A 72,089-nucleotide genomic window follows, 5' to 3' on the forward strand; every position below is an offset into this window, starting at 1 on the left:
TGAATCATGAGTTGTGATACATAAGTACTCATGATTTCCCTCATTCATAGTCTCAATATGATATCCATTTTGGCGAATATCTTTAAAACTCAACAAGTTTCTTCGAGACTTGGTAGACAATAGTGCGTTATTTATTATGAATTTTGTTCCTCCAAGAAACAAAATTATAGCTCTTCCGGAGCCTTCTATCACATTGCCCGAGCCAATAATAGTATTAACATATTCTTCTTTTGGCACAAGATGGCTAAAATATATATCACTTTTAAGAATAGTGTGCGATCTTGCACTATCCGCAAGGCAAATATCTTCAGGATATGTCCTTGCCATTTTTCTTTAAAGACAAATAATAATAATAATAAAATGAGTAGAAATACATACACAATAAAAATTATTCACATGAATACTTAACAAACATATACACATATCAAACTATTCCATCATTGATCAAATAGCCAATATTTCTTTCAAAATCCTTAAAGAAATTAGATACATCATAATGAGTGGTGGAATTTTCATCATTTGTAACAAAATTGTTTCCTTTTCTTTATCCCACTTCTGGTGAGATCTTTTCTTGTGAGCATAATTTCTTTTCCTTCCATAATTTTTCTTGTTATCAAAATTTTGTCATTTACCTCTTCTGGGGTTATAATTTGCCGCATTTGCTTAAGGAAATGGGGCGGGGCCAGCTGGGCGCGCTTCATGATTTTTTAAGAGCAACTAATTGTTGCGTTCAGCAACAAGAAAGCAAGAAATTAACTCAGAACATTTTTAAATTCTTTTTCTCGATACTGCTGCTGCAGGAGCACAATCAAGATATGGAAGGTCGAGAAAATTTTCTCTAACATATCGGGTTTGAAGAGGTATAACCGTCTTTTGATGATTGTACATTTCTTCAAGGTCTTTCCATAGATCTGCAGGATTTTTTAATGTGGGATATTCATTTTTCAATCATACGTCAACATGACGACGAAGAAAAATCATAACTTTGGCTTTATCCTTCTGGGATGCATTATTTTCAGCCTTAATGGTATCTCCAAGATCCATTAAATCAAGATAGATTTTAACATCTATATCCATGATAAATAATTATTTCGAAATATATCAAGAGCATTAAATTTAAGATGAGAGAGCTTCAACATAATGAAAATTTGTTACCTGGAGTCTTCCTAAAATTTTATTAGAGCTTCGTGATGATAACGTGTTGTAAAACAACTAAATAAATAAATAAGAAAGATATAATATAAAATAAAGAAGTGTTAATAGAAGACTCTAATATTAATATAATTAGCTCAATAGAAGTTATTCATATATTATAAGTAGTAACAAAAGAAAGAGAGAGAGAGAAACTATTCATAAAGAATAAAGAGAGAAAGATATTTTAGTAATATAAAAGAAGAGAGAGGATTTTATTATTGCTTGTGTGTTGTACGTAAGGCTATGAAACCTTATTTATAGCTTTACAAATTCAGCTTTCATTCAAATTGGTCTACATAATAATCTCATCTTTCTCTCTTAAAAACTTCAGCATTAATGGGCATCCATCTTTCATTCTTATCGCAACATAAATCAGTCGAGCTCACCCCAACTCCCCAAGTTAGGCAAGTACCCTTGGCTACTGCCGCTGCCTACCTTCCTCTTCTCTCCTTCCTCCTCCGTCTCTGTCTTCCAACACCGCAAGAGTGGTCGCTGCCGGCATCGTTGCTCTGTTTTCCATCTCTCTTCCTGTTCTGCTAATCGTTCAACTCCTGCGTCGTCATCCGTGTCTCTATCTCCCCGTGTCGCTGCCACCAGCATCTCTGTCACCCGCGTCTCTATTCGCCTCTCTGCTCTCCTCTCCAGCCACGTCTCTGCTCGCCTCTCCGCCCCAACTCTGTCACCCTCTCCGCCGTGGTTGCTGCCCTCTCTCGTCCTTTGTAAGACTTACTGCTTTCTCAATTTCTCACAAATGCAATGCTGTTGAATTTTTATTTTTTTGTGTATTTTATTGATTTACATTAGAATATATTTATGTGTTTGTGTAACTGTTTATGATTTCATATATTATTTTATTATAATCTAGTTATTCCAGTTGAGCCTAGTTGAAGCTTTCAACCTTTGATAAAGTAGCCAAAACGGTTCCATTAGTTCAATTTTCAAAACCTTGCTTTAATTATATTAAAACAGTTTAATTTTGATGCACTGAAGAGGAGACTTGTGGCCTTTTCAGGACGACGCTCTTCCTCTCTTTGAGCAGGCACTTCGCAGCCTTCCATCCCTGTCTTGCAGTTGGTTGCCCTCGCTAGAGAAGAGCAGAGACGGGTTTGATCCTTTTGTGTGCAGGGTTCCATCCAGAAAGAAGAGAAGAAGAATGGAGGCTGCGAAACGGTTACAAGGAAACTCATTATCACTTTTCAGCGAAGGCATTGGCTTTGTTTTGTTGCATTGGTCCGCTCTTCGTGACGCCGTCGAGAACCAGTGGGGTGGCCCTGACTCCCGCCTCAAGGCCAATAACCTCGCCACCGATATCCTCTCCTGGTTCACTCAATCCAGAGGTTGCTCGCTATTACACTGCTTCAATTATTGTTATTTTGTTTTAGATCCTTAATATTTTTATTTTCTGAAGGATTCGCAGAGCCGCTTTATATTGATGACTTGGAGCGCAAACTCTGTAATGGCATGATTTCGCTCAGTGTAGTGGATGAGGATGGCAGCATAGAGGTGCATCTTTCTTTCTTTGTTGGATTAATACATATTATTTGTTGTTGAATTTTGCTCATGTTGCTTGTTTGCAATAATTAAGGGTTAAATGTAGTTGTTATTTTTAGTTTACCATAGTGTTTGAAAGTAAAGTTACCTAATTTGTTAAGCTCAATGGAAGTGGGTTGAATGTTAGTTGAACTTTAACTACAAGGTTGAGGGTTTGCATTTTTTTACCACCTCGATCACAACATCAGTCTTCCCTGTCTTTTTATTCATAGGTGGAAACTGAAAACTTAATATCTGGCCATCATAGGCATAATTAATGGTACACTATTTAGTCTTTAGTTTTTGGAATGAACATATCATTAGTCACCAATTTTCATGTACATGTCATGTTTCTATTTTGTATTTTAAAATCTTGATATACCTTTTGTTTTGTATGTATTTTATTTGAAAAGAAGCAGTTAAGTAGGGCTCTGGTGTCCATATCCATTTGTAGCATAGATTAAACTTAATGTGAACTGTGTCCTAAGGTCATTTTTTCAAACTTAAAAGAAATTAAAGCTGTGTATGCCACTGCTAATGACTCCTTTGTGATGTATCTGTGTATTTGCAGTATTTTCTTGTGATTCTCATTTTTTCATGTTCATGTTATTATTACGAACTGATGTAGGTAGCTGAAAATCTAATGGTTATGCATGAGGAATGAGTATGAACCTTGATTGTGTTAACCAAGCTGCGCATCCTCGTGCAATGCCACAGGTAAATGACAGCATAATATTTGGGAATGAGTATGAACCTTGATTGTGTTATATTGCTATTCTATAAATTTGCATTTACACTTATGTATATGATTGATTTAGGCTTTTCCTTGTCCTATATGACTGGATTTTTTTTGGAGGGAGCAATGTTAAAGTATATTATTTGATGGGGATGTGATGCATGAGTTTGCTTTGCCCATACTATATTTAGGTCATATTATAGGAGGAGAAACATTAATATTTTAATTCTATAACTTCTAATTTCTAAATGAGCTTAAATGTTCAAACATGATTCATAATAGCGCATCATGGTGTCATTTTGGTTCATGTACTCAACACCACATATAGTGAAAAAAGTGTTTTGTTGGCTGACACGTGAACATTTTCTCTTGTTTACATCTTTGCTAAGATGCAACTGGAAGCTCATCCACATTACTTGAATTTTGAAGTAGTAGGTAGTAGTAGTTTTTTTTTTTAATGATTTTTTTTTTTAAATAGATTGTGAATGATAAGGATGATGATGAGGATGAGGAAGATGATGATGTCCAAGGTGGTCAAAATGGTGAAAGCAGTGCTAGGCAAGCTACTTCTTCAAACATGGATGTGGACATTCCAAAATCTGAATCAAACACGAGTTCAGGTAACATGCGGATTGATGATGAGCCTCTCAAAAAGGATGCAGGTGAAGCAGAGGATGGATGGGTTGTAGTTTCAAAGAAAAAATAAACTGAGGCATCGATCTGTTTTTATTGTGCGGAGTAACTTAAGAAAATTTTGAATTGGAGATTGTTCTTGAAATAATTTGGAATCCAAATCTTGGTGATATGAAAGGCTAGTTTGAAGAAAGTCCTTAGGCTCTTATTGCGAACTGCAATTAGGTACCTTAATAGATTTATTTGAGTTTATCGCCACAAACCAAGAAAAAAAAATGGTAACATAACAGTATATATATATAAAAAAAGAATTTACTCAATATTCTGAAAATGGTTCAAACCGAATTAAAAATTGGCCGATTTTAAAATTTCATCTAAACTGCATGTTGGTCTGCAGAACCACAAAAAAAGGAAAAAGAAGGGGAGGGGGCGGGAGTAGAATTAGAAAACAGAAGAATTCTATTGTTTTCTTTTTTCCCCTCTCAAAGGCGCTCATCTTCTTTGCCGCACCACCGCCCGTTACCATGCCATGGTAACTGACACAACTTTGTGCCCCTCTTTTGTTCTTGTTTCATTGCTTGTAACTTTTTTTTTTCTGTTCTTCAGTACAACGATGCATCCTCAGTTCCTCACAACTAGAGCTGGAAGTAAGTCGAGCTAGACCAAGCTCAAACTCGATTTACGAAACTTGAGTTTGACTTACAGTTCGACTCGTTACTAATCGAGCTTATTTCTTAAATTCAAGCTCAGCTCACCGAAAGCTTACGAGCTAGCTCAAATAATAGGATTATGATCTATAATTCTATATTAATAAATTATAACTTGTATATTTTAAAAAATCAATTTTATATATTGTCTATCTATCAATAAATTATAAATTTTTTATTTATATTTTACATCAAAATTATATGTAAAAAATAAATATAAAATTTTAAATAATTAAGATTAATATATATATATATAATTATATATTACTATTTCATATGTATATATATAATATTAAAAGTATAAATTAAATGCATATATATATATATATATATATATATATATATATATATATATATATATATATAACTGACCAAACTCAAACTCGATTCAAACTCGATTCATTTAATTTATGAGCTTAATTCTAGACTCAAACTCAACTCACCAATCTTACGTTTATCGAATTGTTAATGAGTCGAGCTTGAACTGACTTATGAGATGGCTTGACTCACTTCCAACCCTACTCATGACCACAAAAATACCACAAAACAATGCTAATCAGAATTAGAATGGACTTTCAGATGTACTCTCAAGTCACACTTTTTACAACAATATATTTTTTTTGGTAGACAATAAAAATTACAACCACCTAACACAGCATAGTACAAACATTAACCAATAAAGAAATCACATAGTTTGAAAGATTTTTTTTTTATATAATGGAAGGAAAATCCAAAGAAAATTAACTATAAAGTATAAACTATTCCAAGGATAAATATCCTTTGTTTATCATTAGCTAAAAGACTAATCACTGTATTTCAAAAGTGAAAGTCTTAAATAAGATCTAAATTTTTACAGGCAAGACAATCAGCACATATATTATCTTCTCCATATATGTTAACAAAATGTATTTCTCAGTTTTTATTTTTTTAATGATTAATGTTTCTAATAAGGGTATTTGGATAGTTGTTGATATCTTTTAGGCCATTAATAATGCAAATAACAGCTTGAAAGTTACTTTCCCCCGCAGACTTCTAATTCCCATAATCCAGACAATTTTCAATTCTTTTATTATTTTTCATAATTCAATTTTAAATGCTGAGTAGTCACTAATGAAAAATGAGAAACCCACTATTCAACTCCCTCTTCTATCCCTTAATAAACCTCCACATCGAGCTCTCTTTGATCTCCCATTTGCTTATTCATCAATATTTAGGGTTATCCAATTAGAAGGAGAGGGAGTTCCATCTAATTGCAATAACCTTTCCTTAGAAGGATTATTTATCAATAAAAAAAATACAATTAGATAAAGGATTATTTATCACTAATCTAAATACTATTCATATTATGACCCAAATAATAAAAGCCATAACTCAAATAAATTAATCTACTAAACTGGGCCCACTCTAATTGAAAAGAGCAGTCGATACCACTAAGATGTGCTTTAAGAAGATACAAGTCAGCCTACCCGACTTGCTTGGAGTGCGAGTAGTACAATCCATGTCCGACCTGACTTGGAGAATAATTCACTATTTTCCTCCACTATTCCAAGTATTAGTTACAGATCATCAACCACTTAAATGTTGGAATACTTCTTTAACAATGAAAAAAAAAATCATCTACTACTTATGCATAAAAAATTTATCAATGATAAATAAATTATCACTCGCCTCTATAAAAATCTTATCAAATTAGATATTTTTTAATTTCAATTTATTTATATTTATATAAAATTTTTACTAACTTAAATATTAGAATTTTTTACATATACTTCCCACAATTATTTGGAGTTGACATAAAAACACATTCAAAACTCTCATTATCACTTCGAAATTCTTACTCTCAAATTTCATATACTTTGCAAACTATTTCAAGTACGCCTCAAAAAAAAAAAAAAAAAAAAATAATAATAATAATAATACTCACTGTGTGACTGCATTCAGATAGAGAATTTGGATTTGGCAATTGGATTAATATTTAGGCCCATTAAATACAATGGTTAGCGTTTTTGTTTATAAGACCTTTTATATTTCAGTCCAAAAAATATAATTTTTTATAATTTTGGTTATAATAAATTATACTTACGTTTAAGATAATAAAATAATACATTTAATTTAAATGCAGCAACTCATTGATCAGCGGTAGACCCTTAAATGGAACTCAGATCCGCGATAGATTAGTCCTTAACCTGTCGGGTTGGGTGATACTGTTTGGGTAAAAAAAAACAAACATTTAATTTAAACTAAAGATATATTAAAAACTAAAAGACACATACTACATTCGTTTCTCAAATAAAAAAGAACTAATAATTTTTTGTGTATAGTGATTCTCTGTTATTATATAAAATAAAATATATAATATCATGAATTTCATATGTATATAAATTTTGATATTTAGCTATTTTTTTTCTTATTCAACTCTTGTGTTATACTTATATAGAAGAGTAAAATATTATTTTGATTCCTAATGTTTGGGCTAAATCTTAATTTGATCTTTAACATTTTAAATATTTTATTTCAGTTCCAAAAAGTTTCAAATAAATTCAATATTGTCCCGTTATTAAATTTGACACGAACAATTAAGAAGTGAGTAACGTAGACGTTAACAACGTTTTTAGATAAATTATATCTTCTTATTTCAATGTGTTAGATAAGCATAACTAAAATATTTTTTTTAACACTTCATATTCTCATCCTTCTTATACAAAACTCCAAATTCTAGCAATCAATCATCAATCGTTTAGAATTGTAACACCTTTATCACCAAAATGTCACACTTCTGGTTGCGCCACTCTGATAGCGAGAATATTACGACGACATCCATATATTTAATAATAAGATAAGAGCCTTTAACTCGAAACCAAGTAAACTTTTCATTGGCAAAAAATCAGAAATACTTTTTCTTGAAAATATAATACATACATACATACATACGTACATACAAACTAATCACAACACTTCAATAATAATAATAATAATAATAAGAGTTCCTTATACAAATAACTTATAAACATTACAATCAACGACTCCTATCCCTTTTTACAAAAACATAATATTAATGGTGAGAGAAAAAAATAATGACTAAGCTAATATAGCAATATCGCATAACCAAAAATATATTAATCTCTTCATAAGCTTCTTTGTCAGTTTCCTGAAAAGGTAAGACTTTAGGGAGGTGAGAATCTAACCACGCGGTCTCACTAGAGGAGTTTTAAAATTGTCATAAAAAGATATATATAAAAAGAACGTTGTTTTCGACAACAGTGATGATCGTTCATCTTATAAACCTTTTCAAAAACCCACAGTTAATCACCTAAAATCCTAATTCATATTTTTCTTATAAAAATCTTAAAAGTGACCTAAACTGTATGAATGATCATCCTCTTCCAAACATAGGTTCATTAAGTCTATGTTGAACTATTTAGATTTTTCATACTTTGCTAAACCTCAACACAAATTAATCATGGCCTCCGGCCGATCACGTAATCAATCACGATTTTCAGCCCAAGCAACTCAATCAACACTCATTTACCACAATCCAATCAACCAGACACAATCATAACTAATAAAGTTCAAACACAATCAGGAGCAATTATAGCAAGTATGGCAATTAGCAGTTAAACAGAAGTATTCACATAGGCAAACCAAATACAATATGCACACCGAAACAATGTCAATAGATGCATATGATGCATGCCTGTCCTACTGGCCATGAGCTCACGTGTCGGTTAAACTACCAGGACCCGATACATCTGGTAGCTAACCTGGATATCATTTCTCTTCTGCGCATCCCTAGGAAGCATATAATCGGGGGATTAGTATGCTACCACATCTCCTAGAGGCAGACATCAGGGGGCATAAATCGGGGAATGAGTGCCCTACCACCTTTCCTTGGTGAGGTCGTGCCGAATAGATTGGGGGACTAGTGTCCTACCACCTTGCAGACAGAGAGAGAACCACGAGAATAAGCGGGATCAACCAACTGTCCTTACCCGGAATCTCGAGCAACCGGGATTAATCGTCGTCCCTAGTCGGAATTGTGAACAAGCGAGATTAACCACCGTCTTTGTTCGGAGCAAAACTCAAATCAATACGCAAGCGAGATAACACCCAGACCTTGCCAATCCAGACATTTAGGCCACAATGAATCAAACTCAAATTCACAATCAAAATTGAACCATAAGTCTTTAAACTCATTTTCATCACGATTCAAAATCATACTTGGCCTATTCGCTTTCAAAAACAAAACGTATTCAGTTCACATCTCACAAAAAATCACTTTCATATCTCATTTAATCTAAAATTCACACTCGGTTTTGCAAACCATTTAGAAACTCAATTAATTGGATTTTTTCACACTCATTTCAGAGCTTAAAAATCAGTTATCAAACATCATATGGATTTTACAGGAGATTACAAGCTTGCTGGGAAAGCTAAACAATAAAAAATAAATTTTTTTTCAAGAAAACAGGACGTGTGTTGCAAAATTTCTAAGTTTCAGTTTCAAAGCATAGTTTTCAAACCTTTATAAATTTGTTTTAAAAATTTATTTTTCGTCCGTTTTTTGAACATCATAAACTCTTCAAATCCAGTTTTCATTCAAATCAAGTTTCACAAAATTTTGAGATCCAAGGACCAAGTTATGGCCTGTCACATTTAGTCAGAGATCACTTTTTACCCAAACACTTAACACTTTCAAAATAGACTCCTTTCCAAATTCATTCTTTTCAAAACTCCACTTTTCTTACATCACACCATTTAACACACTTTCCTCAAATCGTTTTTCTTTAAAACCAATATCACTTTTTATAACATTTTTGGGAACCTCCAAAGCAACTTCACTTAAAACCATTTCTCTTTTACAAAACTCTTTTGCACTCGTCCATAATCCTCGAACTAACTTCAAAACCATTTTAAGTTTAAACCCCTTTCAAAAGGCTCAAAAATTATTTATTCTTAAATCAATCACTTAATTAGGTTCAAACTTATAAAAATTTCAACAGCAGCTCCCCTAAAATCCAGACTTTACCACCCTTCAAGGGTTCCGTCCATACCATATTATTTCTCAATACTGCTCAACAATTTCAAAACTAAACCATTCCTCAATGTAAACATACAAATCATACTTTCAATACAAAATCCTTTCTCAATATGAATATATATAAACCAGATTTTCTAACATAAAACCATTTCTCAATAATAATAATCGGATTTCCAATACAAAACTATTTCTTAGTATAAACATTCAAATAAGCTTTTCAAATTAATTTTTCACCAACAACTGCATGCCAACTCAAACAATCAATAATTCAATCAAGTAAATAGTCATATTCATCCAAAACAAACCAGTCAATCCATAAGACTCACATAATCACCAAATATATATTTTTTGCATCAATATTAATTTATAAAAATTTCGTAATATAAAATAAGTTTTAAAAAAAATCCATACCTCGAATATTCAGAACCTGAAAGCTACAAATGCGCAAAAATCCCTTTTTCTCCCAGCCCGTAGTAGCAGCCGCCGCAACCAGAGCTCCATACCACTTTCTAGTAACAGCAGCAACTTCAATCACGATATGCAAAAACCAAAATTCGATCATATGTTACCAAAATCTCAGAATCTTAAACAAACTCATAACAGAACACTTTTACAGTAGTGGTGAGGGTTTCAAGGCAAGAACGACTTACTGCGGCTAAAGAGAAATAACACAACGGAGTAACAGTAGCTCCGAATGTGTTTTTCGGTGACCAAAACAGCGGCACAACTAGAACAGAACTAAAAAGGAGCGGCGGGAATCCCTAAGCTGCTCAGGCGAACTCCAACAGCGGTGACTTTGACCACCGTGACCCAGACAGCAATGACAACGGCCTCTGACAACTCCGTGGCAGCGCTGGCTCGACGGCGATGATAGAAGTTTCGGCAGCGGTGACGGAAACAACCTTCTCTTCACAGGACAACTGTACGCATTTCTATCACTCACATGCAGTAGCGGCAATCATAATCTTCTTTTCAGTGGCGTCAATGACGGTCTCGACGATGGCAGCTTGGCAGCCCCAAATAATAAAATTAAGGTATACAGTCATAATTGAAAACCAAATATAGTTCCATATAATTACTCTTGAGAATACTACTTATTTTTACTTACAAAATTATTTTCTAAATAAATATTTTAATTCAAAATTAGAGGTAATTAAATAGATTTTTCCTTTTTTCATAAAATAAGATTCAAAGTCTGAATATACAAAATATAACATATAAAATTCTCATTATTTTTCAATTACTAAAGTTTTAAATTATAAATAAGAATTTACCCGATCTATATATATAAAAATATCTGAAAATATATTCTTAAATAAATATATTATATCATAAATAACTTATTATTTAATTTTCAAAAATTCAGGATCTTATAGGAATCAAAGAAAAGAGGTTTACATTGGTGGTCATTAAGGACCAAATTAGGACTTAATCTAAACGTTGGGGGCTAAAATAGTATTTTATCCTACATAAAATTATAAAACTTTAGTTGGTTTTACACTTTTAATTTATATATTTTTAAAATTTTTATTATCATATATTCCTATTTTTGCATAGTTATTTATAATTTTATATTTATTTTATTATAATTTAATTATTTTGATTAAATTATGATTGAATCAATTAAATTTTTAAACTGGTAAACCAATAATTAAAATGGTTTGATGACTGATTTAATTTTCAAACCTTGGATTTACTGAATAAGAGAATTAGGAATAGAGAAACTGAGAGAAGAAATATCTCAAGACATTTCACAATTCACATATTATTTTTTAGGTTTAATTATTCTGTTGGTCTTTATAGTTTTATCAAATTTGTAATTAAGTTATATTTTATTTTTTCAATTGAGTCCCTGCACTGCTTTTAGTTTTGTACTTATGTCATTTTCATGTCAAAAATGTTAAAATTAACAAAATATGTCTTAAAAAATATGTAGTCAAATATCTAATTAAGTTTTTAACTGTGGATACCTTTAATTTGCAGATAAATATTTAGTTAACTTTAATATTTTTTATAATAAAAAATATCTAATTACAAAATTAAAAGTAGTGTAGAGACTTAATTGAAAGAAAAAAATATAAAGATCTAATTATAAATTTAGTAAAACTATAGGAACTAACAGAATAATAATTAAACCTTTCTTTTGCTATAATTTTTAGTACTCCTATTTATATTGTTTCTAGTAATATATAATAACATTTTTAAACTTATTTTATTAATTGCGCCAAGTTCAATTATACTCATTACATTACATCATCATTATATTATTCTATAATAGGTTATATTCTAGTACCAAGAATGTTCACGTGGCACATTCTGATATCAGTATGTATACCTCTTTCTTATCAACTTATTTTAGAAAAGTATCTTTATAATTATATAAAAATTAGTATTTAATGATTAATTATACTAATTGTCAATTGTTACGGACCTGTCTAATATGGGCCTTCTGTAACTCGGCCCAAGCAGCTCTTGCTATCCCTAACCACTTGTTGATTAAAAAGGTAGACCCTCTCTACCAAGAAGATAAGATAACCTCACAAACGCTATAAAAGGGGAGTCCCATCACTCCCCCAAGTATGATCATTCTACCCTACACACTCGCTCCTGACCTTTCTAACTCTCTGATTTGGGCGTTGGAGTGCCATTGCAGGTACCACTCTCGCTCCAAGGATTCACCTTCGACAGCTCACTGGACCGTGGATACCCAATCCACTCTATTCAATTGATCCACCGAACTATCAGGTAACCTTCATGTACATTAGCGCTGTCTGTGGAGATCCACTAAGATCCCAGCAAGTATGGCAGACATTCCTGAAGAGCGGATCCTAGACCAGCCAAAGTTCGTCTCTCACCATCAACCCGCCCACTTCGAGCATCCGGACCATGACGACCATCCAAACCACAGAGGCCGAGGGCAAAAACCATGCAGCATATAGCCAGCCGAGGCTGCGCTCGCAAGGAGACGATTGCCGATCTAACAGAGGCAGACCCTTCGAAGGCCTCGGAAAAATACAAACTGAATAATCCAAGAACTCTATCATAGATTGTAATCCCTAGAAGGCAGAGTGGCTACTAATGAATGCTACCAACCGGAACACACCGCTCGAACCAATCTTCTGAACCATCTCCTGTAGGGGTAACAGGTCGCGAACTCTGGTTCACAATCGTGAGATGCGCAGGAGCCAAAGTAAATCCCAAGAGTCCAACCGTTACTGAGAGAACCGCGAAGAACGACACCAAAGAGAGTCCAACCGAAGAAGAAACGATCACATGATAATGGGTGTCACCCCGTTCACCAAAGAGTCCTTAGGGTCAAGTTGCCAAAGGGTTTTGACAAGCCAACCGATATAAAATATGATGGCACCAAAGATCTCCAAGAACATCTGACGGCCTTTGAGGCTAGAATGAACTTAGAAGGGGCTGTTGACATTGCCGAATGCTGCGCCTTCCTAGTAACATTGGCAGGTCCCGCCATCAAGTGGTTTAACGGGCTCCCCAATGGATCAATATCCTATTTTGGCGATATCTCCAAAAAGTTCATGGCACAATTCACCACATGAATCGCCAAAGTAAAACACTCGATCAACCTGCTCGGGGTCACCCAAAAATCTGACGAGTCCATGAGAAAATACCTGGATAGATTTGACGACGAATGCCTGGAGATAGATGGACTAACGGATTCAATAGCCAAACTATGCTTAACTAATGGCCTGATGAACGAGAATTTCATGTGGCATGAGAATTAATAAACAACGAAGAAGTAAGTCAAGTTGTGGTGGCCAAGAAACGGCACCAACACAACACCACGATATAATCCCCCAAACAAAGAAGCCCCAAAAGAACACACCAAAGGCATTTCCCCCATCTGACCTCTTCGAATAGGAAAATTCACAAACTACACCCCACTACCAGCCTAAAATTTACCAACTGATAGCAGAGCGAGACGTGCTTCTTAAGGCCAGACAGCTAAAAGAGCGCACATGTGGCAACAAAAGCCTGTACTGGGAATTCCATAGAGGATACGGTTACCGAACCCAGGATGTTTCAACCTTAAGGATGAACTCAAGCAAGCCATCCGAGATGGCAAACTCAGGGCAAACTCCCTGAGTTTGCCAAGGTTATTCGAGAACCTAGGAGGGTGGAGAGAGAAAAATCCCCAGAACAGAAAGGGTGAAATCCTAGAGGTGTAAAAAAAGTATGTTGTGATAGTCCAAACGTTGACCCAACCATAGTGGTAAACGTCATCACGAGAAAGAACACACATGAGAAATCCAAGTCTGCGCTGAAAAAGGACATCCAAGTTATAGCTGTCAAGGGCGAACAAAGAGGTCTCCTACACCGACCTTAACGTTCTCCTCCGGCAATTGCCAGAATGGCATAGCCAAAGAAGACGCACTTTTCATTATTTCAGCTAGAGTTGGAATATGCATAGTAAAATGCATACTGATAAATACTGCATCTGATTCGAACATCCTGTTCAAAGGAGCCTTTGACAAGCTTGGCTTCCAGAATGACAACCTTCAAAACCACCTTAACAGGGTAGCCAAACTCGGAAATAACTTCATCAAACCGGATAGCTCCATGGTACTACCGATCATTATCAGAACGGGTATCTAGAAGAAAACTCTACTCTCCGAGTTCATGGTCTTAAAAGACTCCACGACCTATAATATCATTCTCGGAAGAAAATCCATCAATGATTTCTCTACCTCCATATTCACAAAGTTCCTGACCATCAGAACCATCAATGGCGATAGACAGGTAGCAGTAGAGTGCAACAACACGAACCTACCACTCCGAAAATGGTCTCATGACATGGCAGGAATCTTCTTCACTGACCTAGATGCACGGAAAGACAACCTGCCTAGACCAGAACCGAAGGAAGATTTGGAAAAATTACAGATTGGGCAGTCTATAGAGGAGTTCACTTACATCAACTGAAACCTACCCTTCGGTTTGAAAGGGCCACTCATAGAGTTGCTAAAAGAGAACAGAGACCTGTTCGCCTTTACACCTACCGACATGCCGAAAATAGACCCAGAAATAATATTCCATTGACTAGCTGTAGACCCCAAAGCTAAACCAGTAACTCAAAAAAGAAGAAAAATATCCTTGGACCGAGCAAATGAAGTAAAGAAACAAGTCAAGGGCCTATTGGAGGCCAGATTCATTCGGGAACTACTTAGCTAGCAAATGTCGTGTTGGTCAAAAAAGAAAACGGCAAGTGGAAAATGTGCGTCGATCATATGGACCAGTGTGCAGTGTGCAGTGTGCTTTTGTACAAATCAAATGAATATGCCAATTCTTTTGTTCTAACATATATATGCTTACTTGATATTTTTGTCCTTTCTTTTTTGTAGTGATCCTCTCAGCAACTCTATTGATTGTCATTTTTTCTGTAAGAAATAAAAAATTAGATTAATAGGTAGTAACATCAAGTACACCTCAATTCACGTGAAATTCACCAAAAGGCACACCAAATGCGTCGAAAGTATTTCTTGATTACATCACATAATCTCAGTTAAAAAAGACATGCAAATCAATCAAACATGCACAAAATGACACCAGAAATACTACAACAACATTTTATGGGATAGTTACAACAAATCCATGAACAAATCCTTCAAACTCAGTTTCAAAACATGCAAATCCCTCAAACATGGATAAAAACATATGCAAAACGCTCAACCATACACAAAATGACACTAAAAGCACTACAACAATATTCTGTTGCCTAGTTACGACAAAAAAGGACAACAACACCAATTACACCTCTATTCAGATAAAATACACCAAAAGTATTTTTTGATTACATCACTCGAACTCAGTTCAAAATATGCAAACACTCAAACATGCACAAAAAATATTTAAATCCCTCAAATAAATGCAAATATAGGTTAAACTATAGAGAAACACTACAATAATATTTTTCACCGATCTAACATAGTTATCACCAAATGAACAGTATATGAGAATAGTAATATCTACTTTAACGTAAGAACACAAAATGAATCTACTAAATAAATAGAAATATGACTATTTAGTATTTCGCGATTGAAAATGCGAAAGAGAAAATTGAAAAAAATAGACGATTAGTGAACAATACCTACAATCATCTTTCGTGTTCTGTTTTTGTGTTTCTTGTTAAAGATTTGGAACGTAGTTTTGAGATTTTCTTAAGTTTTTGCAAAGATTTTGAGTGATTTTTGAGAGATTTTGAGTGATGTTTGAAATAAGTTTGTTTCAACTCTGATCGAGATAGTTGAAGCGTTTTTCATATTAACTTTTGCTCTACTAAATAGTTACACGGGCACATGTTTATACGCTCTCTAATCTAGAGTTGTTTTTTGTTGAGTTTGGGCCAACTTAGTTGGACTTAGATGACAAAAAAAACCTGTACGTGTAACATAACTGTAAAAAATAATCTTACTATAAAACGAATCCAACAAGTTTATACACATTAAATGTACTATTTATTATGAATCATTAAATTTTATTAAATAAAAACCAAAAAATGTTATAAAAAAAAGTATTGATAGATTTTATAAATACACAACATATTAGTGCATACGTAAATATATTTTAATATATAATACTTTAAGTAAATAAATATTATAAAGCATATAAAGCATATAAATGTATAACCTTTTTGTTTTTAGATAAATAAATATAAAGCATATAAATGTATACAATAATATATTTTTATTTATTAAAATGAATTATTATGCAGTAAAGTTTTTATAAAATTAAAATATTATTTTTAATTACAAAAATTATTTTATATTACTTGACAAAATAATTAAATTTTATTTGTATTAATTGACAGATGATAGATTATTTTATATTAACATTAAAAACATCTTAAATGTTTATTTTTGTAAAAATATTATTCATAATATAAAATTATACAATATGATTAAAATATATGTTGATTTAAAAGATTACGTATATAATTATATAGAAAGATTAATTTTTTAAAAAATAAAAATTTAATATTTAATGTTTTGAGTTATTTTATTTATATTTCTCTCACTTAATTTGATTATTAGTTGGATTAACAACTGAAGATCATATATAATATAAATCTTATAAATTTCATTCTTAAACACTCATAATTAGGTTAGGACATACTATATTTCTATAATTTAAATGTTCATGTCATTTCATATTTTTTGCTTTTTGTAAAAGTAAATTTTAATTTATATTTAAAAAAATTTAAAATAATGTTGTTTATTTTTCTTATTTTCTAAAAATATAAATAAAAAATAAAAAAATATTTATTTAAAAGTGAGAAAGTAAAAAAGTTTCCAGTTTTAATAAAATTGAATATAATATTACGATATTTTAATATTATAATTTTTGTTTTAATAATAATAAAAAGGTAAGAAAGTTTCCAGTTTTAATAAAATTGAATATAATAGCAATTCTTAAGTTCATGTTTTTCTTAAATAAACAATTCTTATATTTTTTATTTATTATTTTTATTGTTCTATTTATTATCATGATAAATTTCATAAAATTTTGAAATTAACATTATTTTTTATTTAAAAAATAAGCTCAAAAATTATTATTATATATAAAACTAACTTCAATTAATAAACTACAGTCTTATCTATATTTTATATCACTCAACAAATGTCATAGTACCTATCAAATAAAAGAAAACCAATATTCCACGTGTTTCCTGTTGGGTATATGAAGATGGTAAGATGAAAAAATCTTATATTTATGTAGTGGTTTCAAGGCACGATTAGATTGCTTTTTTTAGAGAGATATTTGTTCCCACACTTAGTTGCTATAGGGTTGATGACAATACTCTCCCAGGATACAATGAAACCTAAAAATTTCTTAATTAGCAATAGTAAGAAATTCTCAACTCTCTTGAACAAAGAAAATCTCTTAATAGTAGTGTAAATTGTACGCTTAGTACTTCATATCTGAAATAATGGACAATGACTTATTTATACATATTGCACGTAGCAATTATGATTAGTTACGTATACAAATGGTTGTGTCATTTCTATTGCCAATAGATACAATGTTTTGAACATATACAACTCTTAAAGAGTTGTGTCCCTTTAGCCAATAGACACAATATTTTGAACATACACAATTCTTAAAAAATTATATCCCTTCAACCAAATGGTACAAAATAATTAATAACCATTTATTAATATTAATAATATTAATAATAATATTAATAATATTAATTAATCAAATTTGTAAATACCCTTTATTTCTTTCTCCTTCTTCCAACACATTTGAGCAAGTGTGAAAAAAATTTACTTTCCTCACCTTAACATTGCCTTACTTTTATTTCTTTTTTTTCTTGTATATTTGGCGTGGAAGATACCGGTAGGAGAACACTACGGAGATAATAATTTTGTTGAATAATATGAACAACCACCAATCAAATAAAATATATTATACTTTTAAATTAACTTTCTAAATTTTAATATTAAAATAACCATCCATACACTAATAAAATAAACATCTAATATATCTATTATTTATATTGTTTAATATTTTGATTGTTCAATTATACTTTTCCATACCGAAAACATACTAACATCGAACAAATTTGCTGTCACGACTCACGAGTCTATTTTAGATCTCATTGGTTTCTGTACGTACTTATGACAAATTAAACCAACGCAGAAGTTCGTCAAAAGTAAATACCAAACACACACAGAAAAAGAGAAAGAAACAAAACACAGCTATGGATACCATAAAGCGCAGAACGGTGGAAGTCAACGGCATAAAGATGCACGTGGCGGAGAAAGGAGAAGGCCCGGTGGTTCTTTTCCTGCACGGCTTCCCGGAGCTGTGGTACTCGTGGCGCCACCAGATACTGGGCCTCAGCTCCCTGGGCTACCGCACCATAGCCCCAGACCTGCGGGGCTATGGCGACACGGAAGCACCGGGGTCGGTGACGAGCTACACGTGCTTCCACCTGGTGGGTGATGTGGTAGCTCTGATTGATTCTCTTGGCGTAGAGAAAGTGTTTGTGGTCGGACATGATTGGGGGGCCATCATCGGTTGGTACCTCTGCTTGTTCCGACCAGACAGAGTTAAGGCTTATGTTTGCCTCAGTGTCCCTTTCCGACCGTTTCTTGGAAGAGACCCAAAAATAAAGACGGTTGACGCTTTCCGAGCCGCATGTGGAGATGATTTTTACATATGCAGGTTCCAGGTAATCTACATGAGGAGATGATTTTATTAATTTTAAATCTAAAGTAGAAGAGTAAATTGCATTGTTTATCACTGATATTTTTAATATTCTTTCTAACTATATATATTTGGAAAACATCTAGAAATCAATTTTTTTAACCTACAATTATTTTTTTTTAATTTTTACTTCTCTCTACAATAACAAGTACGACTCAGATCCTTTAATTTTTTTATTTTTATTTTATTCGTCGGTTATTTGTTTAAAGAAAATGTAGAGCACATGTTCACTTAAATATTTGATAATTATTAAGAGAACTTAACCAAAAAAAAAAGTAAAGAAGATAATAGGAATAGTAAGGGGCCTCGTTAGATTATTATAAGAAGGTTTAATTATTTTATTATTTTTTATAATTTTATTAAATTATATATTTTTTTAAATTAATTTATTATTATTTTTAATTTTATAATTAAATTTTTTATATTAAAAATATTAAAATTAACTAAATATTTTTTTAAAAAAATTATGTGAATAAATTTTTAATTACAAATATTTTTAATTTATAAAAAAATATACAATAAATTGTAATATTTTTTATATTATAAAAATCTAATTAAAAAATTAAAAAATAAATATAAAAATTTAATTAAAAATTTAATAAAATTATATAAAATTCAATAAAATAATTAAACCGTATAACAATTAACTAGACGTGAATGGATTGAAGTCTCTACTAAAAAGTAAATCAAACTACCCCACCAACGTAAATTATGGAACATCCAGATTTTTTTATGATTTATATATTTATTTTGCCTCCTCAATTTGTCAGAAGAGCGGTGCCGCTTGTTTTAAAATACTGCTGCATGTGCATTTTTTTTATATTCATATTACCAATAAATATATTTTTATTCAAACATAAATTTATTATGAACAAAAATATAAATGGTTTATAAATGTTATGTAGTTTTACATATGTTTTTGTACTACATATTCTTTTTTATAACATTGAATATACTTTTATAAATCATAAATATTCGTTTCTCCTTATAATAAATGTTTGTTATCTTATATAAATATATCAAAATGGATATAAGATAACCAATAATTTCTCATTTTTTATTATCCTAAATTCCTAATAATTTCTCATTACCTGATAACCTAACATAATTAATGATATAATCATATCTAGATCTGGGAGAAGCTAATAATTTTAATTTCATTGAGCCACTTTTATATGCGTATAAATACTTCTAGTAAAAGACAATAAAGAAAAAAAGAATTATCTTTAACTATTCATTTTAATAGTCATTTACTAAATGTTGATATATTTTTATTGAAAAAATTTTCTATATTTGACAATTATCAAAAACAGTTCTTAAGTATTTTTAAGATCAATCATTATATAAAAATTATAAGTTTAATTGTTGTTACGATGGGTAACCGAAGATTAGTGGATTGGACTTATTAGGTTGGCCCAATCGCTCAAAGGAGGGAACATTTGATCAGGTTAGCGTGTGGAAGCCTCCGTCCGACTTGTTTGCGTGTGAGTGAATATGGAGTGGTACCTGCAAAGACACTCCGATGCCTAAGTCAGCAAGGGTCTAAGCAAGTTTTTAGAGTATGAAAACTTAGAGGTACCTGAGGGGTGTCAGTGTATTTATAGTGGTGAACTCATAACCACCGTTGGAGGGGGTTCCACCTTTGAGGAGGATAACTGTCCCTTTATTTTAGGAAAGTTAAGATATGACTCCTGGAAGTGGGTTGAGAGATTTTAGGGGCAGTTACTTATTTGAATAAGTGTTATCTTCCAGCTAACCTTCGTTCCCGACTTCCTTGTGGTGAAACCTGTGTCGAACCCGACCTCTTGCAAGGAGGTCGGTTATAGGGGAAGACCAATCTTGTAGATTGGGCCTTTTTTTATCTTATTTAGATCTGGACCTTGGTATTGAGTCAGGGTATGAACAGTGCTCCTACTTGAGTCCAAACTCGTTTTGTGAGTTGGGCTCGAGTATACAACTCGGGATCTTAGCCGACTTGGTGAGGAACCGACGTGATTCTTCAGGAACCGACGTGATTTAAGTTTTTCAACCGTCGTGTCTAATCAAACGTCGTGTCTCTTCACAGGTTTTAGCATTTACACACGGGGAGCAGTTACATTGGTAACTGTGCATCTCTTAAATGGTTGCGTCATTTTATTGTTATGCCCCTAACGTGTTTATAAATACTTTCCATCTCTTTCCTTGTTTCGTTTCTAAAAAATTTCTCACTTGCACCCTCTGTTCGAAAGAAGAAACTCCTTTCATTTCGAGGTCAGTTCCTTTCTTTTCTCCTATTTTTACAAAACGCTTTTACTTGCATGTTTTTGTTTGGAGGAGCGTTGACTGTAGGCCTAGTGATTCTGTTTGTTTGAGAAACTTGCCTTAGGCCCTTTAGAGACCCTGTTTTCTATTCTTTTTCTTTTTTCTTTGTAGGATTCGTCACCCTTTTTTGAAAAAAGATGTCTTTCTTATAGTCTCTTTCATTTTGGGTCGATGGCACCGTTCTTGGGGAGAGCCCCCTGATAGATACTGACTATCTTACCGACCTGCGTACTCATCATAGAATCTGTGCTTTTGATGAGGATGAGCCGAAGTATGAACTGATTGTACCGGGTCCAGAAGACCGGATTTGTTTTGGGAAAGCTTCTGATGCAGACCCCCATTTTTTTCTTTATGTATGAAAGCTTTTTTACCCGTTTGGGTGTTTTTCTTCCTTTTTCTGACTTTGAGATAGTTGTTTTATCTCATTGCCGTGTCGCCCCTACTCAACTTCACCCCAACTCTTGGGGTTTCCTGAAAATTTATCAATTTATTAGCCATGCATTAGATTTTTCGACTTTTTTGAAGGTTTTTTTCTTTTTTACATGACCAAACCCTTTAGTGGGCAAAATAATAAATAGCAGTGGGTGTCTTTCCGGGACATCTAAGGCTGGAGGGTTTTTACTCTTTTTGATGAATCCTTCCATGATTTCAAAAATTTCTTTTTTAAAGTTCAAGCCGTAGAGGGTCACCACCCCTTTTTCCTGGACCAGAATTCTTCTCCTCGTTTTTCCCTATACTGGTTAGAGGCCTCTCCCGTAGAAAAATATAATCTGGATGATTTGAATGAGGTAGAAGCGGCTATTGTGGGGTTCTTCCAAGAAGTATAGGGGAGAGCCCCTTATCTTGATACAAAAAGGTTCCTCTAGGGGTCTCCGACCTTTGTACAGACTCAATTAGGTAGCTTTATTGTTGTTTTTATATTGTTTTCCAATCTGATTGATTTTCGAGCTGTTTTCTCTGACTTGTAGGCTGATTCTTCTATTACCTAATGGTTTTTACAGAAATGGCTAAGAATAATTCCAGCTCCTCCTATCAAAGAGTTCAGGATGCTAAGTCGAGGTTCCGTGCCAAGGTGAGTGCCGCCAGGGCTGCTGGCATTCTTCCTCCTCCTCTTCCTCCACCACCACCTCCTCCTCCTCCTCCTCACAACTTAGGGATCCCCTCCCGACATATTGTTATATCTTCCTCTGCTTCTTCTCTTCCGTCTCCTTCGCACCGATCTTCCTCTGAGCTAGAGAAGAAGAAGCGCAAGACTTTAGAGTCTGGCTCTTCTTTTGAGGGTGAGGCTAAGTTTAATGGGCCTCAGTTCCTTCGAAATCATATCTATCCTCATACTCGTATAAGTATGGATGATGCTTCCATTCGAAACCACCTTAATGTTCTGGTTTAGGGGAGTGTCCGGGCGGCTGGAGTATGTACAAAATTTATGGATATTTTTGAAAAGACTCCCCTCAACTCTTTGGGTTCTTCCCTAAAGGTTGACGAGTTAGAGTGGAAAATTTTCTTATATCAAGAAGATGAGAAGAGGCTAAAGGAGGAGGTCACTGAGTTAAAGGAGGAGAGGGATCTCCTCTAGGAGAGGGAGAAGAGGTTGCTAGGCCAGTGTGCCATGTCGGAGGGCCTAAAGGAGAAGGCGGAGCAGAGTTACATGAGGCTATTTGGGGAGAATCTGGACCTAAAGAAGGAGTTGGCGGGATGTCGGGAGGCCTTCCAGGATCTAGAGGACTCTATAGCTGAAGGTGCCGAGGAGGCGTGGAGGATCTTCAAGGAACAGGTCAGGCTTATTGCTCCTGACCTGGATCTTTCTCCATTGGACCCCGACAAGATCGTGGTTGATGCGGCATCGTCTATCCTCCCCGACATGAGATGGACTCCGACCTGAAGACTCGGGGGCAAAGGATAATAGAATCCCCTCCCCGATCAGAAGATGTTTCAAGTTCTTCAGGAGCTCCTTCCCAGGGTCCCGATCAACCTGCTCTGTCCTCCCCTGGCGCTGCTCCAACTTCTCTCCCTGGTCTTGATGGTGCTTCGATTAATCTTCCTAGTTCTGATGGTGCTCTGATTACTCTCCCTGGTTTTATTGGTGATGTCCCTTCTCCCGGTGGTGATGACCTTCCTTCTTCTAACTGATTATGGCTATATGGGGCCCGGCCTGTGGGTCCTCTATTTTTTAAACAATTTTTATATTTGTTTTATGGTGGTGGCTGTTGACATTTCTTGGCCCTTTGCGGCCGTAAATGAAAATTAAAAATACCCTTTTTTGGATAAGGGTTTTAGGTTATCTGTGTTGCGTGCATGTTTTCTGTTTAGGTTTTGAAAAACTTTTTTGATTTTTTGCTTTTTAAAAACCTTTTGTCTTGGCTGGCTGTCCTTTGTCTAAGTTACTTTGAATTTTCTCAAAGACTTGGGATAGCCTCTGCCTTTGGTTTTTTTATGGATTTTCTTATCTCTTTTTGGTATTCCTCGTACTCAATTTTTTTATTGAGTTTCCATAACTTAAGTATATTTTTGCGACGCATTTCATTTCTTCTCGGTTTTTACGATTTATAAGTCGAATATTTTCCGAGTTCTTTCATGATCTACTTTTATAACCTCTTTACACCGACTTGTACCTCGTCGTTTTATCCTGACGACCATCTGGGTCGGTTCATGGGATATTTACGTTTTGTCGAGTTTAAGTCGGCGTGTTTCGTAGAAAAAGTGAGAATAACGTAAAAAGGAATTTTGTAAAGAGATATTGGAAGAAAGATTTTTATTTATTTACAAGGGTACTTTTTTTTGCTACTAAGGGTTTTGACAATTCCTTGCTCCTTAGTCCCACCTTGATGCCTCGTTAAAAACTCCTTTCAGGAAAACCCTTTCTTTAGGGAGAAAACTGTGGAGTCGGGAAAAGAGTACATCAGGGGATGGAGTTCGCTTTTAACTATAGTACCTTTTCATATTACAAGCATGCCACGACCTAGGTAGCTCGGTGCCGTTCAAGTCGGTCACCTTATAGTAGCATTTTCCTGAGACCTCTCTAATTTTGTATGGTCCTTTCCAATTGGCAGCAAGCTTTCCATCCTCGGATTTGTTGACTCCAATGTTGTTTCTGATTAGAACCAAGTCGTCTGGGGTGAAACTTCTCCGAATGACCTTTTTGTTGTATCTATTTGTCATCCTTTGTTTCAACGCTGCTTCTCTTATCTGGGCTCATTCTCGGACTTCAGGGAGTAACTCAAGTTCTTCTTTGTGTCCCTGTATATTTCTGACCTCGTCATAGAAGCTCACCCTTGGACTTTGCTCGCTGATTTCAACTGGTATCATGGCTTCTATGCCATAAGCAAGTCGAAAGGGTATTTTCCCTGTGGCAGACTGAGGTGTAGTCCGATGAGCCCAAAGTACTTGTGGGAGCTCCTCAGCCTAGGCTCCCTTTGCATCTTGCAACCTTTTCTTTAATCCTGCCAGTATGACTTTATTAGCTGCCTCGACTTGCCCATTTGCATGTGAATGTTCTACCGAGGTAAATTGATGCTTGATTTTCATGCTGGCTACTAGGCTTCTAAAGGTTGAGTCGGTGAACTAAGTGCTATTGTCAGTGGTGATGGAGTGAGGTACTCCATACCTTGTGATAATGTTTTTGTAGAGAAACTTTCGACTTCTCTGAGCGGTGATGGTGGCCAATGGTTCTGCTTCTATCCAATTCGTGAAGTAGTCTACCCCCACTATTAGGTATTTTACTTGTCCAGGCGCTTAGGGAAATGGTCCTAGCAAATCCAATCCCCATTTTGCAAAAGGTTATGGAGAAGTTATACTAATGAGCTCCTCGAGTCTTGGGTGCTTCGCAGAATCCGAGATCAAACATATAACTCGGGACCTCAACAACAGAGCAGATGTCCTCTCCAAGTCAGCAAGTACCAAACCAGGGGGAACAATAGAAGCTTGATCCAACAAACTCTGCAAGAACCCTATGTAGTTAAAACAGAGGTCAAGCAAGATGTCCTTGAAATCTCCGGATTAGACCTCGGATGGATGAACCCTTCGTCGAATACCTAAAAGTCGACATCCTGCCCAAAGAGGAAAAAGAGGCTAAAAAGATCCAGAGGGAAGCACAAAACTACACTTTGGTAAAAAAAAATATTCTCTACAAAAGGAGAATATCAACACCATTATTAAAGTGCGTCCCGACCTCAAGGACAACTGAAGTCTTAGAAGAGGTCCACAATGGTATCTGCGAAAACCATCTTCATATTGGGGTCTTTAACTTGATACTCCCCATTTATTTGGGAGGTCACCAGTTGGGAGTCGCTGAATATCACTACTTTTGTAGCACCGACTTCTTCTGTCAGCTTTAGTCCTGCAATTAAGGCTTCATATTCTGTCTGATTGTTGGAAGTTGGGAATTCAAATTTAAGGGAGACTTCTACTTGGGTTCCCTCTTTGTTGACTAGTATTATGCCTGTGCCGCTTTCCATTTTGTTTGAGGATCCATCTAGATATAGTTCCCATGTAGTGGATTTTTCCTCTTAGTCTCTTGCATACTCTGCTACAAAATCGGTAAGGCATTGGGCTTTTATTGCCGTCCGAGTTTCATACTTTAAGTCGAACTCGGATAGCTCTATCGCCCACTGAACCATTCTACCCGCAATATCTGTCTTCTGAAGGATTGCATCATGGGTTGGTTCGTTCGAACTTTTATTATGTGGGCTTGAAAGTAAGGTCGTAGTCTCCATGAGGCTACTACTAAGGAGTATGCAAACTTTTCTATCTTTTGATACCTTAGTTCGGGGCCTTGTAGAACTTTGCTGGTGAAGTATACAGGATGCTGCCTGACCTCGTTTTCCCGTATTAGAGTTGATGCTACAACTTTATCTGCTACGGACAAATACAGGACGAGTTCTTCCCTAACTATAGGTCGGGTCTGAATTAGAGGTTGGCTTAAAAATCTTTTGAACTCCTGGAATGCTTCTTCGCACTCAGGAGTCCATTCGAACTTGCATCCTTTTCTTAGTAGAGAGAAGAGTGGAAGGGATCTTAGTGCTGATCCTGCCAAGAACCTGGAGAGGGCGGCAAGTCGGCCATTCAACTGTTGGACCTCTCTTAGGCAAGTCGGGCTTTTCATTTCTAGGATTGTTTTGCACTTGTTGGGATTTGCTTCAATCCCCCTTTGTGTCAGCATATATCCCAGAAATTTTCCAGCCTCTTTCGCGAAGGTGCACTTTGCAGGATTCAACATCATCCCATGCAACCTTATGGTGTTGAAGACTTGCGAGAGGTCTGTCAAGAGGTCGGTCTCCTCCTTGGTTTTTACTACCATGTCGTCGATGTAGACTTCCATTAGATTCCCTAGATAAGGAGCAAACACCTTATTCATTAGCCTTTGGTATGTGGCTCCAGCATTTTTTAATCCAAAAGGCATGACCACATAGCAGCAGTTTGCTCTAGGCATGATGAAAGATGTTTTTTCTTGATCTGGCTTGTACATCGGGATTTGGTTGTATCCCGAGTAGGCGGATAAACGACAAGTATTGGTACCCTGAGCTGGAGTCTACTAGGGTATCGATACTGGGAAGTGGGTATGGGTCTTTGGGGGCACGCCTTGTTCAGGTCAGTGTAATCGATGCACATTCTCCACTTACCGTTTTGCTTCTTGACCAGCACTACATTTGCCAGCCGTGCCGAATACTTGACATCTTTGATGAAGCCGGCTTCTAAGAGGGCTTGTACTTGCTCTTCCACTACTTGAGCTCGTTTTGGTCCGAGCTTCCGCCTGCGCTGCTGTACAGGTCGCGATCCGGGGTATACTGAAAGCTTGTGGGACATGAGTTCAGGGTCTATCCCTGGCATGTCGGAAGCTTTCCAGGCAAAGAGGTCAAAATTATCTTGTAGGAGCTTTATCAGCCTCTGCTTTAGGTCTCCATCTAGGCTGGCTCTTATGTTGGTGTTTTTTTCCTTCCTCTTCTCCGACCTGCACTTCCTCAGTTTTCCCCCCGGTTGCGGCCGCATCTCTTCTTTAGTTCTGACCCCGCCGAGTTCTATGATGTGAACTTTCTTGCCCTTTCCTCTCATGTTCAGGCTTTCATTGTAGCATTTCCTTGCCAATTTCTGGTCTCCTCAGACGGTTGCTATTCCCTCAGGTGTTGGGAATTTCATGCAAAGATGAGGGGTGGACACCACTCCTCCGAGTCGATTTAAGGTAGTCCTACCGATTAAGGCATTATATGCTGACCCTACGTCGACGACTATAAAGTCGATGCTCAGAGTTTTGGATTTTCCCCCTTTTTCAAAAGTCGTGTGGAGGGGTATAAATCCTAGTGGTTTTATTGGCGTGTCCTCTAATCCGTACAGGGTGTCGGGGTAAGCTCTCAACTCCTTTTCCTCCAACCCCAGCTTATCGAACGTTGGCTTGAAAAGGATGTCAGCTGAACTCCCCTGATTTACCAGGGTTCTGTGAAGATGGGCGTTGGCAAGGACCATGGTTATTACCACTGGGTTGTCATGTCCAGGGATGATCCCTTGTCCTTCTTCTTTAGTGAATGAGATGGTTGGGAGGTCGGGGACCTCGCTCCCGACCTGGTAGACTTCCTTCAAGTGTCTCTTGCGAGATGACTTTGTGAGTTCACCTCCCCCAAATCCCCTGAGATCATATGTATATGTCTTTCTGGGGTCTGTGGTAGTAGATCTCTTCGGTCGCCGTCATCTCGCTTTCATTTTCCATTATTGTCCGACCTTTCCATGAGATATCTATCAAGCCGACCTTCCCTGGCCAAATTTTCTATCACATTTTTAAGGTTGTAACAGTCATTTGTTGAGTGACCATACATCTTATGGTACTCACAGTAGTCGCCGCAACCCTCCCCTCCCCCCCCATTTTTATTTTTGATGGGCCTTAGGGGTGGTATCCTTTGAGTATGGCAAATTTTCTTGTACACATTGACTAGGAAAACTCTTAGAGGAGTATAAGAGTGATATCTCATCGGCCTTTCAGGGCCAACCTCCTCTTTTTTTCTTGGGGTCTCTTTCTTTCTCTTTTAGCGAGTGAGGGTGCCTAGGTCGCCAGTTCGGCTCTCGCAGTCTAGTATTTTCCTCCATGTTGATGTACTTTTCAACTCTTTCCTGTACATAACTCAAGGAGGTCAGGTGCCTTTTTGATATGGACCTAGGAGAAGGAGCCCTCCCTGAGTCCATTTACTAGGCCCATTATTACTGCCTCTGTGGGCAGGTCTTGAATCTCCAAACACGCTTTGTTAAACCTTTCCATGTAGTCTCTTAAAGGTTCCCCGACCTCCTATTTCACACTCAGGAGGCTCGGTGCGTGTTTTACTTTATCCTTCTGGATGGAGAACCGCATCAGGAATTTCCGCGAGAGGTCGTTGAAGCTAGTGACCGACCTGGGTGGGAGACTATCAAACCACTTCATCGCTGCTTTCATTAAGGTAGTTGGGAAAGCTTTGCAGCGAGTAGCATCAGAAGCATCGGCCAGATACATCCGACTTTTGAAGTTACTTAGATGATGCTTTGGATCCGTGGTCTCGTCATAGAGGTCCATGTCAGGACTTTTGAAGTTTCTTGGAACTTTTGCTCTCATTATATCCTCACTAAACGGGTCTTCTCCTCCCAAGGGTGAATTTACTCGGTCGCTAGGAGAGCTTCGACTTTTGAGGGAGGACTCCAACCTTAAGAGTTTTTCTTCTAACTCTTTTCATCGCTCTATCTCATTTCTCAAGTTCCTCTCTGCCTCTCGCTGTCGCTCTAGCTCCTGCTCCAGCTGCTCCAGACACCAGTGACGAATCCAAAAAATTTTGATAGTGGGGCAAAAATATATATATATAATAATTTTTATAATAAAAATATTATGTATATATAAAAATTAGTTATTAAATTATTTATTAATTATTATGTATTCGTATATAAATATATGTATTGTTTAATTTATTTTTAATGTGTATTACACAGATTGTTATTTTCGATGTAAATATAACATGATTAGTTTTTATAATATCCAATTTTACAAATTAAAATACTAAAATAATCATTTATAAATAGGATAAAGTATATTTTTTATCCTTAAAGTTTGAAAAGTTTCAAAAATATCCCTAAGTTTTATTTTGTTTCAATTTTGTCTCAAAAGTTTTTGATTTGCATCAAATATACCTCAAATTTTTAAAAAAATTTAAGATTGATTCAACAACAATTTCATAAAAACAATTCCTCAACACAAGCAAATCAAGCATAATTTTCATGCATTATTATTATATTGGTCTTAAATTTTTTGAAAATTTAGCCTCCGATGGTATATTTGATGCAAATCGAAAGCTTTTAGGACAAAATTGAAACAAAATAAAATTTAGGGGTATTTTTAAAACTTGTGCCAAATTTTGGGATAAAAAATATACTTTACCCTTATAAATATCTGTCTTTTTATATAGGATAATGCTACATATTCATATTTTTTTGTTAACCAGGTCCAATTAAATTTGTCTAAAACAACAAAAATCAGTAATGACTAATTTTATTTTAAGTTTTATTGTTTAACTTGGTTAGACTTAGTTCATAAAAAGACTTGGATGTATAGTATTTCTTTTACATATATATAACTAAATACTTATTTAGAAATTTACTTCTTATACAATTAGAAGTCAATTCTTATTGATATTTATAGTTGAAAAGATTCTTTCAATTAATTTAGTTGTTACAGGAAAAAAATTAAAACTAATATAAAAAAGATAAATAACACTCTTTCAAGTTAATTTCTAAGAAAAAACACAAATTTTATTTAAATTGAGAATTGATCATTCTAATGACATCTAATATAAAATTTTTAAATTGACTATGAAGTACCAAAAGTTGAATAAAAAATTATTGTTGGGTCAAATTTAATAATTTAGTGGATAATTTAGTGGGGACAAATAAATATTATTATCATATACTACTCAAAAAAAAATTTAAATCGTAGTGGGGGCGATTGCCCCACACTCATGTACATACATCCGTCCCTGCCAGACGCTCTTGGTGGCCGTAGAACAATCCCATGAAGTCGGTCGCATGGGGCTGTCCTTCTTTTCCTGATTCGCACCCTTCAGAAGAGTTTGCCTTTGGGTCTTTTAACCTAGAGGTACCTTTTCTGTGCTGGTGGCTCATCTCTTGGTGAGGGGCTACGTTTGCGTCGTTGTTCCCAGTGTCCAGATTCTCTTGTTCAAAATCGGGCGTCGCGTGGCCATCTTCAATTGAATTGTCCGCCATTACTGGTTGATGTCTTGGGTCCCCAACAACGGCGCCAATGTTACGATGGGTAATCGGAGATTAGTGGGATGGACTTATTAGGTTGGCCCAATCGCTCAAAGGAGGGGCCCTTTGACCGGGTTAGCGTCTAGAAGCCTCCGTCAGACTTGTTTGCATGTGAGTGAATAGGGGCTGGTACCTGCAAAGACACTCCGATGCCTAAGTCAGCAAGGGTCTAAGCAAGTTTTTAGAGTATGGGAACTTAGAGGTACCTGAGGGGTGTCAATATATTTATAGTGATGAACCCATAACCATCGTTGGAGTGGTTCCACCTCTTAAGGAGGATAACCGTCCCTTTATCTTAGGAAAGTTAAGATATGACTCCTATAAGTGTGTTGAGAGATTTTAGGGACAGTTACTTATTTGAATAAGTGTTATTTGCCAGCTAACTCTCGTTCCCGACTTCCTTGTGGTGGAACCTTTGTCGAACCCGACCTCTTGCGAGGAGGTCGGTTGCAGGAGAAGACCAATCTTGTGGATTGAGCCTTTTTTTTTTATCTTATTTAGATCTAGACCTTGATATTGAGTCAGAATATGAACAACTGTCAATAATTATCTAAATCTCAATAAAGATATTGTAAAAAAATTGATATAAGGTAACTATTAAAAATATTTGTAATATTTTATTTTATAATTATTAATCATAAAAAATATCGGCAAACTCCTTATTTTATAATTATTATAAAATAAAAAATATTTTATTTTATAATTATTAGCTTGTGACTTATTTTATTCCTCCGTTTTACCAATAAGTTTTCATTAATGTAACATTACTATTTGTTTTCAGTCATACTCTATTAATATTACTCTAATCAATCATAGAGATTAGAGGGAATAAATGGATAAAATAATTTAAAATAATTATCCAAATTAGTTTATGAGATTTTAAAAATTAATCTCTCGAGTTTTAAAATATATAAATTGATCTTTAAAGTTTATTTTATTACTCAATAATAAAAAATACTAACATAGTATTAACTCGTGGTCGTTAAATATTTTTGTATTGCAAGTTATACAAATCAATCCTAATAATGAGATAGACGAATTAATTTCAAAAAGAGAACAATAAACAAATGAATTTCTAAAATGAGTTAGACATATCAATTTCTCAATCACCACAAGCTTCATCTTCTTAAAGATGCTCTTCTTTGCCACAACAGTCATTGTTGCCGCCGCCACCTCCTCCCCATCTCCAACCTCCTTTCTATACTCCTCCATTTCCTTGCTTGTCTTTTTCACTATCGCCTCCGTCCTCTCCTATATTGCCTTCTCCTACCCCCCTCTTCTACTACGACCATCTTATTCCCCTCTCCACCCTATATTTTTCTACAGGATAATTTTACAAATGAGTTATGTTACGTGTACACTAAAATCAATCACTAAAATATATGCTGAAATATAAATACACATTAAAAATAAATTAAACTATACATGTATTTATACACAAATACATTGATGACTAATTTTAATAGTTGATTTTGGTGTACAAATAATATTTTTATTTGCAAATTTATTTTAAATATTTGTGGCTTTAACATTTTTTAATTCAAATAAAAGTTTAAAAGTAGAAATTTATTTGAGGATAAGTGGTAATTATTAGATAAGTTAATTTATATGTATTATATAAATGTAAAAATAAGTTTTAATACATATAATCAATTGCGTATTTTTATATCAGTAAAAATAATTAATTCTTATATTTACTACTTAAAAAAATTATTTAAACACATAAATTTAATTAGACGATAATATATATCAAAATTAAACTCATTATTTGATGTGAAAAATATTCTACAAAAAATAACTTTTTCTTTCCTTCTATTTTGTTGAATATTGACCTTACAGGAACCAGAGAAGATGGAATCTGAGTTTGCTCGAGTTGACACAGCTTATCTGTTCAAGAACATACTTACAACCCGCTTAACTGAAGCCCCAATATTTCCAAAGGGAGAATACGGAAATGGTTTTAATCCAAATCCTCAAGAGACATTGCCCTCTTGGCTCTCAGAACAAGATATTGCTTATTATGTCTCTAAATTTGAGAACACAGGCTTCACTGGAGCTATAAACTACTATAGAAATCTCAACATGTAAGTGTGTTCATCTCCTCTTTATTCTAGTATAATAGTTTAAGATCAGAACTTCTATAAAAGCAAAAGAATTAGTCATTTATTTATGTTAAATAACAAATTCAATTTTGTTGCAGAAACTGGGAACTAACAGCACCATGGACCGGGGTAGGAATCAGCAATGTGCCAGTGAAGTTCATCATAGGTAGTGTGGATTTGGTGTACAATTTCCCAGGGGTGAAAGAGTATATTCACAACGGTGGTTTCAAGAAAGACGTGCCTAATTTAGAGGAAGTGGTTGTGCAAAACGGAGTGGCTCACTTCAATAATCAAGAAGCAGCAGAGGATGTGAACAACCACATTTACCAGTTTATTAACAAGTTCTAGTCTTGAATCATTCATCTGGTTCATACTTGATGTTTAGACTTTAGATACATTTTCTGATGCTTGCTTGAATAAGTTGTGATTGCCAGTTACGTTTGCATTGGCAACCTCTTTGCTTTTAGCTTCATCTGAACTCTTTTCCTTTTATTTCCTTTTTTTTTTTAATTTCTTGTTGTTGTACTCTTGTTTGACGAGCCAACGCCATAATGGACGCTTTTTAATTTTCATATTGCACCGTTAGTGGAGTAGGCCACACATATGGGATGCATGTGAGCTTTACCGGGGTGTAGTGTCAGGCCAACTGAAATCAGACGGTGCGACAGGAGAAGAAAAAACGGACAGTCCGATTTGCAGCTTCCCACCAATTAATATTAGCCAAATTATAACTCAGAGACGTATAGGGGAGATGGAGGAGATGGTACTGAAAACTGGATTTATGAGAAGGTAAGCTTTTATTTAATTTAATAGCTGCACTCAGTGATCGATATTACATTACATCATTATACGAATATTAATGCATGCAGCAAGTGATCATGGAAGCAGAAGCGAAAGAAGCGTTGTGGCGTGAGGAGTTGATAGAAGAGATAGAAGAGAAGGTTGGAGGGTTGAAAGAGCTTGAAGAAGCAGGCAAGAAGGAGGAACTAGTCAAGTGATGAAACAAGCAACTCGGATCCTTCCAGTTTTCTTTTTTTAAAAAAAATGCTAATCGGACAGTACGACCTCGAACCAACTCGGACCGTCCGATTGGTTTTCTATTAAAGAAATCGGACGGTCCGATTTTTTTCTGCCATTGTTCAAAAATTTATATCCCACACCTATGTCTAACACCATTGTATCCCATAACCAAGTACAACTCACATACTGGTGGCATATCGGAAAAAAAAAAAAAAGAGCCCATAATAGAAACATGTTTTCATCAACTTGTCTTCAACTATGGACCTGATGATAGTTGGTATTTTCAAAGTATCATCTAGGTTTATGTTATAGTTAGTCGTTGATATTATAAAAACTTAATAGGAACATAAGTAAAGTTTTATATTTATAAGAACTAAATAGATATTTTAAATGCTTTAATTTCATACTATTAATAAAGGGGTAAGATAATTACTTTTATTCACATTTCCTTGAGCTCATTAAGGGTTAATTTTGAGGATTAACTTCGTTATTTCACTATAAGTTTCTCGTATAAATAAAGAGGCAAGAAGCCTATAATAGAAACTAACTTGAGTTAGTCATATAGCTAACTCACTAGTCCAGTTTAAAAAGCTCAGTAACTAAAAAAAACTGGATCTCAATTTCACATATTAATCTGACTTATCGAATTAAAAAACATCATAAAAAATAAAATTAAAAAACACCTAGAATAGAACAACTACTTTTAGTTGACACTAATTCATTATCAATTAAATTTTTATTATTATTATATGAATAAAGAAAATGCATAATTCGTCGGGTTCAAATGACTGAAATTAATATATTTTAGAGATAATGACCAAATCAGTACCCGAAATATTCAAACGCTAATATTTTGGTACCTCACTATTGTTATTGACAAAATGGTGTTTAAAAGATTTTAAAATTTGACAAGCGTATCCACGAGTTCACTGGAGCACATTTCCGGCAAGCACAGTGCTGACATGGCCACTGCGTTTTGATGACATGGCAAATACCCCCCAACCCTAATTCTTCTCCTTCTCCTTTCCCCTCCCCAACGCACTCTCCCCTTCCCCTTCCTGAATGCATTCTCCCCCCTCCCCAACCCTAATCCTTCCCTCCCCCTCTCTAACCCTAATTCCCCATCTCCAACGCACTTCCCCCTCCTCAGTCCAAAATCCCCTTTTCTGAACCCTAATCCCCTTCCCTTATCTCTTTGAATTCTAACCCCCTTTCCAACACAGTGTCTCACACTCTCAACTCACTCTCCCCCAAAACAGCAGTAGAGCTCAACCTTCTCAGTTTTACAGAGACAGTGTCATCGACACCGCACTGCCGTCATCTCGTCGTCGAGTCTTTTGTGTCCGACAGTGTCTCCTTTGTAGCATTGTGTTGTCTGCACGCCTTCACCGCTGTCGCCTTCACTGCTTGTATCTGCTTGCTGCTAGCCCCCAGTCGTTGCCATGCCTCCTCTGTCTGGGTTCCATTTTGGCTCTATCGTGTCCTGCCCCCTCTGTGTCTGGTGTTCGTCTTCTATTTTTGCTTTGGTGGTGTCTGTATTATGTTTTATTTTATTTTATTTTGATTATTGTATATGAATTTGTTTGTTTTTTCTGAGTTTCTTGCTTTGGTGGTGTCTGTATTAAGTTTTATTTTATTTTATTTTATTTTGTTTTATTTTATTTTAATTATTGTATATGAATTTGTTTGTTTTTTCTGAGTTTTATTGTGATTAATCTTTTTGAATGATAATTTAACCTAAAAATTTGGGACAATTCATAATTTGGGGCAACTCTATTGATGTTGAGGTTGTTGTTGCTGTTAATGGTAGTGTTGAGGGAGGGAGAGGGAAGTGTGCGTTGGGAAAGAAGGAGTGGTGGAGAGAGAGAGAGTGGTGGAGGTTGTTGTTGCTGTTGATGTTGTCGTTGCTATGAATGGTGGTGTTGAGGGAGGAAGGAAAAGTGTACGTTGGGGAGGGGCTTGTGATGCGACGGGGACTGCGATTAGGAAGAAGTATACGTTGGGGATGGGGACTGCGACAAGGAGGGAGAGAGAAGAGGAGGGAGTGTGCATTGGGGAGAAAACTTTGGGGGTGGTTTGCGTTGGGGATGGGACTGCGACAAGGAGAGAGAGGGAAGAGGATGGAGTGTGCATTGGGGAGAAAACTTTGGGGGTGGTTTGCCAAGTCATCAAAATACAGTGGCCACAGTGGCCACATCAGCACTGTGCTTGCCAAAAATGTGCTCCGGTGCACTCGTGGATACGCTTGTCAAATTTTAAAACCTTTTAAGGACCATTTTGTCAATAACAATAGTGAGGTACCAAAATGTCAGCATTTGAATCTTTCGAGTATTGATTTGGTCGTTACCTCTATTTTAATAAAAAGCCGCCACCAAGACAGCTTTGATACTTTTATTAAACCAAGATAATTTTATGCAATTGCAAATTACTCAAAAATATTCCTAGCGAATCACTATTTGAAAGACGACCAAGAAACTCTAATAATAAATAATCTTAGAAAGTTTGATATCCTTTAATCAAATGATTTGTCAACCCATATTTCAAAACTTGATTTTGGCACTGAATAGCAAAGTATAAAATGATAAACTTATTGTCTTCATATGTTCCTAGAATAAAACCCATTTTTCGCTCTATACCCTTCAATGATTAAAGCAAAATTTGAATATAAAAACTCTTCATGACTAAGAAAGCTACTAATAATTCTAGTTTTACTACCTCCGTCACCTAATTAGCCAAAAAAATATGAATGAATGCTTTGTTTTCATGGGTTCCCAAACATGCTCCAAGTTAGTATGTCAACGTTTAGTTACGTCTGAATTCCAAACTCTCAACATCAAAACTTAGTTGATAGTAAGCATACGTTACACTTCAAGAGAGAGGAAGGCGAGAAACAAAAAAATCATCATAAAGTTAAGAATGTAAACAACAACTTGAACACTCTTATCACTGTCTATGATATTGGAAAAATATGAATGTCAAAAATAATAGCACAAGTAGAGAAATAGGGATAGAAAGATCATCATATCAAACCCTAAACCCTCTGCTGTTCCTCCTTCCTCTAGCCTTCTCAAACTTCCTTCCCTTTGATCGCACATAAGGCTTGGTGTGGCTGTGTGGCACACCAGGTGCGGGACCAAAGTGCTTCACGGCTTCTCGAGCATTCTTCGGGCCTCTAAGAAGGACCTGCTTCCAAGAATTTTAGATTAAAAATTGACATTCATAAAAGTGATACGTGTTAGATATGCGACAAAATTCGACAAAATATAATGACGATTGGCATAGAACAGTATCCACACATACCGTGTTCTGTCCAAGAGGGGCCCTAAGAGCCAACTGATCGAATGTAATGCATTCACCACCAGCCTTCTCTATTCTTGCACGAGCAGTCTCAGTAAACCTGAGTGCGGTAACTTTCAAGGGTGGAACATCATATACACGAATATCATCAGTTATAGTCCCAACCACCACTGCAATCTTACCTTCCTGCATGAATTAATTCCATAATTAAATCAATCCACAATAACACCACAAAAGTACGTAAAAAACCAAATAATAATAATAATAATAATACACACCTTCCCCTTGGTATACTTAATCAGCCTTGACAAAGATAGTGGAGGCTTGTTAACCTTGCTCATGAACAAGCGCTTCAATATTACAGCATTGAAGTTGCTGTTAGTTCTCCTCACAAGGAACCGGTAAAGCTGATCATGTAACAACCACCATAAAAAATAAATCAATGCATTTAACAATATCAAGAAAGTACGAAAACCACAGATTCAAATAATAAATAATATTGTACTAAAGACATAAGAACAAAATACACTAATATAGCACATAACATCTGGTTCTGAAACTAGTTATCTCCCAAATGCATGACTACTAAATTGGAAACGAGAAAAAAACAGCGAAATAATGTAAAGGACTGGCTCCCTCAGTAAAATAAACTTAATGTCTTAATCATCTGATATCAGCATTAGCATGGCATTGAAAAAGGGCATCACAGGGAACCTATTTCTCCTTTACAAGAACAAAATTCTCATCGATAGCTTAGTTAACTGGTTCAAGTAACAACAAAGTGGCTTAGGGTCAGCCAAATATAGTTGAAACACAAGAAACAGACATATTTCGATCATGCAGAAAATCTGCACTACCATTACCAAAACAATGCATACTACAATGCGAAGTATTGCAGTTTCACCAAGATTAGAGTTACTGATAAGACAAATATTTAAATAACTAGTGTTAAAATGGATTTAAAATTATTTAATCTCTGAAAAGTATGCATGGAAGCATAACAATATTGCTTGTGAAATAACGTATCTCCAAAAACGATTATTTTACTTTTACATTGCTAATGATACATGACAATGAAATAGAGAGCAGAACTAGTTCCCTCAGTATAATAAACCAAATCTCAATCATATAGCTTCAGATATACATTAGCATAATATAACAAAATGCATCATTGGGAACCTTTTCTCCTCTACAAGGACAACATTTTCATTAACATCCTACCTCAACAAAAAATCAAAGCGCACTTTAGGGATACAAACATAACTAAAACACACAAAAGGACTATAAAAAACATCAGTGCTAAATTGGATTTAAAATCATTCATCACCAATAAAAAAAGACATGAATTTTAGGGCTCAGACAAATGTGGAAAGATATATTCCCAGACCTAACGAATTTTCGAAGGTCTCATAATGAGCTGGGATCACATTTATCATCATCGTCACGAAAATCAAACACAATAGCAAATTGAAAATAAAAAATTAACAAAAGATAAAAGGCATATGCGAAAATGAACAGGTAAGTTACCTTGACCAAGAGCTTAAGGTAGATATCATTGGACTTTGGTGCTGTTCTTTTGGTCTTCTTGCTCTTACCTCCAGCCTTCAGATCGATCCCCTGTATGTGTGTGTTCAATTCAAAACGAAGATTGGATCAGAAAATGTGACAAATAAAACGGGAAAGAATAAATAAATTGCAACAGAAGAGAGAGAGAGAGAGAGAGAGAGAGAGAGAGAGAGAGAGAGAGAGAGAGAGAGAGAGAGAGAGAAAGAACCATGGCTGCTTCGGGAGATGGAGGAGCTGCTGCTGATGCGACTGAAGGATTTAAGATGGGAGTTAGGGTTTTCGAGTTGCTTTTTGTGCTCTCTTGATGGTGGGATGAAATGGGCCAGGCTTCAATTTTGGATTCAATTTATTGGGCTATCCTGAAACTAAAGAAAAATGAAAGCATGACCTATTTGTCGTTTTGGGGAAGGGATGTCAACGGGGTTCTGTCCTCCCCGTTCGCAATAGCAACTAAGAAACGTCAATTCCTTTGGTTAAAGTTAAACATATAATTAAGTGGAGACTGGAGAGTCATAATTTTTGTGAAATCTATTTAATCTATAAAAATATTATTTATACAATAAAATTAATTATTTAAAATTAGCTACTATATATTTTTTATAAATATATATGTAATTTAATTTAATTTTATTATATATTTTATATTTTTAATATATATTTTATATTAATAACTAATTTAATAATTAATTTTAGTATATACCTAGTATAGATTTATCTATCTATCTATTTTATATATAATAGGAATATAATGTATGGTTCTATATTTGACAAGTATAATATCTCTATATTTGACAAACATTAAGATTCAATGCATAACAAGTAACACTTTAAGAAAAAAAAAATTCACTTTTTGAACTTCACCAAAAGAAGGAGCTCTAGAATTGTGTCTACAGTTTTTTTTTGTTTTTGGTTTTATATTCAAACAAAGTTTGTTGAATGAGATTTTTTTTTGCAAAAATTTTTTGAGAAAGTTTTAATCTTTTTCTAAAATTTTAAATCTATCATTTGAATCTCTCATTTATCCTCATTTCTCTTATTTTATTTTAATTAACAACTATAAAAAATACCAATTCTCATTATAAATTTTAGTTATTGTGTATTTTTTTTTGGGTTAAGTACTTTTTTCGTCCCTAAAGTTTTGAGTCAAAATCAAAATCGTTCCCGACCTTTTTTTGTATTAAAATCATCCCCAACGTTCTAAAACATTATAAAATCGTCCTTTGTCCATAAATAACATTTTTTTGACTATTTTGACCTTGAAAAAAATATTCAAAAATCCTCCTTACCCTCACCACTAACTTCTGCATCATCTTCATCATCCCTACGCATCTCTCTCCCTCTCCCTCTTCCTTTTCTCATGGCCATCACCACTGCCACCATAACCATCACACATTCTTTCTCTCTAAATCACTATCACCCACCCACAAACTAAATTCAGTAACAACAACAACAACAAATTTAGCAACAAATTCAACAACATTAACACACTTTCAGCAACAGCAACAACAAAATGAACAACAGCAACTACAACATCCACAAAATAAATCAACAAAAATTTTTAATTTAACAACAATTCAGCAATCATCAACTGCAACTTCAGATCCAAAATCAGCAACAACAGAAATTAAAAAAATCTAAAAATAAAGAAATGATATTTATCAGTTTATGTTCTTCAAAAATAAAAAAAAATAAAAAAAGGAAGAACAAAAAGAAAACGGATTCGATGCTAAAGACGACAAACTCAAAAACGCTTCTATCGATCCCACCACCCTCTTCTCTCCATATTTCCAACCTCTCACAACTGACCCCACTCCTCCTACCCCCATCGATCCCCATGGAAAGAGGTGAGCTCCAGGAAGCAAAACAGAGAATCAGAGAAGCAGAACAGGAAGAAAAATATATCTGAATTTGGAAGGAGGCGCGATACGACAAAGAGGTAAAACAGAGGCATAACACTGCAGGAGGCAGAACGGAGGCGAGGCGCTGTGAGAGGAAGAACGCATGCCGGCGCTGCGAGAGAAAGAGCGCGACGGAGATGAAGAGAAAGTGGTTGTCGTGGAAGATGAGGAAGGTGAGGCCAACGTCAATGGAGGAATGGTTGAGGTTAGTGATGGAGAGGGAGAAGAAAGTGGAGAAGGAGGTGGGGGCGGAGATGATACGGTGGCGAAAAGAGAGAGAAGAAGAATTGGGGTTGTGGTTGGGAGGGAGGTTCCAAAGAGAGGGGTAGGAGGAAGGGTATGAAGAAGGGGATGAGAGGGAAGAAAGGGAAGAAATACGGAGACGGGATGGGGGTTGGGTTGGGGGGTTATTTTTTTAATATTATTTTTATTAATTTTAAGGGTAATTTGGTTAAGAAAATGAAATTAAAGTAGAAAAGGACGATTTTATAACGTTGAGGATGATTTTAATAAGGAAAAAAGGTCGGAGACGATTTTTATTTTCACCCAAGACGTTAAGGACGAAAAAAGTACTTAACCATTTTTTTCTTGCATCTCATGATCTTCATTCTTTTATCCCTCAAGCCACTTAGGGAGTAAATCACTCCATTTCTCGCATAATAAATTAGCAACTAATAAATTATTATTCGGCAACGATCCTTCTATGTAGAAGAGCATTGATTTAGGTAGTTGGAACTCCAAGAAAAGTGACAAAAAGAACCTTTTAGAATAATTCATGATAATTTTCTGGTTATTTATCTATTTATCTATTAATATATAATAAAAGTGTAGTATTAATTTTTACTTGACAGGTGGATCATCCTTTGCTCGATAAGTGTATCTCCCAATCAAATGACAATTGGCAACCTAAGAAAACAAAATAAAATAGGCCAATGCGTAGAGTAATAGACTAATCCAGCGGGTACTCAAAGAAATGGATTTTTGTGATTCAAATAATTGAAATAATAGAATAAAAGGTAGTGAAATTTTTCCTCATTAATTTCTTGATACACTCATTGTTGAATAGAGTAGAGGCTGCAATAAATAAAGAACAGTCCATTTTCATCAGACCTGTATAAAGATGTCTAAAGGATATGATATGCTAATGGATGTGAATGCTAAGAAACTTGAATGAAAATTTAAGGTGTGTGTTGTTAATATATGGGAAAATCCAAATAGGTACAGCAAAAAAGAAGTTAATAATATAGAGATGGTGCTTCAAGATATTAAGGCAAACTCTTTCATTTTATTTGCTTTTTTTTGTTTCTTTATTGATAAATGAAAAATTTATACAAGATGATTTTTTTTTGTTACAGACCGCCGAGTCCAGCCCACTAGCCTTCGGGTCAGGGCACCACCCCTGACCCAGGTGGTGCACGAAATTGTGATCACTACAACTTCGCACAACTAACCAGCAAGTGCACTGGGTCGTCCAAGTAATACCTTACGTGAGTAAGGGTCGATCCCACGGAGATTGTCGGCTTGAAGCAAGCTATGGTTATCTTGTAAATCTTAGTCAGGATATCAATAATTATCAGGGTTGATTGTAAAAAGTAAAAGAACATGAAATAAGTACTTGTTTTGCAGTAATGGAGAACAGGTTGAGGTTTTGGAGATGTTCCATCTTCTGAATCTCTGCTTTCCTACTGTCTTCTTCTTCAAGCACGCAAGGCTCCTTCCATGGCAAGCTGTATGCAAGGGTTTCACCGTTGTCAGTGGCTACCTCCCATCCTCTCAGTGGAAATGTTCAACGCACCCTGTCACGGCACGGCTATCCATCTGTCGGTTCTCAATCAGGCCGGAATAGAATCCAGTGATTCTTTTGCGTCTGTCACAAACGCCCCGCCCTCAGGAGTTTGAAGCTCGTCACAGTCATTCAATCATTGAATCCTACTCAGAATACCACAGACAAGGTTTAGACCTTCCAGATTCTCTTGAATGCCGCCATCAATTCTAGCTTATACCACGAAGATTCCGGTTAAAGAATCCAAGAGATATCTACTCAATCTAAGGTAGAACGGAGGTAGTTGTCAGGCACACGTTCATAGTTGAGAATGATGATGAGTGTCACGGACCATCACATTCATCCGGTTTAAGAACAAGTGATATCTTAGAATGGAAGCAAGCATGATTGAATGAAAAACAGTAGTAATTGCATTAATCCATCAAGACACAGCAGAGACTCATGCCGTAGAAGGTACACAAAGAAACGTGTAAAGTGTCATGAGGTCCAGATACAATGTCAAAAGATCCTATTAATAGTGAACTAGTAACCTAGGGTATACAGAAATGAGTAAATGACGTAAAAATCCACTTCTGGGTCCACTTAGTGTGTGCTTGGGCTGAGCATTGAAGCTTTCATGTGTAGAGACTTTTTCTGGAGTTAAACGCCAGCTTTTATGCCAGCTTGGGCGTTTAACTCCAATTTTTATGCCAGTTCCAGCGTTAACGCTGGGAATTCTGAAGCTGATTTGCAACGCCGGTTTGGGCCATCAAATCTCGGGCAAAGTATGGACTATTATACATTGCTAGAAAGCCCAGGATGTCTACTTTCCAACGCCGTTGAGAGCGCGCCAATTGGGCTTCTGTAGCTCCAGAAAATTCACTTCGAGTGCAGGGAGGTCAGAATCCAACAGCATCTGCAGTCCTTTTCAGCCCCTAAATCAGATTTTTGCTCAGGACCCTCAATTTCAGCCAGAAAATACCTGAAATCATAGAAAAACACACAAACTCATAGTAAAGTCCAGAAAAGTGAATTTTAACTAAAAACTATTAAAAGTATACTAAAAACTAACTAAAATATACTAAAAACATAATAAAAACAATGCCAAAAAGCGTATAAATTATCCGCTCATCACAACACCAAACTTAAATTGTTGCTTGTCCCCAAGCAACTGAAAATCAAAGTAGGATAAAAAGAAGAGAATATACTATAGACTCCAAAATATCAAGGAAACTCAGCTCCAATTAGATGAGCGGGACTAGTAGCTTTTTGCTTCCGAACAGTTTTGGCATCTCACTTTATCCTCTGAAGTTCAGAATGATTGGCATCTATAGGAACTCAGAACTCAGAGAGTGTTATTGATTCTCCTAGTTAAGTATAATGATTCTTGAACATAGCAATGTCATGAGTCTTGGCTGTGGCCCAAAGCACTCTGTTATCCAGTATTACCACCGGATACATACATGCCACAGACACATACTTGGGTGAACCTTTTCAGATTATGACCCAGCTTTGCTAGAGTCTCCAATAAGAGGTGTCCAGGGTTCTTAAGCACACTCTTTTTGCCTTGGATCACAACTTTATTTCTTTCTTTTTCTTCTCTTCTTTTTTTTTTCGTTTTTTTTGAATTACTGCTTTTTCTTGCTTCAAGAATCAATCTGATGATTTTTCAGATCCTCAATAACAGTTCTCTTTTTCCCTCATTCTTTCAAGAGCCAACAATTTTAACATTCTCAAAACAACAAATTCAAAAGACATATGCACTGTTCAAGCATTCATTCGGAAAACAAAAAGTATTGTCACCACATCAAACTAATTCAACTAGTTTCAAAGATAAATTTGAAATCCTGTACTTCTTGTTCTTTTGTGATTAAAGCATTTTTCATTTAAGAGAGGTGATGGATTCATAGGACATTCATAGCTTTAAGTCATGAATTTTAAATTTTATTAATTATGAATTAAGAACAAGACTCAAAAATAGATATAAGATGAGACTAAAAAAAATAGAAAACAAAAATTTAAATAGGCTCCTAATGATAGAGGTTTTCACAGAGTTAGGACTCAACAACCTTGATTTTGAGAAGTGGATGCTCCCTCAAATTGAGGAGAGAATTTTTGGCGTTTCAGTTCTTGAAGTTCACGCCCCTGCTTCTCTTGTTCCTTCAGCAATTTGCAGAGCATGCAGTTCTGATTCTGCTGTTCTTCCTTAAGTTGCTCCATAGTTTCTTGCAACTTGGTGATAGATGCTTCTAGGCTGGCCCAGTAGCCAATTTCAGGAAATTCAGGGAGGAACTCCTGCGCCCTCCTTTTGATAGAGTTGTCTTGCATTTGTCCTTCCATTGACTTCTTGGTGATTGGATGTTCAATGGGTATGAATTCATCTACTCCCATCTTTACCCCAGCCTCTTTGCAGAGCAAGGAGATCAAGCTTGGGTAAGCCAGTTTGGCCTCAGTGGAATTCTTATTTGCAATTGTGTAGATCTCACAAGCAATCAGATGATGAACCTCCACTTCTTTTCCAAGCATAATGCAATGAATCATCACTGCTCTTTTGATTGTGACCTCAGAACGGTTGCTAGTGGGCAAGATGGAACGCCCAATAAAGTCTAGCCAACCTCTTGCAATTGGTTTGAGGTCTCCCCTCTTGAGTTGGTTTGGGACACCTTTTGAATTGGTTATCCACTTAGTTCCAGGGAGGCATATGTCCTCTAGAACTTGATCCAACCCTTTATCTGCTCTCACCATTCTCCTATTAAAGGATTCAGGATCATCTTGCAGTTGAGGCAATTTGAAGATTTCTCTTATTTTGTCCAGATGGAAGTAGATAACTTTCCCTCTGACCATGGTTCTGTAAGTATGGAAAGCAGTTCCAGTCATTCTCTGCTTATCTGTCAACCACAGATTTGAGTAGAATTCCTGAACCATATTTCTTCCAACCTTTATCTCAGGATTGGTTAGAACTTCCCATCCTCTGTTTCGAATTTGCTCTTGGATCCCCGGATATTCATCTTCTTTCAGATCAAATTTAACTTCCGGGATCACTAACCTCAGACCCATTATTTTGTGATAATGGTCTTCATGTTCTTTAGTTAAGAACTTCTCTTGATTCCAAAGATTCTTTGGATTATTCTCTTTCTTTCCTCCTAAATTGGTTTGTTTTCCTTTAGGAGCCATGATCTTAATGAATCTTGGCTTAGTGATCACGGAAAAGCACACCAAACTTAGAGGTTTGCTTGTCCTCAAGTAAAAGAAAGGAAAGAAGAGAGAGAGGAGAAGAGCAAATTCGAATGGTGTGGGGGAATGAGGAGGCCGAACGTGTTTTTATAAGGGGGGAGATTTCGAAAAAATTGGAAGGAGATTTGAGAAGATATGGAGAGAATTTGAGAGAAGGGTGAGTTTTTGAACAAGATTTGGGATTGATTTGAGAGAGATTTGAAGAATGATTTTGATTTTTGAAGATTTGAAGGTGAATAATGAAAGGTTGAAATGTGTTTATGTAGAAAAGTATGGGTCAAAAAAGGAAAGTTTGAAAAAAATTTGATCGGAAAGCAAAATCTTGGTCCCCCACCTTTCTGGCGTTAAACGCTCAGAATGGCAACCATTCTGGCGTTTAACGCCCATTTGCTAGCCAATGTGGGCGTTTAACGCCCAGCCAGGTGCCCTGGCTGGCGTTAAACGCCAGAATCCCCTTTGTCACTGGGCGTTTTGCTAAACGCCCAGGATGCTGCACACCTGGCGTTAAACGCCCAGAATGGTGCCTATTCTGGCGTTTAACGCCCAAAATGGCACCTTTACTGGCGTTAAATGCCTAGAATGGTGCCTGATGAGCGGATAATTTGTATGCTTTTTGGCATTGTTTTTAGTATGTTTTTAGTATGATCTAGTTAGTTTTTAGTATATTTTTATTAGTTTTTAGTTAAAATTCACTTTTCTGGACTTTACTATGAGTTTGTGTGTTTTTCTGTGATTTCAGGTATTTTCTGGCTGAAATTGAGGGACCTGAGCAAAAATCTGATTCAGAGACTAAAAAGGACTGCAGATGCTGTTGGATTCTGACCTCCCTGCACTCGAAGTGGATTTTCTGGAGCTACAGAAGTCCAATTGGCGCGCTCTCAACGGCGTTGGAAAGTAGACATCCTGGGCTTTCCAGCAATATATGATAGTCCATACTTTCCCAAGATTTGATGGCCCAAACCGGCGTTCAAAGTCACCCTCAGAAATCCCAGCGTTAAACGCCGGAACTGGCACCAAAATGGGAGTTAAACGCCCAAACTGGCATAAAAGCTGGCGTTTAACTCCAAGAAGAGTCTCTACACGAAAATGCTTCATTGCTCAGCCCAAGCACACACCAAGTGGGCCCGGAAGTGGATTTTTATGTCTTTTACTCATCTCTATACACCTTAGGCTACTAGTTTTCTATAAGTAGGACCTTTTACTATTGTATTGAGACATCGGGGTAGCTATCTTCATTTTTATGCTATCTGAGATCATTGAGAGGCTGGCCATTCGGCCATGCCTAGACCTTGTTCTTATGTATTTTCAACGGTGGAGTTTCTACACACCATAGATTAAGGTGTGGAGCTCTGCTGTACCTCGAGTATTAATGCAATTACTATTGTTCTTCCATTCAATTCCACTTGTTCTTGTTCTAAGATATCACTTGTTCTTCAACTTGATGAATGTGATGATCCGTGACACTCATCATCATTCTCACCTATGAACGTGTGACTGACAACCACCTCCGTTCTACCTTCGATTGGGTGAATATCTCTTGGATTCCTGATTGCACGATGCATGGTTGATCGCCTGACAACCGAGTGCTCGTCTGACAAACGAGCCAACCATTCCGTGAGATCAGAGTCTTTGTGGTATAGGCAAGAACTGATGGCGGCATTCAAGAGAATCCGGAAGGTCTAACCTTGTCTGTGGTATTCTGAGTAGGATTCAATGATTGAATGACTGTGACGTGCTTCAAACTCCTAGCAGGCGGGGCGTTAGTGACAGACGCAAAAGAATCGATGGATTCTATTCCGGCCTGACCGAGAACCGACAGATGAATTCCGCGTGCTGTGACAGAGCATATGCAATCGTTTTCACTGAGAGGATGGGAGGTAGCCATTGACAACGGTGAAACCCTACACAAGCTTGCCATGGAAAGGAATAAGAAGGATTGGATGAAGACAGTATGAAAGCAGAGAGACGGAAGGGAAGGCATCTTCATGCGCTTATCTGAAGTTCCTACCAATGAATTACATAAGTATCTCTATCTTTACCTTTTTGTTATTTTCGTTCATCACCATTACCATTTGAGTTTGCCTGACTAAGATTTACAAGATGACCATAGCTTGCTTCAATACTAACAATCTCCGTGGGATCGACCCTTACTCGCGTAAGGTTTATTACTTGGACGACCCAGTGCACTTGCTGGTTAGTTGTGCGAAGTTGTGTAATGCCATGGTATTGAACACCAAGTTTTTGGGGTTCATGACCGGGGATTATGAGAGTTGTGAAAAAGTATTGTTCACAATTTCACGCACTAAGTTTTTGGCGCCGTTGCCGGGGATTGTTCTAGTTTTGAGCAAGCTTTTGGTAACATCAGTGCCAAGATCCGGCAACAACACCAAGTTTTTGGCGTTATTGCCAGGGATTGTTCAAGTTTGGACAACTGACGGTTCATCTTGTTGCTTAGATTAGGTATTTATTTTTTTTGAAATTCTTGAAGATGAATTCTAGAGTTTCATGATGATTTGTTGAAATCTGGCTGGCTGAGAAGCCATGTCTAATTTCATTGGACCGAGGTTTCAACTTATCACCACAAGAGTTTGTTGATTTTTATCAAACTTGCTCTTGGAGCAGTGATCTGCTAAGGCTTGGCTGGCCTCTGGCCATGTCTAGTGTTTTGGACCGAAGCTTTCTTTGAAAGCTTGGCTGGCTGTGAAGCCATGTCTAATTCCTGGACCGGAGTCTTAGACTAGCATTGCACTGATTCCTGGAATTCTCATTAAGAATTTTGATACCTTTTTCCACTTAATTTTCGAAAAACACAAAAAAAAATTAAAAAATTCATAAAATCAAAAAAATATTTCTTGTTTGAGTCTAGTGTCTCATCATAAGTTTGGTGTCAATTGCATGCATTCATATGTCTTAGTGATCTTCAAGATGTTCTTGATGATTTACTTGCTCTGATCTTTGAATTCTATTGACTTGAGTGTTTTGTGTGTCTCATATGCATTTTCATTTTGTTAGTGTCAGTAGTATACAAACTGCTAAGTTTGGTGTCTTGCATGCATTGTTATTTGATTCTTGTTGCATTTTGATTTTTCCTTATTATTAAAAATTCAAAAATATTTTTTTATTTGTGTCTTTTCAAGTCAATAATACAGAGAATTGAAGATTCAGAACATACAGCAGAGGAATTGCACAGAAAAAGCTGGGCGTTCAAAACGCCCAGTGAAGAAGGACAGACTGGCGTTTAAACGCCAGCCAGGGTACCTGGTTGGGCGTTTAACGCCCAAAAGGGTAGCATTTTAGGCGTTAAACGCCAGAATGTGCACCATTCTGGGCGTTTAACGCCAGGATGGCTAGAAAGGAAGATTTTGTTTTCAAATCAAATTTTTTCTAAGTTTTCAAAATCTTTTCAAAATCAAATCTTTTTCAAATCAATTTTTCAATCAAATCTTTTTCAAAACCAATTTCTTTCCATTTTTAAAGATACTTACTATCAATTAATGATTTGATTCAACATTTCAAGTATGTTACCTTTTCTGTTGAGAAAGGTTTAATGTTTGAATCATATCTTTTCTTGTTAGTCAAGTTTTTAATTTTCAAATCAAATCTTTTTTTAAAATGTTTTTCAAATCATATTTTCTCAATCACATCTTTTTAAAACTAATCATATCTTCTTAACCACATCTTTTTCAAAATAGTTGTCAATCAAATCTTTTTGATTTCTAATTTCAAAATCTTTTTCAAAAATCACTTGATTTCTTTTCCATTTTCATTTTCGAAAATTAAGTAATGTTTTTCAAAAAAATGTTTTCAAATTTTCTACTTAATTTTCGAAAATCACTTCCCTCCTTCTCACATCCTTCTATTTATGGACTAACACTATCCCTTAATGCAAAATTCGAACTCCATCTCCTTTGATAAGTTCGAATTTTCTACTTCTGTCTTCTACTCTTCTTTTCCTCTGACACTTCAAGGAATCTCTATACTGTGACATAGAGGATTCCACATTTTCTTGTTCTCTTCTCTTTCTTATGAGCAGGAGCAAAGACAAAGGCATTCTTGTTGAGGCTGATCCTGAACCTGAAAGGACCTTGAAGAGAAAGCTCAGAGAAGCCAAAGCACAACTCTCTTTAGAGCACCTAACCGAATTCTTCAAAGAAGAAGAACACATGGCAGCCGAAAACAACAACAATGCCAACAATGCAAGGAAGGTGCTGGGTGACTTTACTGCACATACTCCCGATTTCTATGGGAGAAGCATCTCTATCCCTGCCATTGGAGCAAACAACTTTGAGCTTAAGCCTCAATTAGTTTCTCTAATGCAACAGAATTGCAAGTTCCATGGACTTCCATTGGAAGATCCTCATCAGTTTTTAGCTGAATTCTTGCAAATCTGTGACACTGTCAAGACTAATGGGGTTGACCCTGAGGTCTACAGACTAATGCTATTCCCTTTTGCTGTAAGAGACAGAGCTAGAACATGGTTGGACTCTCAACCTAAAGAAAGCCTGGACTCTTGGGAAAAGCTAGTCAATGCCTTCTTGGCAAAGTTCTTTCCACCTCAAAAATTGAGTAAGCTTAGAGTGGAAGTCCAAACCTTCAGACAGAAGGAAGGAGAATCCCTCTATGAAGCTTGGGAAAGATACAAACAATTAATCAGAAAGTGTCCTTCTGATATGCTTTCTGAATGGAGCATCATAGGTATTTTCTATGATGGTCTCTCTGAACTGTCCAAGATGTCTTTGGATAGCTCTGCTGGAGGATCTCTTCATCTGACGAAGACGCCTACTGAGGCTCAAGAACTGATTGAAATGGTTGCAAATAACCAATTCATGTACACTTCTGAAAGAAATCCTGTGAACAATGGGACTAGTCAGAAGAAAGGAGTTCTTGAGATTGACACTCTGAAAGCCATATTGGCTCAGAACAAAATATTGACTCAACAAGTCAATATGATTTCTCAAAGTCTGTCTGGAATGTAAAATGCACCAAGCAGTACTAAGGAAGCTTCATCTGAGGAAGAAGCTTATGATCCTGAGAACCTTTCAATGGAAGAGGTGAATTACATGGGAGAACCCTATGGAAACACCTATAATCCTTCATGGAGAAATCATCCAAATCTTTCATGGAAGGATCAACAGAGACCTCAACAAGGTTTCAATAACAATAATGGTGGAAGAAACAGGTTTAGCAATAGCAAGCCTTTTCCATCATCTTCTCAGCAACAGACAGAGAGCTCTAAGCAGAATACTTTTGACTTAGCAACCATGGTCTCTGATCTAATCAAAACCACTCAAAGTTTCATGACTGAAACAAGGTCCTCCATCAGAAATTTGGAAGGACAAGTGGGTCAGCTGAGTAAGAAAATTTCTGAACTCCCTCCTAGTACTCTCCCAAGCAATACAGAAGAAAATCCAAAAGGAGAGTGCAAGGCCATCAACATGGCCGAATTCTGGGAGGAAGAAGAGGCAGTGAACGCCACTGAGGAAGACCTCACTGGACGTCCACTGGCTTCCAATGAATTCTCCAATGAGGAGCCATGGGAATCTGAGGCTCAAAATGAGACCATAGAGATTTCACTAGACTTACTTCTGCCATTCATGAGCTCTGATGAGTATTCTTCCTCTGAAGAGGATGAGTATGTCACTGAAGAGCAAGTTGCTAAATACCTTGGAGCAATCATGAAGCTGAATGACAAGTTATTTGGAAATGAGACTTGGGAGGATGAACCCCCTTTGCTCATCAAAGAACTGAATGACTTGTCTAGGCAGAAACTGCCTCAAAAGAGACAGGACCCTGGGAAGTTTTCAATACCTTGTACCATAGGCACCATGACCTTCAAGAAGGCCTTGTGTGACTTAGGGTCAAGTGTAAACCTCATGCCCCTCTCTGTAATGGAGAAGTTAGGGATCTTTGAGGTGCAAGCTGCAAAAATCTCACTAGAGATGGCAGACAACTCAAGAAAACAAGCCTATGGACTTGTAGAGGATGTTCTGGTCAAAGTTGAAGACCATTACATCCCTACTGATTTCATAGTCCTAGAGACTGGGAAGTGTATGGATGAATCCATCATCCTTGGCAGACCCTTCCTAGCCACAGCAAAGGCTGTGATTGATGTTGATAGAGGAGAGTTGATCATTCAAGTGAATGAAGAATCCTTGGTGTTTAAGGCCCAAGGATATCCCTCTGTCATCATGGAGAGGAAGCATGAAGAGCATCTCTCAAAACAGAGCCAAACAGAGCCCCCACAGTCAAACTCTAAGTTTGGTGTTGGGAGGCCACAACCAAACTCTAAGTTTGGTGTTGAACCCCCACATTCAAACTCTAAGTTTGGTGTTGGGAGGTTCCAACATGGCTCTGAGAATCTGTGAGGCTCCATGAGAGTCCTCTGTCAAGCTAATGACAATAAAGAAGCGCTTGTTGGGAGGCAACCCAATGTTTTATAATTAACTATTTTCTTTTGTTATTTTATGTCTTTTGTAGGTTGATGATCATGAGAAGTCACAAAATCAATGAAAAAAGCAAAAACAGAATGAAAAACAGGAAGAAAAACAGCACACCCTGGAGGACGCACCCACTGGCGTTTAAACGCCAGTGAGGTTAGCTGTTGGGCGTTTAACGCCCAGTCTGGCACCATTCTGGGCGTTTAACGCCAGAAAGGGGCACCAGACTGGCGTTAAACGCCAGAAAGGGGCAAGATGCTGGCGTTAAACGCCAGAAATGGGCACCAGCCCGGCGTTTAACGCCAGAAATGGCACAAAACGTGATTTTGCATGCCATTTGGTGCAGGGATGACTTTTCCTTGACACCTCAGGATCTGTGGACCCCACAGGATCCCCACCTACCCTACCACTCTCTCTCTTCTTCACCAATCACCTCAACACCTCTTCCCCAAAAACCCCTCACCTATCAAATCCAATCTTTCTCTTCACCACTCACATCCATCCTTCATAAAACCCCACCTACCCCACCATTCAAATTCAAACCACTTTCCCACCCAAACCCACCCTCAAATGGCCGAACATCCCTCTCCCCCTCTCCTATATAAACCTTCCTTCACTCCTTCATTTTCACACACCTTAAACACCATCTCTCTCCCCTTTGGCCGAATACAAAGCCATTCCCTTTCTCCTCATTTCTTCTTCTTCTACTCTCTTCTTTCTTCTTTTGCTCGAGGACGAGCAAACATTTTAAGTTTGGTGTGGTAAAAGCATTGCTTTTTGTTTTTCCATAACCATTTATGGCATCCAAGGCCTGAGAAACCTCTAGAAAGAGGAAAGGGAAGGCAAAAGCTTCCACCTCCGAGTCATGGGAGATGGAGAGATTCATCTCAAGGGTGCATCAAGACCATTTCTATGAAGTTGTGGCCTTGAAGAAGGTGATCCCCGAGGTCCCTTTTTCACTCAAAAAGGGTGAATATCCGGAGATCCGACATGAGATCCAAAGAAGAGGTTGGGAAGTTCTTACCAACCCCATTCAACAAGTCGGAATCTTGATGGTTCAAGAGTTCTATGCCAATGCATGGATCACCAAGAACCATGACCAAAGTGTGAACCCGAATCCAAAGAATTATCTTACTATGGTTCGGGGGAAATACTTGGATTTTAGTCCGGAAAGTGTAAGGTTGGCATTCAATTTGCCTATGATGCAAGGAGATGAACATCCTTACACTAGAAGGGTCAACTTTGATCAAAGGTTGGACCAAGTCCTCACAGTCATATGTGAAGAGGGCGCCCAATGGAAGAGAGATTCAAGAGGAAAGCCGGTTCAATTAAGAAGGCATGACCTCAAGCCCGTGGCTAGAGGATGGTTAGAGTTTATACAACGCTCAATCATTCCCACTAGCAACCGGTCCGAAGTTACCATAGACCGGGCTATCATGATCCATAGCATCATGATTGGAGAAGAAATAGAGGTTCATGAGGTTATAGCCCAAGAACTCTATAAGGTAGCGGACAAGTCCTCTACCTTGGCAAGGTTAGCCTTTCCTCATCTCATTTGTCACCTCTGTTATTCGGTTGGAGTTGACATAGAGGGAGACACCCCCATTGATGAGGACAAACACATCACTAAAAAGAGGATGGAGCACACAAGAGACCCCACTCATCATGAAATCCCTGAGATTCCTCAAGGGATGCACTTTCCTCCACAAAACTATTGGGAGCAACTAAACACCTCCCTAGGAGAATTGAGTTCCAACATGGGACAACTAAGGGTGGAGCATCAAGAACACTCCATCATCCTCCATGAAATTAGAGAAGATCAAAGAATCATGAGAGAGGAGCAACAAAGACAAGGAAGAGACATTGAGGAGCTCAAGCACTCCATAGGATCTTCAAGAGGAAGAAAGAGCCGCCATCACTAAGGTGGACCCGTTCTTTGATTTCCTTGTTCTTTATTCTTCTGTTTTTCAAATTTTATGCTTATGTTTGTCCATGTTTGTGTCTTGTGATCATTAGTGTCTTAGTGTCTATGCCTTAAAGTTATGAATGTCCTATGAATCCATCACCTTTCTTAAATAAAAACATGCTTAATTGAAAAAGGAAGAATTGCATGAATTTTGAATTTTATAACAGTTTAATTATTTTGATGTGGTGGCAATACTTTTGTTCTCTGAATGTATGCTTCAACAGTGCATATGTCTTTTGAATTTGTGGTTCATGAATGTTGGCTCTTGAAAGAATGATGAAAAAGGAGACATGTTACTGAGGATCTGAAAAATCATAAAAATGATTCTTGAAGCAAGAAAAAGCATTTCTATTCAAAAAAAAAAAAAATCGAAAAAAAAGAAGAGAAAAAGAAAAAAGAAAACGAAAAAAATAGAGAAATAAGAGTTGTGATCCAAGGCAAATAAGAGTGTGCTTAAGAACCCTGGACACCTCTAATTGGGGACTCTAGCAAAGCTGAGTCACAATCTGAAAAGGTTCACCCAATTATATGTCTGTGGCATGTATGTATCCGGTGGTAATACTGGAAGACAGAGTGCTTTGGGCCACAGCCAAGACTCAATAAATAGCTATGTTCAAGAATCATCATACTCTACTAGGAGAATCAATAACACTATCTGGATTCTAAGTTCCTAAAGAAGCCAATCATTCTGAATTTCAAAGGATAGAGTGAGATGCCAAAACTATTCAGAGGCAAAAAGCTAAAAGCCCCGCTCATCTAATTAATACTGATCTTCACAGATGTTTTTGGGATTCATTGCATATTCTCTTCTTTTTATCTTATTTGATTTTCAGTTGCTTGAGGACAAGCAACAATTTAAGTTTGGTGTTGTAATGAGCGGATAATTTGTATGCTTTTTGGCATTGTTTTTAGTATGTTTTTAGTATGATCTAGTTAGTTTTTAGTATATTTTTATTAGTTTTTAGTTAAAATTCACTTTTCTGGACTTTACTATGAGTTTGTGTATTTTTCTGTGATTTCAGGTATTTTCTGGCTGAAATTGAGGGACCTGAGCAAAAATCTGATTCAGAGACTAAAAAGGACTGCAGATGCTGTTGGATTCTGACCTCCCTACACTCGAAGTGGATTTTCTGGAGCTACAGAAGCCCAATTGGCGCGCTCTCAACGGCGTTAGAAAGTAGACATCCTGGGCTTTCCAGAAATATATGATAGTCCATACTTTGCCCAAGATTTGATGGCCCAAACCGGCGTTCAAAGTCACCCTCAGAAATCCCAGCGTTAAACGCCGGAACTGGCACCAAAATGGGAGTTAAACGCCCAAACTGGCATAAAAGCTGGCGTTTAACTCCAAGAAGAGTCTCTACACGAAAATGCTTCATTGCTCAGCCCAAGCACACACCAAGTGGGCCCGGAAGTGGATTTTTATGTCTTTTACTCATCTCTGTACACCTTAGGCTACTAGTTTTCTATAAGTAGGACCTTTTACTATTGTATTGAGACATCGGGGTAGCTATCTTCATTTTTATGCTATCTTAGATCATTGGGAGGCTGGCCATTCGGCCATGCCTAGACCTTGTTCTTATGTATTTTCAACGGTGGAGTTTCTACACACCATAGATTAAGGTGTGGAGCTCTGCTGTACCTCGAGTATTAATGCAATTAATATTGTTCTTCCATTCAATTCCACTTGTTCTTGTTCTAAGATATCACTTGTTCTTCAACTTGATGAATGTGATGATCCGTGACACTCATCATCATTCTCACCTATGAACGTGTGACTGACAACCACCTCCGTTCTACCTTCGATTGGGTGAATATCTCTTGGATTCCTGATTGCACGATGCATGGTTGATCGCCTGACAACCGAGTGCTCGTCTGACAAACGAGCCAACCATTCCGTGAGATCAGAGTCTTTGTGGTATAGGCAAGAACTGATGGCGGCATTCAAGAGAATCCGGAAGGTCTAACCTTGTCTGTGGTATTCTGAGTAGGATTCAATGATTGAATGACTGTGACGTGCTTCAAACTCCTAGCAGGCGGGGCGTTAGTGACAGACGCAAAAGAATCGATGGATTCTATTCCGGCCTGACCGAGAACCGACAGATGAATTCCGCGTGCTGTGACAGAGCATATGCAATCGTTTTCACTGAGAGGATGGGAGGTAGCCATTGACAACGGTGAAACCCTACACAAGCTTGCCATGGAAAGGAATAAGAAGGATTGGATGAAGACAGTATGAAAGCAGAGAGACGGAAGGGAAGGCATCTTCATGCGCTTATCTGAAGTTCCTACCAATGAATTACCTAAGTATCTCTATCTTTACCTTTTTGTTATTTTCGTTCATCACCATTACCATTTGAGTTTGCCTGACTAAGATTTACAAGATGACCATAGCTTGCTTCAATACTAACAATCTCCGTGGGATCGACCCTTACTCGCGTAAGGTTTATTACTTGGACGACCCAGTGCACTTGCTGGTTAGTTGTGCGAAGTTGTGTAATGCCATGGTATTGAACACCAAGTTTTTGGGGTTCATGACCGGGGATTATGAGAGTTGTGAAAAAGTATTGTTCACAATTTCGCGCACCAGTGCCCATTCTGACGTTTAACGCCCAAAGTACCCCTTACTGGCATTTTTTCGCCAGTAAGCTCTTTTTCTCTGCTTTTTGCACTGAATCCTTCTGTAACTCTATGAATTCCTTCATTTTTGATACTTGCCCTTGTAGAAACAAAACATATAACCTGCTAATGACTGGGTTGCCTCCCAGCAAGCGCTTCTTTACTGTCTTTAGCTGGACCTTCACTGAGAATCACTCAAGTCTCAGTTTTGAGCATTCTTGCTCAAAATTACTTTCAAGATAATGCTTGATCCTCTGTCCATTAACAATGAACTTTTTGTCAGACTCAGCATCCTGGAGCTCAACATATCCATATGGTGATACTCCTGTAATCACATACGGACCCCTCCACCAGGATTTAAGCTTTCCTGGGAACAATCTGAGCCTAGAGTTGAAGAGCAGAACTTTTTGTCCTGGCTCAAAGACTCTGGATGACAATTTCTTGTCATGCCACTTCTTTGCCTTTTCCTTATAAATTTTTGCATTTTCAAAGGCATTGAGTCTGAACTCCTCTAGCTCATTTAGCTGGAGCAATCTTTTTTCACCAGCTAACTGAGTATCCATGTTTAGGAACCTGGTTGCCCAGTAGGCTTTATGTTCCAGTTCCACGGGCAGATGTCAGGCCTTCCCATACACCAGTTGGTATGGAGAGGTTCCTATAGGAGTCTTGAATGCTGTTCTGTATGCCCACAGAGCATCATCCAAACTCTTTGCCCAATCCTTTCTTCGGGCTATCACAGTCCATTCTAGGATTCTTTTTAGCTCTCAGTTAGAGACTTCAGCTTGCCCATTTGTCTGTGGATGATACGGAGTTGCCACTTTGTGGCTAATTCCATATCTGACCATAGCAGAGTATAGCTGTCTATTGCAGAAATGAGTGCCCCCGTCACTGATTAGTACTCTGGGAACACCAAACCTGCTGAAGATGTGTTTCTGGAGGAATTTCAGCACGGTCTTGGTATCATTAGTGGGTGTAGCAATTGCTTCTACCCACTTAGATACATAGTCCACTGCCACCAGAATGTAAGTGTTTGAGTATGATGGTGGGAATGGACCCATGAAGTCAATTCCCCATACATCAAACAATTCAATCTCTAATATCCCTTGTTGAGGCATGGCATATCCGTGAGGCAAGTTACCAGCTCTTTGGCAACTGTCACAGTTACGCACAAACTCTCGGGCATCTCTATAGAGAGTAGGCCAGTAGAAGCCACATTGGAGGACTTTAGTGGCTGTTCGCTCACTTCCAAAGTGTCCTCCATACTGTGATCCATGGCAGTGCCATAGGATCCTTTGTGCTTCTTCTCTGGGTACACATCTGCGGATCATTCCATCTGCACATCTCTTAAAGAGATATGGCTCATCCCATAGGTAGTACTTGGCATCTGAAATTAATTTCTTTCTTTGCACTCTGCTGTACTCCTGGGGTATGAACCTCACAGCTTTATAATTTGCAATATCTGCAAACCATGGAGCTTCCTGAATGGCAAAGAGTTGCTCATCTGGGAAAGTCTCAGAGATCTTAGTAGAAGGGAGGGACGCCCCAGCTACTGGTTCTATTCAGGACAGATGATCAGCTACTTGGTTCTCTGCCCCTTTTCTGTCTCTTATTTCTATATCAAACTCTTGTAGAAGCAACACCCATCTTATAAGCCTGGGTTTTGAATCCTGCTTTGTGAGTAAGTATTTAAGAGCAGCATGGTCAGTGTACACAACCACTTTGGATCCCACTAGATAGGATCTAAACTTGTCAATGGCATAGACCATTGCAAGTAACTCTTTTTCTGTGGTTGTGTAATTCTTCTGTGCATCATTTAGAACACGGCTGGCATAATAAATGACGTGCAGAAGCTTGTTATGCCTCTGTCCCAACACTGCACCAATGGCATGGTCACTGGCATCACACATTAGTTCAAATGGCAATGTCCAATCTGGTGCAGAGATGACTGGTGCTGTGACCAGCTTAGCTTTCAGGGTCTCAAATGCCTGCAGACACTGTGTGTCAAACACAAATGGTGTGTCAGCAGCTAGCAGGTTACTCAAAGGTTTTGCAATTTTTGAAAAATCCTTTATGAACCTTCTGTAGAATCCTGCATGCCCCAGAAAGCTTCTGATTGCCTTGACATTGGCAGGTGGTGGTAATTTTTCAATTACCTCCACCTTTGCCTTATCCATCTCTATTCCCCTGCTTGAAATTTTGTGTCCAAGGACAATTCCTTCAGTCACCATAAAGTGACATTTCTCCCAATTTAAAACCAGGTTAGTCTCTTGGCACCTTTTCAGGACAAGTGCTAGGTGGTTAAGACAGGAGCTGAATGAGTCTCCATATACTGAGAAGTCATCCATGAAGACTTCCAGGAATTTCTCCACCATGTCAGAGAAGATGGATAGCATGCATCTCTGAAAGGTTGCAGGAGCATTACACAGACCAAAAGGCATCCTCCTATAGGCAAACACGCCAGAAGGGCAAGTAAATGCTGTTTTCTCTTGGTCCTGAGGATCTACTGCAATTTGGTTGTATCCTGAATAGCCATCCAAAAAGCAGTAATAATCATGACTAGTTAGTCTTTCCAGCATTTGGTCTATGAATGGTAAAGGAAAATGATCCTTTCTGGTGGCTGTATTGAGCCTTCTGTAGTCAATACACATACGCCACCCTGTGACTGTTCTTGTAGGAACCAGTTCATTTTTTTCATTATGAACCACTGTCATGCCTCCCTTTTTGGGGACAACTTGGACAGGGCTCACCCAGGGGCTATCAGAAATAGGATAAATAATCTCAGCCTCTAGCAATTTAGTGACCTCTTTCTGCACCACCTCCTTCATGGCTGGATTTAGCCTCCTTTGTGGTTGGACCACTGGTTTGGCATTATCCTCCAACAGGATTTTGTGCATGCATCTAGCTGGGCTTATGCCCTTAAGATCACTTATGGACCACCCAAGAGCTGTCTTGTGTGTCCTTAGCACTTGAATCAGTGCTTCCTCTTCCTGTGGAGTTAAAGCAGAGCTTATAATCACTAGAAAAGTGTCACCTTCTCCCAGAAATGCATACTTCAGGGATGGTGGTAGTGGTTTGAGTTCAGGTTTGGGAGGCTTATCCTCCTCCTGAGGAATTTTCGAAAATTCCTTTGTTTCCTCTGGTTCTTCTTGATCAGGTTGAGCATCCTTGAAGATGTCCTCAAGCTCTGATTCTAGGCTCTCAGTCATATTGATCTCTTCTACCAGAGAGTCAATAATGTCAGCGCCCAGCAGTCATTTGGTGTGTCTGGATGCTGCATAGCTTTTACAGCATTCAACTTGAACTCATCCTCATTGACTCTCAGGGTTACTTCCCCTTTTTGTACATTAATAAGAGTTCGTCCAGTTGCTAGGAAAGGTCTTCCTAGAATGAGAGTTGCACTCTTGTGCTCCTCCATTTCCAGCACCACAAAGTCAGTTGGAAAGGCGAATGGCCCAACCTTGACAATCATGTCCTCTATTATGCCTGATGGATGTTTAATGGAGCCATCAGCAAGTTGGAGGTATATCCGGGTTGGTTTGACTTCTTCAGTCAACCCAAGCTTTCTGATAGTGTATGCAGGTATTAGATTGATACTTGCTCCAAGATCACATAAGGCTGTCTTGGTGCAAGCGCCTTCTAATGTGCATGGTATCATAAAGCTTCCTAGATCTTGAAGCTTTTCTGGTAAGCTTTTCAGGATGACTGCACTGCATTCTTCAGTGAGAAATACTTTTTCAGTTTCTCTCCAATCCTTCTTATGACTTAAGATCTCTTTCATGAACTTAGCATAAGAAGGTATTTGCTCAAGTGCCTCTGCAAACGGAATCTTTATCTCAAGAGTCCTTAGATAGTCTGCAAAGCGGGCAAATTGCTTATCCTGCTCCGCTTGGTGGAGTTTCTGAGGATAAGGCATCTTGGCTCTATATTCTTCAACCTTAGTTGCTGCAGGCTTATTCCTTACAGAAGTGGTTGAAGAAGCCTTTTTAGAGGGATTACTGTCAGCACTCTCAGGTGTCTGATCCTCCCTTGGCGTTTGAACGCCAGGAATAGGTGAAGATTGGGCGTTTAACGCCAACTTCTCTCCCTTTTCTGGCGTTTGAACACCAGAACTGGGCAGGGAATGGGCATTTAACGCCAGCTTTCCTCCCCTTTCTGGCGTTTGAACGCCAAAAGTATTCCTCTCTGGGCTCTTACTGTCCTCAGAGGGATTTTGGACAGTGGTTTGGTTATCCTCTGTCAATTGTTCCTTATTTGGCTTTTTGCTCTTTTGAGCAGTGTTATTCAATGTCTTCCCACTCCTCAGTTGAACTGCTTGACATTCTTCTGTTATCTGTTTAGATATATGCTGTTTTGCTTGATTCAACTGCAGTTCTATGTTCTTGTTAGCAACTTTAGTTTCATGGAGCATCTCTTTAAATTCTGCTAACTGTTTTGTCATCAGGAGCAATTGTTGATTAAGCTCAATCATCTGTTCTTGAGGATTAGGATCAGTGGCTACTGCCATGACTTCCTCTTTTGGGGAGAACTCATTGCTAGAGTACAAATATTGATTTCTAGCAACAGTGTCTATAAGCTCCTGAGCCTCTTCAATTGTCTTCCTCATGTGTATAGATCCACCAGCTGAGTGGTCTAAAGACATCTGAGCTTTTTCTGTAAGCCCATAGTAAAAGATGTCTAGCTGTACCCATTCTGAGAACATTTCAGAGGGGCATTTTCTTAGCATACCTCTATACCTCTCCCAGGCATTATAAAGGGATTCATTATCCTCTTGTTTAAAGCCTTGGATGTCCAGCCTTAGCTGTGTCATCCTCTTTGGAGGGTAAAAGTGATTCAGGAATTTGTTTGATAACTGTTTCCATGTCTTTATGCTTGCTGTAGGTTGGTTATTCAACCACCTCTTAGCTTGATCTTTTACAGCAAATGGAAACAGTAATAGTCTGTAGACATCCTGATCCACCTCTTTATCACGTACTGTGTCAGCAATTTGTAAGAACTGTGCCAGAAACTCAGTAGGCTCTTCCTTTGGAAGACCGGAATACTGGCAATTTTGCTGCACTATGATAATGAGTTGAGGATTTAGCTCAAAGCTGCTTGCTTTGATGGGAGGTGTACAGATGCTACTCCCATATGCAGCTGTAATGGGGTTAGCATATGACCCCAGAGTCCTTCTGGACTGTTCAATCCCACTTAGGTCCATGATGGATAAATGGAAATGATATGGATTGCAAGTAGATAAATTTTTTTTGAATTAACCGAAAAAAAATAAAATAAAACAAAAGGAAAATAAAATAAAAATTCGAAAATTAAAAGAAAATAAGATCAAAGCAAATTGAAAATTGAATCAATTAGTTAATTAAAAAGATTTTGAGATTAGCAATTAAAAAGATATGATTGAAAAATTTTATGAAAAAGATTTGATTTTTGAAATGAGGAAAGAGAAAAACAACAAAATAACACAAAACTTAAAATTTTTAGAAAATCAAACACTAATTTTCGAAAATTTTAAGGGAAAAACACAAAGAGGACACCAAACTTAGAATTTTTACGGATCAAAAGGGACTAAAGACATGCAAATTCGAAAATTAAAAGAAGAACAAAAGCATGCAATTGACACCAAACTTAAAATATGAAACTAGACTCAACTAAAAGACTCTAAACCAATAAAACAGTCCTAATCTAAGCAACAAGATAAGCCGTCAGTTGTCCAAACTCGAACAATCCCCGGCAACGGCGCCAAAAACTTGGTGCACGAAATTGTGATCACTACAACTTCGCACAACTAACCAGCAAGTGCACTGGGTCGTCCAAGTAATACCTTACGTGAGTAAGGGTCGATCCCACGGAGATTGTCGGCTTGAAGCAAGCTATGGTTATCTTGTAAATCTTAGTCAGGATATCAATAATTATCAAGGTTGATTGTAAAAAGTAAAAGAACATGAAATAAGTACTTGTTTTGCAGTAATGGAGAACAGGTTGAGGTTTTGGAGATGCTCCATCTTCTGAATCTCTGCTTTCCTACTATCTTCTTCTTCAAGCACGCAAGGCACCTTCCATGGCAAGTTGTATGCAAGGGTTTCACCGTTGTCAGTGGCTACCTCCCATCCTCTCAGTGGAAATGTTCAACGTACCCTGTCACGGCACGGCTATCCATCTGTCGGTTCTCAATCAGGCCGGAATAGAATCCAGTGATTCTTTTGCGTCTGTCACTAATGCCCCGCCCTCAGGAGTTTGAAGCTCGTCACAATCATTCAATCATTGAATCCTACTCAGAATACCACAGACAAGGTTTATACCTTCCGGATTCTCTTGAATGCCGCCATCAATTCTAGCTTATACCACGAAGATTCCGGTTAAAGAATCCAAGAGATATCTACTCAATCTAAGGTAGAACGGAGGTAGTTGTTAGGCACACGTTCATAGTTGAGAATGATGATGAGTGTCACGGACCATCACATTCATCCGGTTTAAGAACAAGTGATATCTTAGAATGGAAGCAAGCATGATTGAATGAAAAACAGTAGTAATTGCATTAATCCATCAAGACACAGCAGAGCTCCTCACCCCCAACCATGGGGTTTAGAGACTCATGCCATAGAAGGTACACAAAGAAACGTGTAAAGTGTCATGAGGTCCAGATACAATGTCAAAAGATCCTATTAATAGTGAACTAGTAACCTAGGGTATACAAAAATGAGTAAATGACGTAAAAATCCACTTCTGGGTCCACTTAGTGTGTGCTTGGGCTGAGCATTGAAGCTTTCATGTGTAGAGACTTTTTCTGGAGTTAAACGCCAGCTTTTATGCCAGTTTGGGCGTTTAACTCCAATTTTTATGCCAGTTCCAGCGTTAAACGCTGGGAATTCTGAAGCTGATTTGCAACGCCGGTTTGGGCCATCAAATCTCGGGCAAAGTATGGACTATTATACATTGCTGGAAAGCCCAGGATGTCTACTTTCCAACGCCGTTGAGAGCGCACCAATTGGGCTTTTGTAGCTCCAGAAAATCCACTTTGAGTGCAGGGAGGTCAGAATCCAATAGCATCTGCAGTCCTTTTCAGCCTTTGAATCAGATTTTTGCTCAGGACCCTCAATTTCAGCCAGAAAATACCTGAAATCATAGAAAAACACACAAACTTATAGTAAAGTCCAGAAAAGTGAATTTTAACTAAAAACTATTAAAAGTATACTAAAAACTAACTAAAATATACTAAAAACATACTAAAAATAATGCCAAAAAGCGTATAAATTATCCGCTCATCACCAGGCCTAAGGCACCCCCACAAAGAGAGTCCGACGGGTCGGGTCCTAGAACTCCCGACCCAGGGCATACTCGACTTACCATCCGTACGGCCCAGGATACCGGTCGGGCCGATACCTTCGGATCATGACCCGAAGCCCCGACTCGGGATCCGGAACGATCTGCCCTTCCCACGTGGATTACGCAGCTCATGGAAGCTTCTTGGCAGTGGGTTAGGTCATTCTCAGGGCCCACCCCGCACAGTATAAAAAGGGAGAGGTCAGCTCTCCCCCCGAGGTACGTAACATTCTTACCTAATTCGGCTACCACATCGTACGGACACTGACTTGATCATCAGAGTGTCCTTGTAGGTGGCCACCCTCCATGCTTCACACCACCTCCGACGTCACCAGCATGCATCTCTGGCTTTGCTCCACGTTAGCTCAGGGTCTCACCTGCTCCTATTCTCATCACCACTCGACCCACCGAGTACCCCGAGATCATCAGGTAACGAACATTGGCGCCGTCTGTGGGGACCCTGCAGACATGGAGCGACTTCCCACATCGGAGGAGCTTCGCGAAGGAGGACGGGCTCGCCTGAGTAGGGCAAGTTCGACGGCCCGTACCGCCGAACACCTGCGATCCTCCGTTCAGCCTAATCAATAGATCTACACCAAAACCCCCGAAAGGCGTCCCTTTGGGGGGACAGGAGCCGATAGCACCAAGATCATGCAGGAACTCAGACACAGAGTGCAAAACCTAGAACGAGAGCTGGAGGTGAAGAGCCGACCCCACGGAGATGTCAGCCACTCCCGCGGCAATGCCAGCCGATCTCGCACCCGCACCTGCTCTCCTTCTCGAAGACTAAAGAGCCGAGAAAGGAGTCCAACAAAATGTGACGAGGCACACACACAGGCGACCTCCCGACCTCACCAAGGCAGGTTCGAGGGTCGCGGAGAATCCCAAAGAGGGAAAGCCATAAAACAATAAGAACCCATAATCATGGGGGCCACCCCTTTCCACCCCTCGATCTTCAAGGTCCGGCTTCCGAAGAACTTTGACAAATCGATAGACATGAGGTACGACAGAACCAAGGATCCCTAGGAGCATCTAACAACTTTTGAAGCAAGAATGAACTTGGAAGGAGTAGGCGACACGGTCAGATGTAGAGCATTCCATGTGACGCTGGCCGGCCCAGCGATTCGATGGTTCAACGCCCTCCCACAAGGGTCCATTACGGCCTTTGCGCAGATCTCCCAAAGCTTTCTGGCTCAGTTCAAAACACGCATAGCCAAGGCAAAACACCCGATTAACTTGCTAGGGGTCACCCAGAAACCCGGGGAACCGACCAGAAAGTTTCTGGACAGGTTCAATGCCGAATGCTTGGAAATTAACGGCCTCACAGACTCGGTTGCTAGTCTTTAGCTAACAAACAACCTGCTAAATGAGGACTTTAGGAAGCACCTCATAACTAAGCCTGTGTGGACTATGCAGGAAATTCAAAGCGTGGCCAAGGAATACATCAATGATGAGGAAGTCAGTCAGGTTGTAGCCGCCAATAAACGGCAGCTCCCTAACCCTCCAGCCCGGCAGGTCACCCAGGTCGATAGATACAAGGAGGCCCCCAGGGATGGAACCCCAGCCAAACAGCACAAACAACCCTCATGGGTGGGAAGGTTCACGAACTACACGCCACTCACGGCGCCCATAGTGGAAGTCTACCAGCAAATCATGGACAAGGAAATCCTATCCAGACCCAGGCCATTGAAAGAGAGAACGTGAGGCAACAAAAGCCTCTACTGCGACTATTAGAAGGGTTTCGGGCACAAGACCCAAGAATGTTTCGACCTCAAAGATGCCTTAGAACAGGCTATCCGAGAAGGAAGGTTGAATGAGTTCTCCCGACTTATCCGAGAGCCAAGAAGACGAGAGCGGGAGCGCTCGGAAGAAGATCGAAGCAGGACCGTCAAAGCAAGGCAAGAACCCACAGGGGCCGCTGACAACCCCCAACCTTTGTGGTTAACGTCGTGGTCGGACGTGATACCCCCCTTCCTAAATCTAAGTCAGTAGCAAAGAAGGATACTCGGATCCTCTCTATTTTGACAGGAGCTTTCGCCACCCCAAACGGAGGACCCCCTATGATATCCTTCGGCCTAGAAAACCGGTGGTTTCACGACCTCCTAGAGAACCCTCCCATGGTGGTCACGATAATGGTTGGGACTGGGTTGGTCAGGCGAATCCTTGTCGATACTGGAGCTGACTCCAACATCCTATTCAGAAACATGTTTGACGCCATGGGACTCAGGGAGTCCGACCTTAAGACCCACCAACACGGCGTCATGGGGCTAGGCGACAACTACAAAAAGCCCGACAGGACGATCTCACTCCCAATCTATCTTGGAGCTGGTGATACTAGGAGGTCGGTTATGGCGGACTTCGTAGTCCTCAGAGACTCCATGGCCTACAACATCATTTTAGGAAGAAAAACCATCAATAAATTTTCAGCTGTGATATGCACCAAATTCCTAACAATGAAGTTCGTGACGGACAAATGAGCTATTGGCTCCATTAGGGGAGACTTGGTAGTGGCGGTCGCATGCGACAATCCCAGTCTCTCTCTAAGGAAGGAATCCAAGAAGGTGGCTGGCATGTTCTTGGCGGACCTGGATGTAAGGATGGAAGACAAACCAAGGCCAGAACCAGAAGGGGACATGGAGAAATTCCAGATAGGAAAGTCGGCAGAGCAGTTTACCTTCATAAATAAAAATTTTCCCCATGAACTCAAAGGCCCCTTTATGGAGGTCGTAAGGGCAAACGGCGACCTCTTTGCATGGATGCCATCAGACACGCCGGGCTTGGATCCCGAGGTCATATCCCACCGATTAGCCGTCAAACTAAACGCAAAACCAGTAGCACAACGGCGAAGGAAAATGTCCCAAGAAAGAGCCAATGAGGTCGCTGATGATTAGATTTTTGACGGTTTAGAATTTTACAAATGAATTCTCGTTGCAAGTATAGTTTCTAAACCAACAATAATCCTTTCATACAAAAGATTGTTTGTCACAAGTAACAAACCCCTAAAATTAATAACCGAAGTATTCAAACCTCGGGTCGTTTTCCCTAGGAATTGTAATGAAGTGTTTTGTTATTGGTTGTGAGTTATTTTTGGGGTTTTAATAAGAAACATGAAAGATAAATGGCAAGAAAGTAAACTAAGGCCTAAAAAGGTCTTGGCAAGGGTTGGTGGTCAAGGATCTCTATCCTAATCACTAACCACAATATGAGAATTGGCAAGGATTAATCTCATTAAATCATCCTCTAAATAGTAGTAAAGGAAAGTCAAATGAGCTATATCAATCCTAGTCCATAAGTCCTAACTCTCCACTAATTCAATTAGTGAGAACTGGAGTCAATGGATCCCAATCATCAATTATTTGGACATTAGTAACTCAAGAGTTCCTAGGTTACCTTTCCAAGCCAAGAACATAAAACTCTACTCTAAAATCCAACCAAGCATTTCATCAAACACTTGGAAGGCATAAAAGGAAAGCATAGTAAATTGATAACAAGAATAGAATCTAACAACAATTATTGAAATGAATTAACAACAACAATCAAAAGAAACACATTTATTATGAATTACCTTGATTGAATTGAAAGAGAGTAGAAGAATCAAAAGTAGATCTACAACAAAACACAAGAACAACATAAAGGAAATTACAACAAAAGAATGGAAGGAGAATGAATGTAACAACAAGGAATTGAGAAGATAGAAGTAGAAGAAGATGTATTAAAATCTAGATCTAAGAACTAAACCTAATCCTAATCCTAATCCTAGAGAGAAGTGAGAGCTTTTCTCTCTAGAAACTACTTCTAAAACTAAACTATGACTAATGGTAACTAACATGTGTTTCCCTCTTCACTCCTTGGGTTAAATAGCATCAGAAATGAGTTGGATTGGGCCCACAAGGCTTTAGAATTCGCTGGCCACATTTTGCTTTAAGTGAACCAGGTGGCAGCAATGGTGCGTGCGCGTACTATGCACGTACGCATCACCATGCGCAGTTCAACCATAGCAAATCTTATATCGTTTCGAAGCTCCGGATGTTAGCTTTCCAACCCAACTAGAACCGCATCATTTGGACCTCTGTAGCTCAAGTTATGATCGTTTAAGTGCGAAGAGGTTGACTTGACAGCTTTCCGGTTCTTTCATTTCTTCATGAGTTCTCCAACTTTTCATGCTTTCTTTCTTCATTCCCTTGATCCAATCTTTGCCTCCTAAACTTTAAATCACTTAACAAACATATCAAGGCATCTAATGGAATCAAGGTGAATTAAATTTATTTATTTTAAGACCTAAAAAGCATGTTTTCACTGTTAAGCACAATTAAAGGAGAATATACAAAACATGCTATTTCATTGAATAAATGTGGGTAAAAGGTGATAAAATCCCCTAAAATCAATACAAGATAAACCCTACAATTTGGGTTTATCAACCTCCCCACACTTAAACCAAGCATGTCCTCATGCTTAAACCAAGAATGAAGTAAGGGTATGGCATTTATTCAATCGGAACTAACTAAATGCGCCATGCAATCTACCTATATGCAACTATCTAAATGAATGCAATTGCTTGGTCAAAATAAATCAATTCCCAAGAAGCATATATGCACAAGGGCTAAGGACTAGCAAGTCTAATCCAAAATTGAATTGAGTTATTAAATATTTTTACAAACTTGCATGAGAAGAGATGATCATAGGTGGAAACATGTAATTGAGCATCAAACCCTCACCGGATGTATTTGCACTCTATTCGCTCAAGTGTTTAGGGTTGATTCTCTCAATTCTCCCCTAATCATGTTTTTCAAGATTTGTTCTTCTTCTAACAATCAATATATATTTCATGTATGCATACAAGTATCATGAGGTCTTTTCTTTGGTTGTAATGGGGCTAGGGTCAAGGTATGATGCATATATGGTTAAGTGAGCTTGAAATTTGAATCTTTGATAAGCTTAAACTTCTCACCTAACCTATGACATCCTATACAATTAAGTTCTAACCTAACTACCCATTTTTCACTTTTTCACATACTCATGTATCCCTTTTCATTTCACAACACTCATGCATTGATTTTATTGAGCTACATTTTGCTTTGGGGCATTTTGTCCCCTTTTTATTTCTTTCTTTTTCTTTCTTTTTCTATTTTTTTCTTTTCCTTTTCCATATTATTTTTCTTTTCTTTTTCTTTTGTTTTTCTCATTTTTTTCTTTCTATATACAAGAACCTCAATGCATAAGGTTTTGCATTTAATCAATACATGAGTATGTACCCAATTCGCAATATTTCCAATAATAATACAAAACTACCCTTTTATTCACCCAATGTCCCAAGGTTCCCACACTTGAATGATACTCACACACACTAGCCTAAGCTAATCAAAGATCCAAATAAGGACATTTATTGTTTTCCGCTTTAAGGCTTGTAATGTGCTAAATTAAAGAACCAAGTGGGTTAATCGTAGGCTCAAAATTGGCTAACAAAGGAAGATAAAAGGTAAGGCCATTTGGGTAAGTGAGCTAATGAAATGATGGCCTCAATCATATAAATGCATGAATACACAAAATAATGGACATAAAGAATCAAACAAATCAAAGATTACAATTATAGAAAGAGAATAATGCACACAAGAAGGAAAAATAAGTGGTTATAAGATGTAACCACACCATTAGGCTCAAAAGTCACTTGCTTGTGTTCTTAGCTCAAAAGACATGATCCACAAGATATATAATTCAAGCAAGTTTAATGAAAAGTTTTCACTCAAATCAATTGGTGCCCTATAGATAGAAATCTTTGAAAAATTTCATTATTTGACTAAGCTTATTGTGTATACATATGCAAAACTAAGAAAATGCAAGTAAAAATCCAAAAATCCTAGAATGAAATGCAAAAGTGTTGGAATTAGAATTTTGTCACCCAAAATCGCCGACCGGTCGGACGACCTCCCCACACTTAAAAGTTTGCACCGTCCTCGGTGCATGCAAAGAAGAGCAGGGTGGACGGGTTGCTACAATTGATGAGTTCCTCAAACGGTTGTGCGGATGACTTGTTTGTTGCCCCATTTAAAATCTTTTCCTTTCTCCCTCCTTGGTGGCCAACCTAAAAGGATAGAAAAGGAAAGGAATATTAAGCCTATGACAAAGATATCAAAGCAAATAGAACATAGGCGGGGGTTAATGCCAAGTAGGAGTATGGTTCTCTACTACATGGTAGCTACAACATGTAGAGGAGGAAACAATAAGAGAAAATGGCATATCAAGAGGCACCAAAATAATGCAAGGAATCCTCAACAATTGAGTAGGAAGATGCAACACCATTATTAAAATGACTAAAAAAAACGAAAACATGCTACAAAAACTAAATGAAAATGGGAAGAGTAGAAGTATGCGAATGAGATAAGCAAAAGAAAATGGAAGGGGAGAAAAAAAACTCTTTTTTTTACCGACGTGTGTGCGTCATGCACGTTTACGCGTCAATGGGCAAATTGGTTGAAGGACGCGTACGCACCAGGTGCGCGCACGCGTGCGTCGAGTTAGGCTGGAGGCATAGTGTCAGCCCAAGTCTGGCACAACTCTCGGGTAAAAGTACCGGGGGTGCAGATTGTGCAATCGATGCGCGTGCGCACACTGTGCGCGCGCGTGTATTGCGAATTTAAGATCATATGCGCGTACGCGCCAGGTGCGCGCACGCGTGCACAGACTTGTGCCTTAGGCCCAATGTTCGCACAGTGCAGGCCTAACTCTCGGGTTTTTGGCTGGGGTCGAATTTTTGCATCCACGCGTACGCGTACAGTGCGCGTCCGTGTGGATGGTCGAAAAATGCTCAGGTGCGCGTACGCGTTATGTGCGCGCACGCGTGGATGGTGTTCTGTTTTTCAAATTTTTTTTTTCTAAGTTCTTGCACCAATCCAAGCCTTTCAATCCTCCAAACAGCTACCAAAACACCCTAAAACCTTATTTATCTTATTATACTTCTAACTAAACTTAACAAACCAATAAAAACATGAAATTAAACTAATTCTACTAATATTTACAAAAGAAAGAAAATGAAAAGATGTTACCATGGTGGGGTGTCTGCCACCTAGCACTTTTGTTTATTGTCCTTAAGTTGGACTTATGGGGAGCTCCTCTCAAGGTGGCTTGTGCTTGTACTCATCTTGGAACTCCCACCAATGCTTGGTTCTCCATTGTGCCCCAAGATTTCCTATGGGTTGAGCCAAGTGTTGATGAAGTTCTTCACAAGCTTGGGGCTCCAAAATTTGATCATCATTTTGTAATCCGGGGTCCCACACTTTATCTTCACACCCGTCTTGAAGTTGATCATCATTATTGGTCCAACCGGGTGGTGAGTAAGGTGAATTCTCTATATAGTGGCCAAAAATCCTCCTAGACCCATCTATTTGAGCACTACTCCAACCTTTATATCTCATGTTTGATGCATCAACCATAATGAGCCTTGATTTGCAACGCCAACCACGAAACATCTTTCACTTACGCTTCATCCCACAAAGCATCCTAAGTTGACCATTCGTTTCAAGCAAGCCATACTCAAGTGGGAAAATAAAGCTAATAGAAATGAATTTTACCCACTCAAGTGAAGGAGTAGATGACAACCTAGGCAAAGATGCTTTCAACGATCTTGACAAAGCGTATTCCACTCCCATCCTTCTATTTTTAAGGACTTCCACCTCTTCACAAGATTTCTCTAATTCAATCCTTTGTTCATTAATACTATCTAAGCCTTTTCCCTTAATCAAACTATAATTGGGAGGGTGAAAGAAGTTTACCTCCACAACATTTCCAAATGCACCGGGAGAGGGTTCTTCAAGTTCAAAGGATTCTCCACCACTAGGACTTGATGCTTGCTCTTCATTACCATGGGAACTCAAATCTTGCTCTATCCCATCCAAGTCTTCATATGGAATATGCCTTGGAAGGTGTGCACTTTCCTCCCTAGCATCAATTTCAATCATCTTGGAGGGGTTTTCTTCAACTCTATGTTCCCATGGAGGCTCCGCATCTTCTAAGTCTTCTACCACTTCTTCCTTGTCTTCAACAATTAAAGCTTCCTCCAATTGTTCCAATACAAAGCAACTTTCCTCATTTCCCACCAGCGTTTCCAATCTCTCCTTCATGCTATGTTCTTCATTCGATTCTCCATATGTAGCCATGGGAGTTCCTTGAGTGTTCAAGCATTGGGAGGCTAATTGATTTGTTACCGCATCCAAGGCGGCCATGAAATTTTGTACATCCCTTTT

At 37.8% G+C, this 72,089-nt stretch overlaps 2 protein-coding genes, 3 non-coding genes and 1 pseudogene across 5 annotated transcripts; 2 read left to right on the forward strand and 4 right to left on the reverse strand.

The window, feature by feature from the left end:
• Nucleotides 1-1,478: 1,478 nt before the first annotated feature.
• Nucleotides 1,479-4,286, forward strand: LOC112710790 (uncharacterized; annotated as a pseudogene).
• Nucleotides 4,287-18,158: 13,872 nt separating this feature from the next.
• Nucleotides 18,159-34,004, forward strand: LOC112710791 (epoxide hydrolase 3). Its single transcript, XM_025763194.3, has 4 exons — nucleotides 18,159-19,034; nucleotides 32,477-32,721; nucleotides 32,838-33,528; nucleotides 33,609-34,004. Exons 1-3 carry the CDS (start codon nucleotides 18,561-18,563, stop codon nucleotides 33,085-33,087), a joined length of 969 nt encoding a protein of 322 aa, XP_025618979.1. The 5' UTR covers nucleotides 18,159-18,560; the 3' UTR covers nucleotides 33,088-33,528; nucleotides 33,609-34,004.
• A 2,542-nt stretch (nucleotides 34,005-36,546) lies between these two features.
• On the reverse strand, nucleotides 36,547-39,084 carry LOC112710792 (large ribosomal subunit protein eL18). Its single transcript, XM_025763196.3, has 5 exons — nucleotides 38,831-39,084; nucleotides 38,584-38,673; nucleotides 37,335-37,463; nucleotides 37,060-37,242; nucleotides 36,547-36,942 (listed from the first exon to the last, which is right to left on the reverse strand). The coding sequence occupies exons 1-5, from the start codon at nucleotides 38,831-38,833 to the stop codon at nucleotides 36,784-36,786; spliced, it is 564 nt and encodes a 187-aa protein (XP_025618981.1). The 5' UTR covers nucleotides 38,834-39,084; the 3' UTR covers nucleotides 36,547-36,783.
• LOC112713742 (small nucleolar RNA snoR53Y) lies at nucleotides 37,687-37,770 on the reverse strand. Its single transcript, XR_003158712.1, has one exon. It is a non-coding gene; the product is annotated as a small nucleolar RNA snoR53Y (small nucleolar RNA).
• LOC112713740 (small nucleolar RNA snoR69Y) lies at nucleotides 38,404-38,505 on the reverse strand. The gene has a single exon (XR_003158710.1). It is a non-coding gene; the product is annotated as a small nucleolar RNA snoR69Y (small nucleolar RNA).
• An 11,000-nt stretch (nucleotides 39,085-50,084) lies between the features above and the next one.
• LOC112713948 (small nucleolar RNA R71) lies at nucleotides 50,085-50,192 on the reverse strand. Its single transcript, XR_003158907.1, has one exon. It is a non-coding gene; the product is annotated as a small nucleolar RNA R71 (small nucleolar RNA).
• Between the last annotated feature and the right edge of the window lie 21,897 nt (nucleotides 50,193-72,089).

Source organism: Arachis hypogaea, chromosome 9, assembly GCF_003086295.3.
Source record: "Arachis hypogaea cultivar Tifrunner chromosome 9, arahy.Tifrunner.gnm2.J5K5, whole genome shotgun sequence".
In the NCBI taxonomy this organism is placed as follows: domain Eukaryota; kingdom Viridiplantae; phylum Streptophyta; class Magnoliopsida; order Fabales; family Fabaceae; genus Arachis; species Arachis hypogaea.

What these genes read in the sequence shown, in the direction of transcription:
- LOC112710791 (XM_025763194.3), top strand. Translation starts at nt 18,561, where the DNA reads ATGGATACCATAAAGCGCAGAACGGTGGAAGTCAACGGCATAAAGATG. An exon ending in TTTACATATGCAGGTTCCAG is followed by an intron (nt 19,035 to 32,476) that starts GTAATCTACATG and finishes TTGACCTTACAG; the next exon opens with GAACCAGAGAAGATGGAATC. An exon ending in TACTATAGAAATCTCAACAT is followed by an intron (nt 32,722 to 32,837) that starts GTAAGTGTGTTC and finishes ATTTTGTTGCAG; the next exon opens with AAACTGGGAACTAACAGCAC.
- LOC112710792 (XM_025763196.3), bottom strand. An exon ending in ACCTTAAGCTCTTGGTCAAG is followed by an intron (nt 37,464 to 38,583) that starts GTAACTTACCTG and finishes TTACATGATCAG; the next exon opens with CTTTACCGGTTCCTTGTGAG. An exon ending in TTAAGTATACCAAGGGGAAG is followed by an intron (nt 37,243 to 37,334) that starts GTGTGTATTATT and finishes TAATTCATGCAG; the next exon opens with GAAGGTAAGATTGCAGTGGT.